Raw genomic sequence first — 71761 nt, 5'->3', positions numbered from 1 at the left:
AGGGAGGTTGAGGACGAGCTGCTGTTTCCGCTAACAGCACGAGTTGTTCAAATTGTCGCTCCCTCGCCACATTTTGTGGGACATTAGTAACAAGTGTCGTTCAGATGCTGTTATGTTTTCAGCAAAATTTAGGCCAATACAATATAATCTTCCTTTCTACTCCATAGATTGTTCATTAACGACTGATTCCTAACACAACATCTAAGCGCAAAAAAGATAGCATTTATATAGAGCTTATCACAACCCCAGACATCCAAAAGCACTTCACATGGAGTACTTTTGAAGTGCTGTCATTTTCGGAAAATAAGAAGCGAGGAAACAAAAGCTAGGAATTTCCTTCCAGTTGCTCCATAGCTTTGCCAGAAGCCGTAGAAACGGGAATTCCACCATTCTTACAAAGTTCCGGCAGCAGAAATTCCTAGGCTAGGGGCTGATTGGGTGTCTCTCTACTCCCGGTGAATGTCCTGGGGGTTTCTCCCGCTCTGCTGCTTTTTCCGTGCAGAAGTTGGATTTCTGCCGAATCTGTTGCCCATCCCTAATTGCCCTTGACAATTGAGTGGCTTGCTGGGCCATTTCAGAGGGGCAGTTAAGACTCAACCACATTGCTGTGGGTCTGGAGCCACATGTAGGCCAGACCGGGTAAGGATGGGGGATTTCCTTCCCTAAGGGGCATTAGTGAACCAGATGGGTTTTTACAACGATCGATGACGGTGTCATGACACCGTTACTGAGACTGGCTTTCAATTCCTGATTTTTATTAATTAATTGAATTTAAATTCCACCACCTGCTATCGTGTGATTCAAACCCGTGTCCACAGGGTATTAGCCTGGGCCTCTGTATTACTAGTCCAGTGACATTACCACTGCAGCACCATCTCCCCGAGCAGAGCAGGTTAAGGGAAGATTTAGAGCTGTTCAAAATCATGGAGGGTTTTGACAGAAAACGTAAAGAGAAACTGTTCCCAGTGACAGCAGGGCTGGTAACCAGAGGGACACAGATTTAGGGTAATTGGCAGCGACGAGTTCTTGTGATCTGGGAATTGGATAAACACTTGAAAAGGAAAAAATTGCAGGGCTATGGGGGAAAGAGCAGGGGGGGGATTGGGGCTAATTGGATAGCTCTTTCAAAGAGGTGGCTCAGGGACGATGGGCCGAATGGTCATAGTAAAATCTTTTTCAGCAATGCGATGTGTCAGAAGGACACTGAAGAAAAATGTCAAAATGGGTGCAGATATATTTCTGGATACAGCAGGTGATTCACACAAAGGGGAGTGGAAATCCAGAACTCTCTCGCCCAAAAGGCTCTGGATGCTCGGGGACAACTGAAGGTTTGAAGACTGAGGTTTTTGTTGGGTAAGGGTATCGAGGGATACGAAGCAAAGGCGGGCAAATGGAGTGGAATTCAATCTAATTGAATTGCAGCGTAGGCCTGAGGGGCTGAATGGCCTTCCTCCTGTTCCTAATGTCCCTGAGGAGTTGCTAGCTCTGACTGCGTTCACCCAAATGGGCTTGTAGAATGGGGGCCGTTTCCAGCTCAGTCCCTTTACCCACTGGGGTCTGAGATCCATCCCACTGAATGGAGAGAGGCTCATGTTGGGCCGATACTCAACAAGGCCCCATTCGGTTGACTTTCACCATGGTAACATCACCCGGCTCAGCCCTGAAACCCTCGTCCAGGCTTTAACTGTCTCCTAACTCGCCTGTTCCAACGCACTCCTGGTTGGCCTCACATGTGCCACCTGTCCTAAACTTGAAATCCAAAACTTTGCAGCCCCTGTCCTACCTCGCACCATTCACCTATCAACCCCTGTGCTCGCTGACCTACACTGGCTCCATTTTAATTCTCACCTTTGTGTTCAAACCGACCCTGGCCTCGCTCCCCTCCCTATCTCTGTCACCTCCTTCAGCCCCACAACCCTCCGAGATCTCTGCGCTCCTCCAATTCCGCCCTCTTGTCCATCCCCCGATTCCCATCGCTCCACCATTGGCGGCCGGGCCTTCAACTACCCTGGGGGGCCCTAAGCTCTGGAATTCTCTCCCTAAACCTCTCTGCCTCTCTCCTTCTTTAAGACGCTCCTTAAAAACCATCCTCTCACCTGCCCTAATATCTCCTTATGTGGCTCCGCGTCAAATCTTGCTTGATAATGTACCCAGGCAGTGCCTCGGGACATTTTAGTACGTTAAAAGTGCTATAGAAATGCAAGTCGTTGTTACGGACAAACTACCAGAAGGAATCACTCAAGAAAGAACAACTTGCATTTCTCTAGCGCCTTTCATGCCCCCAGGGCGTCTCAAGGCATTTCACAGCCAATGAAGTCTCTGAAGGTAGTCACTGTTGTAATGTAAGGTGATGCGAGGGAGATGATGGCGCAGTGGTAATGACACTGAACAAGTAACCCAGAGGCCCAGGCTAATGCCACGGGGGACGATGGTTCAAATCCCACCACGGCAGCTGGTGGGATTTACATTCTAATAATAATTAGTAAAAATCTAGTTCACTAACGTCCTTCCTTTAGGGAAGGAAATCTGCCGTCCTTACCCGGTCTGGCCTACATGTGACTCCACACCCACACCAACGCAGTGGAGTCTTAACTGCCCTCTGAAATGGCCGAGCTAGCCATTCAGTTGTCACAGGCAATTAAGGATGTTGGTTGAGGGATATCTGTTGGTTGAGGGATATCTGTTGGTTGAGGGATATCTGTTGGTTGAGGGATATCTGTTGGTTGAGGGATATCTGTTGGTTGAGGGATATCTGTTGGTTGAGGGATATCTGTTGGTTGAGGGATATCTGTTGGTTGAGGGATATCTGTTGGTTGAGGGATATCTGTTGGTTGAGGGATATCTGTTGGTTGAGGGATATCTGTTGGTTGAGGGATATCTGTTGGTTGAGGGATATCTGTTGGTTGAGGGATATCTGTTGGTTGAGGGATATCTATTGGTTGAGGGATATCTATTGGTTGAGGGATATCTATTGGTTGAGGGATATCTGTTGCCCCAGGATGCATGGGAGATCTGTTCTTTGAAAACAGTGGCTGTGGCATTTTTATGTCCACCCGAGATGGCAGACGGGGTCTCACGGGCAACACCTCATCTGACAGACAGCACCTCAGACAGCGCAGCCCTCCGATAGTGCGGCGCTCCCTCAGCACTGGCCCTGGGAACGTCGACGTGAATTATGGGCTCAAGACTCTGGAGTGGAGCTGGAACCCATAACCATCTGACTCAGACACAAGCCTGATTAAGACCAACTGAGCGAGGGCTGACAGGGTGATACACTGCTCGGCCACCTGGACACGGTAGGGATTGTTAGAGACTCACAACATGGCTTCCGAGAGAGAAGGTCCTGTCTTGATAAACTCTTCTGAAGGAGTTCCGACGCTGGTGGTTGTTGATAACAAGTAACTTTGTATACTTGAACTTTCAACCGGCTTTTAACTGGGTCCCACACAACAGAGCACTGATAAAATCGACTCCTGTCGGATTGGAGGGCGGATCCTGGGTTGGACAGGGAATTGGTTACTCTCTCAGAGAGAGGGAGGATTTATCTCCCCTCAAATTGTTACTCTTCATGATCTATATCATGACAATCATGGGCTTCGGCTGTGGCTCTGGGCGTTTCTCATTCTCACCTGAGTCAGAACGTTGTGGATTCGAGCCCCACTGGAAATTTGAGCCCATAATCCAGGCTGAAATATCCAGTGCTGGTACTGAGGGAGCGCTGCACTGTCAGAGGTGCTGTCTTTCCGGATGAGCCATTAAACCAAGACCCCGTCTGCCCTCTCAGGTGGATGCTAAAGATCCCACAGCCGCTATTGGAAGAAGAGCAAGGGGGGGAGAAAAGAGTCCTGGGCCCAATATTTAACATCACTAAAAACAGATTATCTGGTCATTATCGCTGTATGTGGGAACCTGCTGTGCACAAACTGACTGCCACGTTTCCTACAACAGTGACTGCACTTCAAAAGGTACTTCATTGGCTGTGAAGCACTTTGGGTTGACTTGAGGTTGTGAAGGGCGCTCTGGAAATGCAAATCTAGAGTGGGATATGTTTCCTCTAAATTATCATGAAAGAATGAGATGGTGTCCACGTGGATCGACTATTTGAATTAGACCAGTTAGAGAGAGCGAGGGGCGTGTGTATGAGTTGTGTGACGTCGGGCAGTTTTTCTTTTCCCCCCCAGACGATCCTGTGGATCGGAGTTCAGGAAGGGGCGGAGGGGAATTTGCCAGAATTTGTCCAGTGCCTGAATTGGCCGAGAGTTGCCTTCTTTGACTGTCTCAGGAGGTTACATGGCTGCTGGCGGATAGAGAGCATTTGGGGTGGGGGAATCATGATGCTAAATTACAAAATAACTGTATGGGGTGGGAGTGATGGAGGACCTGGTCATTTTCTGTCCATCCTTTCTACACATCCTTCACCAACCGCTCGGCTACCTCCTCCTCAGCTACTGCTTCCAGGACGGGTACAGGCGCACTGCGCTACTGGGGCTGGACTCTCAACTCAGAGTCATGACTTCAAATCCCACCAGTGACAACTCGTGCATTGGAGGATAAAGTACAAAAGCAAGTAAGTCATGCTAAACCCTTTATAAAATCACTGGTTAGGCCCCAGCTGGTGTAATGTGTTCAATTCTGGGAACCGCACACTTTTGGTGGGATATCAAAGCTTTGGAGAGGGTGTGGGGGAGACTGGAATGGTACCAGAAATGAGGGACTTTAGTTACACGGAGACTGGAGAAGCTGGGATTGTTCTCCTTAGAGCAGAGAAGGTTAAGGGGAGATTTAATAGAAGTGTTCAAAATTACAAGAGGCTTTGTTAGAGTACGTAGGGGGAAAGCTATTCCTAACTGCAGTAACCAGAGGACTCAGTTTTAAGATTAAAAAGAACCAGAGGGGATATAAGGGGATAAAAAACACAAGTTCTCGTGATCTGGAACGCGCTGCCTGAAAGGGCGGTGGAAGCAGATTCGATCGTAGCTTTCAAAAGGGGAATTGGAAATGGAAGGAATTTGCAGGGCTGTGGGGAAAGGACGAGGGGTGGGTGGGTGCGCGACTAATTGGATAGCTCTTTCAGAGGCAGGATGGGCCGAATGGCCTCCTCCTGTGCTGTACCCATTCTGTGATTGAGGAACTGATTCTCAATTTGTGGACTGGCACCAGAGAAGATTGCATTTCAGCTGGGTGTACAAGCCTCTCCAATTGGAACCCTTGCAGTGACTGTATAATTGAACTGCTCATAAACCCCACCTTCTTCATTAGTCCATAAATCAATGACTGAAAATCACAATGAGGTGCAACTCACCCTCCGGCCTCCCTTCACATTCAGCTTTCTCGGGTACGCACTGGGATAGCTGCACTCTACAGGAAGGTGGCTTGAGGTCAGGGCTGTTTAATACAATAGCCAGCAGCCACTTGAGGCTCAATGTGAATCCGCCTTCAGCCAATAACATTTCCGATTAGTAAATAAAGTGGTTGATGCACTGTATTTGAGACTGTGATTGGAATACTGCTTTCTGAATGGTGACCTACAGTGAACTGTGGGGGGGTACAGGGCATAATTTTGACATTTGCAGATGACATGAAACTTGGGAAGTGTAGCGAGTACAGTGAGGAAGGTAGTAATAGACTTCAAGAGGACGAAGACAGGCTGCTGGAACGGGGGGGGGGGCAGATGAAATTAAACGCAGCAAATTGTGAGGTGATACGTTTTAGTGGGAAGAATGTGGAGAGACAATACAAGCTAAATGGTACAATTTTAAATGGGGTTTAATAGAGACACCTGAGGGGGTTTGTGCACCAATGTTTGAAGGTGGCAGGACAGGCTAACAAAGCAGTTAATGCAGCATTTGGGATGCTAGCCTTTACAAACAAGGCATAGAGTACAAAAGCCAGGAAGTTTTGCTAAACTTACAGAAAATACTAGTTTGGCCCCAGTTGGAGCATTGTCTCAGATTCTGAACACCCACATTTTAGGAAGGACATGAAGACTTCGCAGAGGGTACAGAGATGATTTACTCGAATGGTGCCAGGGATGAGGGGATTTCAGATCTGTGGGCAGACTGGAGTCGTTCTTAAAGCACAGAAGAGGAGATATGACAGAGGTGTTCAAAATCGTGAAGTGTTTAGATAGAGTAAATGAAGAAAAAGTGTTTCCAGTGGCTGAAGGGTCGATAACTGGAGGGCACAGATTGAAAGTGACATGAGGAAAAACTTTTTTTTTAAACCTGAAAAGGCACCATGTCAGCACAAGTATTTGCCATCTTTTTAAACCAGCATCAGATACTAACTTGCAGTAAAGCAGAGATTGCACAGAATCACAAAATCATAGACTGATACAACACGGAAAGAGGCCATTCAGCCTGTGCCTGTGCTAGCAATTTGCAAGAGCTATCTAGTATAGTCCCACTCACCCTGCAAATATTTCCTTTTCTTTTGTATAATTATATAGTTTGCATGAACACCTTTACAATTTCAAAGGAAATCCTCCCATACATCTATTATAACAATACTGAGTAGTGCCCGCATTTCCTGCTCACACACCTACAACATTCACAGTTGTCCCAACTTTCGGTCAAGCTTTCCGGTCAACCTTCACCATTGTAAATTGCTAAGTCAACAATTCCCATTCAATTTTCCTATGTCAACTGTCACGGTGTACCCATGGGCTCTGGCCACCAGGTGGCGGTATGGACCCGGTTTGTAAAGCTTCCCAGAACCATGGGTCTGAGAGTTCAGAACAAGACTCAAAAAAATTTTTTGTTGACGTATATTTTTCAGCGTTTTATTGATTTCCAGAACTGTTGCTTAATCTTAACTGGGTTTCCTCCAACACCTAGGAAGTTGTCTCAATGCCCCAATCCTCCCAAGCACAACCCTGGCCCTACCACATTTCCCCCTCTCTTCCATCCTCTGAGCAATTTATATCTTCTACTCTGGAATGTGCTGTCTGAAAGGGCGGTGGAAGCAGATGCAATTGTAACTTTCAAAAGGCAATCTGATAAATTCTTGAAAAGGAAATATTTGCAGGGCGAGGAAGAGTGGGGCCATGTTGGGCAGCTCTTTCAAAGGGCCAGCACAGGCACGGCGGGCTGAATGGCCTCCTAAATGAACTGTTCGATTCATTTCCCACACAGGTTAACAGAATTTGAACGGAATTGCAGCTGAATCAAACGGTGAGAGTCTAATTCTCCCTCATCTGCGCCTTCTCAGGGGAGCGGGGCAGTCATGAGTGTTACCTTTGAAGTTAAATGCACCCTGTTCCCTCCCCCCCAAACTCTCCTTCCGGCAGAATTGAAGTATGATCAAATAACACCACCAGATGCTTTCTCTCCCTCCCTCCCCTCCCCTCAGGACCGTTCCTTCCAAAGCTTGGACAATGTGACAGGGAGGTGTGAAAGGGAATTTTTCACTGCAATGCAGCCATTTGCATCCCTGATGCACCCCCCTAAAAAAACAATAATTAAATGATGTAAATAAATATTCTCATCAGTTTAGTCTCTCCCTCCCCCACCCCCATGTATTTATTTACTGCTTAGACACCAACAATCCCTGTTAAAATTGAAGATGGTTTTGAAATTGACAGGAATGGATTTGAAATTAACATGAAAGGTGTGGAGTTTTTAAATATATATATATATATATATATATTATATATATATATATATATATATTATATATATATATACACACACCCTCCTGTTTTTTTATTGGGAGGGGGAGGTGTTTTTTTTTTAAGGTTTCCATTTATTTAAAATTAGCAAACTAGGACCGAGAAAGGGCGGTGCTGCCCTTGTTTTAATCTCACCTCCTCTCTGGCTTCTGCTAGGCTCAGGGTGGGTCCTCCATTCAGCGCCGCTGATAAACTCTGCATTATCCCTGTCAGCCTCCAAGGCAGAAATCGAGACGAGCAAAAACGCCATGTGTAAGCAGCCAAGTCATTTCCAATCAGCGAGAGCTGCTCAGAGGCAGAGAGACCAGTTCCCCTCGGTCTCTGTCAAGGACTGGGCTCCTTCCCATATAGACACACGCTGTGTGTGTACAAAAGATCCGCATTCAGCTCCTCTAGTCTCCCAACACGAAGCTCACACTGTGTGCATCTCCCTCACACGTGCAAATCCACATATACTTTATGCGGGAGAAATTATCTATTTGATGGTTCTGATTTAAACCCAGCTCCTAAACTATAAATCCAGGAACGAGTTTCTTTTTTAAATAGAGGGAGATTCTAAAAAATGTGAAATTCCTTCGCCTTGCAAACCTCAAACCCTACCTGCACTCTCTACAAATTGTGTTTGATATAAATAACTGACGTCAGCTACCTTGGTTCTGATTCCATCTCCTGCAATACTTAAAGGGGCAGTGTCTGCTTTGGGGCTGAGGGAGGAACTGGGAGGAAAGATGCACCACCTGGCCTGCCATTAAAACTGTTTTACCAGAGAGAGAGAGACCTTTAAACGTCACTTCCACTGCTCTCCCCCAAGAGCTGGAAGCCGTTCGGAGGATGGTGGTGCTAATCTAGGAGTGTCTTCGAGGCAGATTCTACCAGCAAGGACTCCCAGTCAATGTTAGTGATGGCGTGCGAGCATCCACATCAGCGAAGAAATAAGGATCTGCTGCAGTAGCAAACCGCTTTTGAAAGGTGTTGCTAGATAGGTGTCGTTTTGTGGGGGTGTCCTATTCCACCCCCCCCCTCCACCCACAATTAACCCCGCTGCCCATGGTGTTGACATCTGCTGGTAGAAGACTGGGCCACCTCGTCTGGAACATCTAGTCTGGCCGTGTTGGATCATTTCACAGGCAGTCCATTCTGACTGTCCTTACAAGGAAATGGCAGTGGTCTGACTGCCTATTGGATGAATGGGCACTGGCCTGACCATCCATTGGATGAATGGACAGTGGTTTGAGTGCCCATTGAATGGACTGTGGTCTCATTGTCTATTGGATGAATGGACAGTGGTCTGACTTCCCATTGGATGAATGGACACTGGCCTGACCATCCATTGGATGAATGGACAGTGGTCTGACTTCCCATTGGATGAATGGACACTGGCCTGACCATCCATTGGATGAATGGACAGTGGTCTGACTTCCCATTGGATGAATGGACACTGGCCTGACTATCCATTGGATGAATGGACAGTGGTCTGACTTCCCATTGGATGAATGGACACACCATTTATTGGATGAATGGACACATGGTCTGACTGTCCAATTATTAAAATCAGTGATTTGCCTCAGATTTCTGCCCTCTTAAGAGCCAAACAGGTGGGTGATGCTGGCAAGGTCAGCATTTATTGACCATCCCCAATGGGCTGCCCGCTTGACTACTGTGTGGTGATGGAGCTCACCTTAAGGAGGTGGTCGGGTCACACTTCAATGAGCTGCCCAACCATTGGCTGATTGAATGCTCTTTGCAACGGATCTCAGGGAAACAAGACTTCAAAGGATGTTGGTTCTGGCACCAGAAAGAAGAGTGGAATGGTTGAGGGTGCAGAAAATGGCTCAATTCGCCAGATGAGACTGCCAGAGCAGTTGCCCTGAAGGTTGAGAGGGTAGATACACCCCTAGTGTGGTATTAGGCCGTGTGGAGCAAGGAGGGACCAGGTATGTTCCCTGAGTGAACTATTTTCAGCCCATGGTGATAGTCGGATCCTAAAATTGGCTTAATTATTGGATAGCAAGTAAGAAAAACAATAACAACTCACATTTATATAGCACCTTTAACATGGTAAAACATCCCAAGTTGCTTCACTGGAGCGTGAAAAGCAAAATTTGACCCCGAGCCATAGAAGGAGATATGAACGACAGGTGACCTGAAGCTCAGTCAAAGAGGTCGGTTTTAAGGAGCGTCTTAAAGGAGGAGCGAGAGATGCGGAGAGGTTTAGGGAGGGAATTCCAGCACTGCAGAGGTTACAGAGACAGGGCTGAGCTCAGGTAGGGGCGCCTCCCATGGCAGAATGTCCCGGCGATGCTCATTGGTTGGGCTCACAAATGTGGATTGGCCACTTGGCCATGTGTCGATGGAACTGTAACCCCAGCTGAGCAACACGGTAGAGAGGAGGAAAGAGAAAGCTGGGCTGGAAAGGGATTCTCCCCCAGGGCTGTTAGAGGCCGCCGTGAATTGGCCTACACCAGTAATCTGCTTCTCCTCATCTCAACTCTGTGACTTAAGGGTTCAGCTACAAATCCCTCCACGGCCGCACCCCTCCCTATCTCTAGGACATCCTCCTTTAAATGTCTGGGCCCTAAGCTCTGGAATTCCCTCCTTAAACCTCACTGCCTTTTGGGCATCACTGGCAAAGCCAGCATTTGTTGCCCATTGCTAACTGCCCTTGACAACTGAGTGTCTGGCTAGGCCATTTCAGATGGCAGTTAAGAGTCAACCACATTGCTGTGGGTCTGGAGTCGCATGTAGGCCAGACCGGGTAAGGATGGCGGATTTCCTACCCGAAAGGACATTAGTGATGGGATGTTACAACAATCAACGACGATAGTTTCATGGCACATTACTGAGACTAGCTTTCAATGCCAGATTTTTGTTTTTATTAATTAATTAATTGAGTTTAAATTCCACCAACTGCTGCGCTGGGATTTGAACCTGTATCGCGAGAGCATTAGCCTAGGCCTCTGGATTGCTAATCCAGTGACATTACCACTATGCCACTGTCAACTGCTCTCTCCTTTAAGGTGTAGCTCAACACTTATCTCATTGACCAAGCTTTTGATCAGCTATCTGAATATCTCTTTTTGTGGCTCAGTGTCAAAGTCTGTCCTGTGAAGTGCCTTGGAATGATTTATTATATTAAAAGGCACTATATAAATGCAAATTCTTGTTTCTACCTAAAGATTTTTAATTGCCAGCCCTGGGGAGGTGGATATATACAGAATTCCTTGTACTTGTTGGGACTGTAAGGGTTAAAGAATTAAGTCCAAGCAGACCCTGTCTCCCCCCCAGTCCTTTATTGGCAAGGGCTGCAATGGGGCAAAGGGAGAACAACTGCTTTCCAATCTGGGCTCTCAGCACCTCTTGTGGGTTGGAGTGTTGATTGCTGGTTTGAGGCTGACAGCTGGCCTCGTCCTCTCATTGGATAAACAAGGGCCGGACCCCTGGCCCCACAGGTGCCGGACACAGCCATGGCTCCAGGAATTAAAGGCTAACCTTTCAAAAGGGAATTGGGTAAGTTCCCAAAAGGGAGAAATTGGCAGGACTATGAAGAAAGAGCACAAGGTGAGTGGGGACTAATTGGATAGCTCCTTCAAAGAGCCGGCACAGGCATGATGGGCCGAATGGCCTCCTCCTGTGCCGCATCTAGTCTATGATTGCAGGACACTGCTGCGAGAAAGCTTGAGCAACTTTATCAATCCTGAAAAATATTGGGAATGGAGAGAAAATGGCTGTTTGATTGAGAGTCCAAGAGTCATCCAATTGGGCGGTGAAGTGGCTCTTTGCTTTCTGATTGGCCGTGGGAAGGCGAGCATCGTGAGAACGGGCATGTCAGGCGGCCAATAGCAGGACTGTGAGGGGGCGGTGGTTGGCAGCAGGAGTGGTGACACCTCCAGGAATATGTCTGCCCAGAGTTGGCAGCCTCCCAGTAAGTCTGTTGTTCGCCTGCCTGGGGCTCTGCAGGAGTTCTCTGGAACTACCAGGGTGGGGTGAGTCAGGCCCAGTCTCCTAGACCTCTGCACTCTGTCATTACACAGACTGAGACTGTGATTACAGGGAGATGGAGCTGGATTATTTTGGGACATGTAGCCTGGGTGGGGCAGTGAGTCACTGTGCGTCTCCAAGACCAGGGTTCTGACTAATGGCATGACCTTGGTTTATTTATCTCTCTCTCTTGTCTCCGAGTCAGGCTGTCCAAAGATCAAGCCCAGTCCGGAGACTTGAGCCCAGGCTGACGCTCGCTGGTTGTAAAGTGTTTTGGGACATCCAGTGGTTGTGTAAGGAACTATATAAATGCACGTTTCATTCTCTCTTTCTTTCTGTTCTCTCCTTCCTCTTATCTAGCTCCCTTAACCTGATGGCATGTTTTGCAGACATATATTGCTGCGGGTCTCGGACAGCAGTGATCCCAGAGTGTTTGAGGATGGTGGGGTGGGAGAGCGAGGCGGTGCGGGTAATGGAGGGAGTCATACACACTTCTCGTGGCCTGGGCCCCAGGAATGTAACGCTGTCTTTAATCCACCTCCGAAGTCCACAGCGCAAACAGCACTGGGGAGAAGACACCTCCGCTGACACCACACGCTGGGAAACTGCGGTCTCCGCCGGTGATCTTGTGATGCCAACTCTGGCGAACTGCTGGAAATTACCAACTTGCACTGAGTTCTTGCGGGAAAAAAACGTTGTACCTTCACAGCGAATTAGTTCTTGGAGATCTCCTGATGAAAAAAATAGGAAATAGAGCAATCATACAGTGAGTGTTGAAAAACTGCTGGGGAAAGGGCAGGGGAATGCAATTGAGAGCAGTGTGCTTTCAGAAAAAAGGCCCATGGGCGATGAGCTGAACGGCCTGCTTCTGTCAAATTCTGTTTGGCGACCTGCGTTCCTGCAAGCTGAAAGACGGTTTGTTGCTTTGAACCCCTTCCTCAGCTGAGGGAAGGGTCTATACCTCAAATGATAACCTTTATTCTCACTTTCAGAAGCTGACAGTCTTAAGAGGGATCTTCACTCTGTATCTAACCCCTGTTTTTTTTTGACATCAAGTGCAATACAGATCAGTTTCTCTCATTACACTACAAGAGGTGCCTCACTGTACTTGCCAGACCCCCGTGCTGTACCTGTCCTGGGAATGTTTGATGGGGACAGTGTAGAGGGAGCTTTACTCTGTATCCAACCCATTTTTTTTATGGGAGTGTTTGGTGGAACAGTGTAGAAGGAGGTTTACTCTAACCTGTTCTCCAGAGTTCATGTTACTCCCCTTGAGGGGCACTGATACCCTACCAAAGATGAATATCTCTCGCTTACTGTCTTGCACTAGCCGTAAACTCTACTGCGTCATTTTAAGCCATGCGGGTTTGGTGTCTGAATTACTCATTCAAAGCCTTTCACTATCGGTGTGTCTGTATCCAGACTCTTCTGTATCACTTTCTGACTGATACTGACCCCAGCTCTGGTCCCCAGCTGAGTCTCTCGCTCTCAGTCCTGCTCATTACTTTCAGATTATGCTTTTTCCTGTAAATCTATTCGACTCCACTTCCCGCCCTCCCGACAAGGCCCCCCCCCCACTCCGTTCCCCAAGCCCCGCCGGATTCAGCAGGCCTGGTGTGGTTCTGAGGCATAGGGGCTAGCAGGATCCCACGCCAGCTGATGAGTCCATAGCAGAGTTGGGTCACTGGGAAGTGGGGGAGGGGGAGCATCTGTTGTTGCTTGCGATGGGCTCCACAGTCGATAGTTACCTTGAAGAGGTTCTGCCAGTCAACAAGGTTTGGGTTGCCAGGCGAAATATGGCCTCTTGGGCGGCGCATCAAGTGGCCTATGGAAACCGTTCCTACGGTAGAAGAGAGTACCTCCCCCTTCTCAACCTCAACCTCAACCCCTCGAAAAATTGAATCTCTGGACAATGACCGCCAGAGGCAGATAATCTTTGCATTCAGTTTGGTTAAATTCTCCCACCTTCCCTTCACGAACCCTCCATCACCGCCACCTGCCCGGGATTGGATCCAACACAGCATCACTTTCTTTCTCCTCTTTATGAGGGAGCACTGTACTTTCAGCAGGGCAGTACTGAGGGAGTGCTGCACTGTCGGAGGGGCAGTACTGATGGAGTGCTGCACTGTCGGAGGGTCAGTACTGAGGGAGTGCTGCACTGTCGGAGGGTCAGTACTGAGGGAGTGCTGCACTGTCGGTGGGTCAGTACTGAGGGAGTGCTGCACTGTCGGAGGGTCAGTACTGAGGGAGTGCTGCACTGTCGGAGGGTCAGTACTGAGGGAGTGCTGCACTGTTGGTGGGTCAGTACTGAGGGAGTGCTGCACTGTCGGAGGGGCAGTACTGAGGGAGTGCTGCACTGTCGGAGGGTCAGTACTGAGGGAGTGCTGCACTGTCACAGGGTCAGTACTGAGGGAGTGCTGCACCGTCGGAGGGTCAGTCCTGAGGGAGTGCCGCACTGTCAGAGGGTCAGTACTGAGGAAGTGCCGCACTGACGGAGAGGCAGTACTGAGGGAGCGCAGCACTGTCGGAGGGTCAGTACTGAGGGAGCGCAGCACCGTTGGAGGGTCAGTACTGAGGGAGCGCTGCACTGTCGGAGGGTCAGTACTGAGGGAGCACTGCCCTGTTGGAGGGTCAGTACTGAGGGAGCGCTGCACTGTTGGAGGGGCAGTAGTGAGGGAGCACAGCACTGTTGAAAGGGCAGTAGTGAGGGAGCGCTGCACTGTCGGAGGGGCAGTAGTGAGGGAGCGCTGCACTATCGGAGGGTCAGTACTGAGGGAGTGCTGCACTGTTCGAGATGCCATCTCTCAGATGAGATGTTAAACTGAGGCCCCTGTCTGCCCTCTCAGGTGGATGTAAAAGATCCCTTGGCCACCATTAGAAGCAGTGCAGGGGGAGTTCCCCCCGGTGTCCATGGTTCAATATTTATCCCTCAAACCAACATCACAAAAACAGTTGATCTAGTCATTATCACATTGATGTTTGTGGGAGCTTGCTGTGTGCAAATTGGCTGCTGTGTTTCCTACGTTACAATAGTGACTGCACATCAAAAGTACTCCATTGGCTATAAAGCACTTTGGGATGTCCTGAGGCCCTGAAAGTTGCTATATAAATGCAAATTTTTCTTTTCTGTCAATCTGTCGTGACTGCCTATCTGACATCCTTTGGAAATCGGGAAGGCAGAGGGGAGATATTCGGCCACTGGAGGCATCGTTGTGAGGCCGGTTTCAAGTGCTCGAAGTCTGAGTTATCAGGAAAGACAGGAGGGAAATGGTTTTTCAGCTTTGGAAGGCAGCGTCCGAGAGGTGAACCTATAGAGGGGTAAAGGTAGTTCAGGGAAAGGGAATGATAAATTTGGAAAATTACTTTAGATTGGGAGGGCAGGACAAGGAGGCACAGGTTCTGACTTGTAACAATTATACTGATATCAGGAAGTTCTTTACAGAGAGATAGACTGGCACATGAGATGGACTCCCAGATAGAGTGGTGGGGGCAAAAACCAGAGAAACATTGAACAACCAACTGGAGGCTGCAGTATCAAATGGCTCAGGTCTCTGAGTGTCTAAGCTAAATTGGTAAGCACTGGGTAAAAGGGAATGATTCACTCCCATCTGGTACTGGACGGTTGGTGTGCGTTTCAGTGTCAGCTGCTCTACAGGCACACTACAAGCAGGTAAAAGGGAATGATTCATTCCCATCTGGTACTGTACGGCCTGTGTGTGTGTGTGTGTGTGCGTCTCACACCTGTTTGACTATTCCCCCTTGGGCAGGGATTCGGTTGTAAACAAGCTGCCAGGCTTCCCTGGGACCTGCAGTATGAATGCTGAATGAAGGCTCCACACTCTCAGGATGCACAGCAGAGGGCGACAGGCACCAGATGTTGCCTGGGTATCTTGAGGGCACAGACAGCAGCTTAATTGGAAAGCCCAGCAAAGTGACATGGCCAGCAGTCTGGCTGGTCCCTTGCTCTGTGACCACACTGCTCTTGCGCATTGTGCGACTCTCAACTCATCTCCCTGCTGCTCCTGTCCAAGTCTTTGTTACAAGCACTCAGGGAACAGCAGGAGGCCATTCAGCCCTTCAGCCTGTTCCGCCATTCAATTGGAACATGGCTGATCTGTGTCTTAACTCCATCTACCTGCTGTGCTCCCATGACCCCTAGTCCCCTTACCCAACAAAAATCTATCAATCTCAGGCTTGGAAATTTTAATTGACAGCGCCGCCCCCCCCCCCCCCCCCCCCCCACCACAACAAAAGCCTTAACAGCTTTTTTGTGGGCAGAGAGTTCCAGATTTCCAATCCCCTTTGTGTGAAGAAGTGCTTCCTGACATCACCCCTGAACGGCCCTGGCTGTAATTTGAAGCTTTTGCCCCCTTGTTGTCGATTCCCCTCACCGGTTTCTCTATCGACCCTATCAAATCCTTTAATCATTTTAAACACCTCGATTAGATCACCCCTTAATCTTCTACACTCGAGGGAATACAAGCCTAGTCTGTGCAACCCTGTCCTCATAATTTAACCCTTTTAGGTGAATCTGCACTGTACCCCCTCCAAGGCCAATATATTGTTTCTGAGGTTTGAGGCCCAGAACTGAACACAGTTATTCCAGATGGGGTCTGACCAGAGCTTTATGCAACTGCAGCATAACTTCTACACCGAGTACCCTCTCTAAAATATAAGCAACTTTTATAGGGGTGGAGGAGGGATACAGTGTCTTATTCCTTCAAGGGGACATGCTGCCAGATGGGCAGGGCAGGCGGAGCCGGGGATTCACGTGTGACCGTGCGAAGGCTGCCCGGACGTAACTCCAGGAGCAACCACTGCAACAACTGCTGGGCAAAGGCCTGAAACGTAACGGACCATTCTTGACAGAGGAAGATAACTCCTGTTATACATGAAGGCACAACAAGTGCTGCTCAGCCACTGATGTTTTTGGGACTGGAGTTGCGTGCACAGGCCAGATTTGCAATGTATAATTTGTAGTGCACTGCCACCCATTGTCACTGGGAGTGAGTTACAGGCTGGAATCTAACTGAAGAGTTCAGGGTGGTTTATAAATAGAACAACAGATACCCGGGAGTGAGTTACAGGCTGGAATCTAATCGAGGGGATCGGGGTGGTTTATAGATAGAATAACAGATACCCGGGAGTGAGTTACAGGCTGGAATCTAATCGAGGGGATCGGGGTGGTTTATATATAGAATAACAGATACCCGGGAGTGAGTTACAGACTGGAATCTAATCGAGGGGTTCGGGGGGGGGGGTTTATATATAGAATAACAGATACCCGGGAGTGAGTTACAGACTGGAATCTAATCGAGGGGTTCGGGGGGGGGGTTTATATATAGAATAACAGATACACGGGAGTGAGTTACAGACTGGAATCTAATCGAGGGGTTCGGGGTGGTTTATATATAGAATAACAGATACACGGGAGTGAGTTATAGACTGGAATCTAATCGAGGGGTTTCGGGGGGGGGGTTTATATATAGAATTACAGATACCCGGGAGTGAGTTATAGACTGGAATCTAATCGAGGTGTTCGGATACAATCTCTAACGCGCTCACTCAGAGGAACAACATGAGGACATTCAGCCCCTCGAGCCCGCGCCACCGTTCAACTGGGCCGCGGTCGGTCTGCATTTGATTCAGCCCCTGCCACCATTCCAACGACCGACAGCCGCTCGCCGGCGATCGACGGCTGGTTTAGTCGGGAAGGCGGGGCGGGAGACCGAATTGCTGCGTCCGCCCGCGCCGATGAAAGGCGCGCGGCGGTGCCTTGCTCGCCGCCCGGCACTGGGGCGAGAGGCGGTGAGCTACGGGGCACGTTGGTGCTGCGTTAAGTGGAAGGAGTGTGTGTGTGTGTGTGTGCGCGGGTGGTTGATGGTTTGTTCAAGGTGCTGCTGTGTTTTGTTGTTGGATTGGAGAGCAGTTGTCAGTGTATTGAAGGAAGCTGCCTTTGTGTGCTGGCAGTGAGCCAGCAGTGGGTGTGAGTGAGGGAGGGAGGGTTTCTCAGGGGAAGTTCCAGACACTCAGGCTTTATTTCTGGAACTGACTGCACACTCAGTTTAAGGCAGCGCTTCGACAGGAGCAACTTCCAACCTCTCTCTCTCTCTCTGAGTCAAAGCCCAGCAGCCATGGCCCTGATCAGAGGCAAGGAGTGCGTCGGCCCGAAGCTCCCCGAGGACCCCGGCTCCCAGTGCGACTCGGGCCTGGATGAGGAGGAGGAGGAGCGGCGGCGGCGTCAGCAGCAGCAGCAGCAGCAGGCCTGGGGCCTCCAGTGCAGCCCGGCCGAGGACCGCTGCGAGTCAGCCTGCGACTCGGCCTACGGCTCGGGCCTGCTGGACAGCTTCAGCTCCCGCTGCTCGCTGGGGGCGTGCGACAAGGCCGCGGCCCAGGAGGCGGCCTTCGACCCTTGGGCCTACCTGAGTGAGGAGGGAGACACGTAAGTGCGGGGGTTGCTCCTCTAACCGAGGAGCGGGAAGGAGGCAGATTTTTACTGCGGATCGTTCATAAAGTGACTTTTAAACTCATCCAGAGAAGACTTGCATTCTTATAGCGCCTTCCCCGGCCTCCCAAAGCCCTTCCCCAGCCAATGAAAGAGTTTTTTAAAAAAGTAATTTGTTGTTGTAATGGCAGCCCATTTGCACACACAGTAAGATCCCACAAACCAGCAGTGCCATCAAGACCGGGTAGCCCATTTGCACGCACAGCAAGATCCCACAAACCAGCAGTGCCATCAAGACCGGGCAGCCCATTTGCACGCACAGCAAGATCCCACAAACCAGCAGTGCCATCAAGACCGGGTAGCCCATTTGCACGCACAGCAAGATCCCACAAACAGCAGTGCAATCATGACCCAGGTCATCCTGGGTTTTTTTTTTTAAGCGCTGTCAGTTAAAGGATAAATATTGGCCCCCAGGACACCGGGGAGAACTTCGCCGCCCCCCCCCCCCACCCCACCCCACAACCCATCTTCCAATGAAGACCCGGGGGATCTTTTACTTCCGCCCGAGAGGGCAGATGGGGCCTCAGGTTCAGCGCCTCATCCGAAAGACGACACCTCAGACGGGGCAGCACTCCCTCAGTACCGAGTGCCAGCCTGGATCATATGTTCAAGTCTTTGCGGTGAGGGTTAAGTTGTAGATTCTAAGAGTTCTGACGGGGGTTGGGACTTTGGGATTTTGTGCCCCTAGCCCGTGCATTTCCACCTTTTTTAACACTGAACTGCTGAGTAGGATATTTAACGCTCTGTTGGTCACACTCTCGCCTCTGAGTCAGAAGGTTGTGACGTCATTGCGTTGATGGCTGTGTGCAGCCATGCCACCTCTTGAAAGATCAGTACCAATGAGGAATTTATAGAGTGGCTACAGCCTGTCTTGTGTGTACTGGCTCCCTGCAAGAGCAGTTTAGCGATTGCCACTCCCTCGCCCTTTCTCTGTAGCCCTGCATATTTTCTCCCTTCAAGTACTTCTCCAATTCTCTTTTGAATGCCTCGATTGAATCTGCCTCCAGCACATTCTCGGGCAGTGCATTCCAGATCCTAACCACTCGTGGTGTAAAAAGAATTTTCTTTTCTTTTTTCCAACTACCTTAAATCAGTGTCCGCTGGTTCTCCATCTCTCCACCAATGGGAACAGTTTCTCCCTATCTACTCTGTCCAGACCCCTCGTGATTTTGAACACCTCTTATCAAATCTTCTCTCAGGAGAACAGCCCCAGCTTCTTCAATCTATCCACATAACTGAAGTTCCTCGTTCCTGGAACCATTCTCAGAAATCTCTTCTGCACCCTCTCTAATGTCTTCACATCCTTCCTGAAGTGCGGTGCCCAGAAATGGACACAATACTCCAGTTGGGGCCGAACCAGTGTTTCATAAAGGTTCATCATAACTTCATTCAGCCCCCTTTAGTCCATCCCCTCAGAAATACCCTACAGTTCCAGCCCCATCGCAGCATTCCAGTTGGATCCCAATTGGTTCTTAAATGATTCCGGGGATTCCTGAACCCTCCGCTCTGTCTGGGAGTGTGTTCCAAGTGTCATTTGCTCTCAGCCACCAGTCTCAAAGTTCCATCTTACTGGTTTAGCCCTGACTCCACCCTCTCTGTTTCCACCCTCGTCCTCCTCTCCCCATTTAGGTAAAAGGAGTCAAATAATGACGCAGGGGGAGGAGAGTTGGCCGTCAGGACTTTTAAACATGTTGGCAAAAGAGAACTGGTCTTTAATTATATCTTGTGAAATGCTGAGACTTTCATCAGCAGTATTGAAGTGGGGGGTTGTGATTGTGTGATTTGGCATCAGGACAGTGTACGTATTGTGTGTGTGTGTAATTCAAAAAGGGGAGTGTCCTTAAATAATGCATCCCCACTCCACCATCGTCACATAGTTTATACTTATTTTCACCGCATACACCTAGTTCAGTTTAGGCCCCCTCTGCGCCACCTGAGTCAATTAATTTTGTTTCCCCCTTTAAAATAAACATTCAAGGCTGTATTTCTGAGAAGAATGAATCCGCAAGTCCCGCAACCTCACAGGGATGTGGGAGGGTAACTCATCTGTTTCATTCGCCCAGAGACAACCGACCGAGCCACCTTGCAGCATCTGAAATGGGTTTTAAATTATTCTGGGTTTTCGCACCCCTCACCCACCACTTCACCTCTGCTGGCCCGCATCCTAACTCATACCAAGTCCCGTTCAGGCATCACCCTTGTGCTCGCTGACCTACATTGGCTCCCAAACTCCAAGGCCTCGATGTTAAAATTCCCATCCTTGTGTCAAATTGCTTTACGGCCTCCCCCCTCCCTATTTCGGTAACCCCCCAGATCTCTGTGCTCCTCCAATTCCGGCCTCTTGTCCATCCCTCATTCCCATCGCTCCACCATTGGCGGCCGTGCCTTCAGCTGCCTGGGGCCCTAAGCTCTGGAATTCCCTCCCTAAACCCCTCCGCCTTTCTCTCTCCTCCTTTAAGATGCTCCTTAAAACCAATCTCTTTGACCAAACTTTTGGTCACCTGTCCTAATACCTCCTTATGTGGCACGGGGGTCAAATTTTGTTTGATAATCGCTCATGTGAAGCACTTTGGGATGTTTTACTGTATTAAAGGCACTATATAAATGCAAGTTGGGTTGATGTTAAAAATCCTGAGGTCTGGTGGTCTTCCCGCAGGCTCCCCCTCCCCCAACACTTGGGTGAGCTTTTACTTTTTGAAATGCTGGAGGAGCGGTGACCCAAGAGCGCACGGGGAAACCGGGAAGTGTGGCTTTCTCTGCATGCTGTGGAGGTTTAACTTCACTGTCTGACATCACTGAAAGCCTCCTCCGCCCGGAAATCAGCCTGATTGACAGAAGTGGCTTCCGGTCGGTCGGGGAATTGCTGAAGAATAGAGAGGTAGGAGCAGTGCTGACGGAAAGACCAGCGAGAGATGACTGGATCCCCCAGGCCCAGCTCTCGCATGTTTGTCGATCACCCATGGCATTGCTCATGGTGATGGGGGAAATGTTGCAGTGACTTAACTGTCACACAGACGTGGAAACGTAGGTATAAGGAGGGCAGCTAATGACCAGCAGGTCCACGGGGCCCATCCCCTCAGAAAGGATATACTGTCCTTGGAGGTTGGCAACGCAGACTCACCAAATGATACCAAGACCCCAAGAGTTAAGTTATGAGCACAGGTTGCATAGACTAGGCTTGTATTCCACTGGATTTAATAGATTGAGTGATTTAATGAGGTGATGAGTCAAGGAGTTGACAGGTTAGCTATGAAGAAACTATTTCCTCTGGTGGAGGGGAGTCCAGAACAAGGGGGCATGATCTTAAAATGAGAGCCAGGCTGTTCCAGGGTGATGACAGGAAGCACTTCCTCACACCAAGGGGAGTGGAAATCTGGAACTCTCTTCCCCCAAAAAGGCCTCGGATGCTGCAGCTCAATTGATAATGATTAGATTTTTGTTAAGAGCCAAGACGAGTAAATGGACTTGAGGTGCCGATCAGCCCTGATCTGATTGAATGGGGGAAGTATTACAGGCACAAAGCGTAGTACAGATCAGAGAGCCTGAATGGTGCAACATAATGTTGTTAAACTAACATGTTTGTATTTACATGGTTTTACCTGCCATCTCTTCGTAGCAAACGCAAATCATTTTGCAATTTTTCCACCCAAAGACACAAGTCTCAATCTAGAGAGCTTTGGAAAATTCTGAATAATGCAGTTTCCTCACCTGTTCTGTTTACTACTCTCGGGTGAAAAACCATCAAGTCCCACAGATTGGCTGAACTTAAGTCCCATTATTTCCACCGTTAACGTTTTTTCAATCATTTTAATATGAGCTCAGTTCCTCCCTTGACCTATTTTTAGGTTCCCTCATTCGGCTGGTATTTTGTCCCTCCTATTGTGAAAACGGCTGCAAATTCCTGCATTCACGAACCTGCCATTTCCTTATAGTCGTTATTTGAGAGAGGTGTTCAAAATGATGAGGGGTTTTGGTAGAGTAAATAAGGAGAAACTGTTTCCACTGGCATGAAGATTGGTAACCAGAGGACACGGATTTAAGGTAAAAGAATCAGAGGGGGAATGAGTTTTTTTTTTTACGCAGCGAGTTGTTGTGATCTGGAAGGGGCGAGTGGAAACAGATTCAGTAGTAACTTTCAAAACGGAATTGGAGAAATACTTGAAGGGGAAACACTTGCAGGGCTATGAGGGAAAGAACAGGGAGTGGGTCTAATTGGGTAACTCTTTCCAAGAGCTGGCATAGACATGATGGGCCAAATGGCCTCCTTCTGTTTTTGTATGGTTCTAGCAACTCAAGTCTAACTAATGGCAAATGCCTTTAGATTCACTCCTAAGGCAAATTATTGCCAGACATCTTGGCCCATAACCTAAAGATCATTATCTGTTACCCGTCTTATTGAGGCACTAATGGTTCTCTTTTTATAAAATCAACAGTGGTGTCGAGATTGTTACCGGACTAGTAACACCGAGTCCGGGACTAATAATCCATGAGTTCAAATCCCATCAGGACAGTTCATGGGTTCACTGACTTGTTTTTTTTAGAGAAGGAAAGCTGCTGGGGAAAACCTACACCAGCGTGATTGACTCTTAACTGCCCAATGAAATGACCTGGCGAGGTACTCCGTTGCATCAAACCACTAGGGGTTAAAGGTGAAGGTTCACCACCACCTTCTCCAGACAACTGGAGTTGGGCAACAAATGCTGGCCTCGCCAGTCATGTCCCCATCTGCTGGGCTGCTAGATATCACGTTTTGGGAAATCTGACACTCCTGCCTTTTCCTAATCATAAATTCCTTCTTTTTCAGGTTCCTCCATCTCTGCATCATTCACGAGGCTGATGCCTTGGCCCTGGCTTTGATTGGCCAATCCAATCCGGAGTATCTGAACTGGCAGAATGATCTGTTTCAGGTAAATAGCGAGGTGCCGTTAACGGGCTGGTGCCGGGCTTGTAAGTGTCAACTGTGGCTGATTGGGTACCACTCTCTCACCCAGAGAGTCGCGGGTTCGAGCACCGCTCCACAGACTTGAGCCCATAATACATTGAAGTACTTCCAGTGCAGTACTGAGGGAGTGCTGCAGTGTCTGAGGCGCCGTCTATCAGCTAACATGTAGCTCCGTGGCCTCTATTCAAAGAAGAGCAGGGGGGAGAGATCTCCATTGTCCTGGGGACCAATATTTAACCCAACCAACATTACTAAAACAGATGATACAGTCATTATCACACTGCAGTTTGTGGGAGCTTGCTGTGTGCAAATTGGCTGCCATGTTTCCGATATTACAACTATGACTACACTTCATATGCGCCACGTTGGCTGTAAAGCGCTTTGGCACATCCTGAGGTGGCGAAAGGCGCTATATAAATGCACCCCAATTTTTTTATTTCTGGTTGAGCTGAGGAACTCATGGCTGGGTGTCTAACTGAAACACTCAGTTACAATGGGTTTTCCGTCCAGCTTGCTTGAATCGGGGGATTCCCTGAGGAAAGTCCCTGCAAGCATATTCGAGCTGTGTCTTGAAAACTCAAGTTATGTTATGAGGCGAGGTGGAGGGGTTTTCAAATAGCTGGGACCAGATTGTTATAAAATCCTTGCATTTCGGTAGCGCCTTACTATGTCGAAATGCTCCGCAGAGCTCCACGCTTTACTTGGAGGTGAAGTGGGGCTAAGCGGGCAATTTCGGCAGCCATTTTGTGCACAGCACAATCCCACAAACAGCGATTAAAATGAATCGCCACTTAATCTGCTTTCGGTGGTGGTATGCAAGGCACAAATGTGGCCATGACACCTAGAAATCCCCTGCTCTTTTAATCATCCCATGGGAATTTATATCTTGATTAAAACCATGCTTCCGGCTCTTTTCAAAATATCGATGTCTCAGAACATGAAGATGCTTTCCATTCTTTTAAATAAAATCCCTTGCCCCCTCTTCCTAGAAGCATCAAAGTTTTCAGCACAGAAGGAGGCCATTCAGCCCATTGTGTCTGTGCTGGTTCTTTGCTAGCTCACTCCAAAACTGATCCCACTGCCCTGCCCTCTCCCCATAGCCCTGTATCAAACCCAAACTAATCCCACTGCCACATTCTATCCCCATAGCCCTGTATCAATCCCACTGCCACGCTCTCTCCCCATAGCTCTGTATCAATCCCAAACTAGTCCCACTGCCACACTCTCTCCCCATAGCCCTATATCTTCCTCTGCTTCACATATTGACCCAGTGTTCCCTTAGGTGTCAGCTGTGCCTCTCGCCTCTAAGTCAGAATGTTGTGGATTCAAATCTGACTCCAGCACTTGAGCACAAAAATCCATTCCAATGTAGTACATTAGTTCTGCACTGTTGGAGGTGCCATCTTAGGAACATAGGAGTGGGAGTAGGCCATTCAGCCCATCCAGCCTGCTCTGCCATTCAATACAATCATGGCTGATCATTCACTTCAATGCCTTTTTCCCACACTATCCCCCATATCCCTTTATATCATTTGTATTTAGAAGTCTGTCAATCTCTACTTTAAACATATTCAATTTCGAAGCTTCCACAGACCTTTGGGGTAGAGAATTCCAAAGATTCACATACTTCTGAGCAAAGAAATTTTTCCTCATCTCGGTAATTGGCTTCCCCTTATTTTAAAATTGTGTCCCCTGGGTCTAGCCTCCCCAACCAGGGGAAACATCTTAGCTGCATCTAGCCTGTCTATCCCTTTAAGTATTTTGTAGGTTTCAATGAGATCATCTCTCATTCTTCAAAACTCTGGGGAATACAGGCCCAGTTTCCCCAATCTGTCTTCATCGGACAGTCCCGCCATCCCGGGAACAAGTCTGATGAACCTTCGTTGCACTCCCTCTATGGCAATAATATCCTTCCTAAGGTAAGGGGACCAAAACTGCACACTGTACTCCAAGTGTGGTCTAACCAAGGTTCTATACAATTGAAGCAAGACTTCACTACTCCTATACTCAAATCCTCTTGCAATAAAGGCCAACATACCATTAGCCTTCCTAATTGCTTGCTGCACCTGCATGTTAGCTTTCAGTGACTTATTGACAAGGACACCCAGATTCCTTTGTATATCTAAACTCTCTAATCCCTTACCATTTAAGAAATACTCTGCACGTCAGTTCCTCCTACCAAAGTGGATAACCTCACATTTTTCGACATCATATTCCATCTGCCATGCTCTTGCCCACTCACTAAGTCTGTCCAAATCCCCTTGAAGCCGCTTTGCATCTTCTGGACAACACACATTCCCACCTAGTTTTGTGTCATCCGCGAACTTGGAAATACTACATTTGGTCCCCACGTCCAAATCGTTGGCATATATTGTGAACAGTTGGGGCCCAAGGTTTTCGGTTGAGATGTTAAACTGAGGTCCCGTCTGCCCTCTCAGGTGGATGTTCAAGATCCCACAGCCGCTAGTGGAAGAAGAGCGGGGGCGGGGTGGTGGAGTGGAGTTCTCCCCATTGCCCTGGGGCCAATGTTTATCCCTCAACCAGCATCACTAAAAACATAATATCTGGTCGTTACCTGTGGAAGCTTGCTGTGCACAAATTACCATAGTAACTACACTGCAAAAAGTAGTATCATTGTCTGTAAAGCACTTTGGGATGTCATATGGTTGTCATATGGTATATAAATGCATGTCTGTCTTTCTTTAATGGGTGTAATAGCCTCTGGCTCAACCACTCACTGTCACAAATCATTATGTAACCTTTTGTGTAACAAAAGTGCCTCTAACTTCTCTCCTCACAGTCAGTGACAATTTTAAACTGATAATCCCTGGTCAGTGACGCCCCTCTAACCTGAGAAAATAATCTTTCCCTATTCATCCTATCCAACTATTCATCATTTTACAATCTGTGTGAAATCTCCTTTGAACTTTCTCTGCTCTGGTGGAAACAATCCCAGTATCTCCCGTCTCTCCTCATAATTGTATACAGCCATCCCTGGTATCATTCTGCTGAACCTATGCCGTCCACTACCTTGAACATTTATTCCCTCCACCACCGACGCACAGCGGCAGCAGTGTGTACCATCTACAAGATGCACTGCAGCGATGCACCAAGGCTCCTTCGACAACACCTTCCAAACCCGCGACTTCTACCACCTCGAAGGACAAGGGCAGCAGACGCATGGGAACACCACCACCTGCAAGTTCACCTCCAAGTCACACGCCATCTTGACAGGGAATGTATAGCGACCATTCCTTCATCGTTGCTGGGTCAAAATCCTGGAACTGTTACTGGAGTGAGGGGAGGACTTGTTAAACAGATCGGCTGTGGCTGGAAGGGACATTTGCATATTGACAGACAGTGTTTGGAAGGACAAAGCAGCCATTCCCTGACATTCATTCAACATACAATGGACTTTTGATCAACAGACATTGAAGGTGGGGGAGCTCGCATTCCAGGTTGACTGCTAAGATGGCCGAATACACAAACAGACATGGTCATATGACTAACCTGCTGGGCAACCTGAGTTTTTTGAATTTGTACAAACAATTTGGGCAGAAAGTCTGTTTGCTCCTGGACTGAGAAGATCTCTCTCCTGTCTGCTCCCATTCTCTGTCTCACTTGCCTCTGAAGACACATAAACCCCCAGAGAGAAGAGTCGCCGACAGCAAACAAGGTTTAAGAAGAATACAGGGCCCCAACGAAAAGAAAGATCTACCTACAATCAGTGAGCTCGAAGAACCGTAACAACTCTTCAGATATTGCCTCAAACCTTTCCACTTTATTTTTCTTCTGCTTGTTTCTGTCTCTATTTGCATGTGCTTATCGCGTATGCATACTAGCGTGGGGCGCGGCATGTATCCGTAGGCGTTAACCGAATTAGAGTTTAAGTTTAATAAATTTCACCCTTTCTTCTTTAAACCTGAGAAAGCCTGTTTGTGCTGATTTCTTTGCCTTATAATTGGAAAGCAGTGAAGACGGATTCACCAAGGGGGAGCTAAAAACATGGTGTGTTTAAAATTAAACCCGTTACAGGTAAAGGCTGAAAGGGAACCCTAGATCTCTTTCTCACCTGGTCGTAACAGAAATTTGGGTGCTAGCGTCCGGAATGGACCCACAGACAAACGAGAAGTTGGAAATGGGAAGCCAAATTGTTCCCAAGCAAAAAAGAGCAAGATTTTGATACAGGTTTTCTTGTTAGTATTCAAGCACACACAACATGTCTGCAACTGAAGCTAGTAGTTCTCCAAACCAGGATGAAGTAACGTGGGATAAGTTAAAAGCACTGTCTGTGGAGGAGTTGAGGAAAATGGCTGAGCAGCGTAGGATCACTGCACGTGGCAAGGCTAGGAAGTCTGAACTCCTAAGGCTAGTGACCAACCATTTTTCCCTTGAATCTGAAAAAGCAGAAACAGGGTTAGAAGCAGACCCAGACAGGGTGTTGTTAGCAAAGATACAATTGGAACAAAGGAAACTTGAATTTGAGGAGCGGGAGAGAGAAAGAATATTCTGGAAGGAATGCGAAGAGAGAGCGTTGAAGCAGCTTGAGTTAACTAGGGGGTGACAGAGTAATCCCAATGAACAATATGGAGGAGCATAATTCAGGCTGGTACAAAATTGTTAACACTAGCTCAGTTAATTCCAAAATTCAAAGAGGAGGATGCAGAAACATTTTTGTGTCCTTTTGAGAAACTGGCAAGACAGCTAAAATGGCCAGCTGTGACCTGGCCTCTTTTACTACAAAGCAAGCTAACTGGAAAAGCCCATGAGGTTTATTCCCTGTTACCAGATGAGAGTTCATCAAATTATGAACTGACCAAAAATGCTATCCTCGGGGCATATGAATTAGTACCCGAAGCCTAGCGCCAAAAGTTTAGAATGCTCAAAAAGCAAGCTAATCAAACTTACCTGGAGTTTAAAGAAGTAAGCAGCTGACTTTTGATCAGTGGCTGAGGGATCTTAAAGTACAAGTCAGCTATGAGAATCTCAGAGAAGTCATTCTGTTAGAGGAATTTAAACACTCTCTCCGACTCTCCATAAAGACCCATGTAGAAGAGCAGCGGGTCCAGAGAGCCCGGAAAGCGGCCGTCCTGGCCAATGAGTTTGCTTTAATTTATAAGTCGGTTTCCCAGGGTGAACCTTTCCTGGTCACCCTCACAAATCCGAAAGGGACAAAGGGTGGGAAGGTGATAGGAGCCCAAGCAGTCCTGGGAGAGAAAGGAAAGCGGGAGACACAGGGGGCCCTCCTCTAGCCAAAAGCGAAGGTGCTGTGAGCAAGAGTGAGACGCGGAGACCTTCCATTGCAATAAAGCAGGGCATTTAAGAGCTGACTGCTGGAAACCAAAGGGAAAACCTGTAGGATTAATCAGGGCACACTCGCTCAGTGAAGAAGTGAACCTGATGGAAAGCACAGCAGAACAAGCTGTGGCTTTAACTGCAGTAAGAGTGGGACCCAGGAAGTCTACCGCTGCAAGTGCAGGAAAATTTAATAGGGTTCCTGAAGATTATCAGGGTTTTGTGTCTGAAGGGAGAGTAACCCCATACCCCTCGAATGGGGCAAGCAAGCCCATAGTGATTCTCAGGGGAACAGGAGCCACTAGATCCCTTTTACTGGGAGAAAGCCTGACCTTTCACCCAGAGAGTGCAGTGAACACCAAAATGGTGGTGGAGTACCTGTATACCAGGTGCACCTGGAGTGCGACCAAGTTTCAGGATCGGTGATAATAGGGATTATCCCTAGTTTGCCTGTGGATGAGGTTGACCTGCTCCTAGGTAATGATCTGGTGGGGGTGAAGGTGGCAGTCCCCCACAGTGGTAAAAGAAAGACCACAGGAGGTCAGAGAGACAGGACAGTGGTGGGAGACAGACCCCTGGAGTTTCCCTGAATGTGTAGAAGATCAGGCCATGATCAAACCAGCTCCCCCACAGGAGACAGCATTGGCACTGCAGGCAGATGACCTTGAGGTCTGCCTGTCCGAAACTTTCTTTGAAAAGTTAGGAGACCCGGGAAATGAATTAAATGGATTTTCGCTAGCTGAGGCTCAGTGAGCCGACCCAGTATTGCGAGAGTTAGCACAGGCTGCCCAGTCTGAAAGTGAAGCAGAGGGAGTCCCTGATTGCTACTATTTAAAGAATGAGGAACTGATGAGGAAATGGAGTTCTCCTCACAGACCTGAGAGCAAGCAGTGGGCAGTGGTGACGCAGAGGTACCAGAGAGAAATATTGAGAAGGGCCCACAAGACTACAGTGACTGTACATGCCGGTATATGAAAGACCAAAGCCCGCATAAGACAGCAATTTGACTGGCCAAAACTCCACAAAGATATGGTGGAGTACTGCAGGAGTTGCCAGATGTGCCAGGTTGAGGGGAAACCCCAACCTACAGTGAAACCTGCGCCCCTAAGTCCTGTACCGTTTAGAAGGACCCTGCAGCAGAGGGCTGGTGAACTGTAAGGGACCCCTGCAGAGAACAAAAGGGGACAGGCAGGAACAAGGCTGGCCAAAGGTTAGATAGAGAAGGGGAATAAGTGACCAAGAGGACAGGTTAAAGGAAGTCCGGGAGGAATCCCGGATGAAAACCCCTACTGTCTGGATGACCAACCCTGAAAAATGTGAAAAGTAAGATCCCATATCCTGCTATGTAAATGCAGACACTAGAACTACCCCACCAGAGTTGTTAACAGCATTTCAGGACCCTGCAGAGACAAAGAAGGACCTCGAGGGGACAGACAAACCGTGAGGGTGATGCCTCACCTAGTCGAAGTGCCACAGGGGAGTGCAGTATAGTCTGCACAAATACCTGCAGACAGGAGTGTCCTCTGGGATAAAGGGGAGATTAGCAAAGAATCCTCCCCCACAGTCAGAAAAAAGCGCACCACCCATCCCCTGAAGTCAAAAGCCTTTGTCTGACTCAGCAAAGCACTGAAAGAGGGTTCAGGTTGGATCCACACACTATTGACTCTTTTTAAAACAAAAAAAATTTACATCGGCAGGAACAAAGACCCTAGGTAGCCATGGAAATGGGCAATCTGAAGAAAAACTTCCCCAAAGAATCACATGTTTATTGGGATGCCAAAAAGGGGGCAATTAAAACAGACATGGCACCAAGAAAAGACAGGCTGTAATAAGTTTTAGGATTTATGAATGAATGGGAATGAATGAGAGAAATGCATGTTTTTTTCTGTATCGTACATTTTTCCTTAACCCTTTTAATGAAATGCGCCTTTTCCCAAGTCGCATTTCATTCCACTGGGTGTGGAGCTTTCATGCTAGGTCCCCACCTGCCAAGAATGAGGCAGATTAATTTTGTCGTGAACATTGACTTTAAACAGGGGAGGACTTGTTGAACAGAGCAGCCGTGGCTGGAAGGGGCATTTGCATATTGGCAGACGGTGTTTGGAAAAACAAAGCAGCCATTCCCTGACATTCAACCCACAATGGAGTTTTGATCACCAGACGTTGAAGGTGGGGGAGCTCGCCTTCCAGGTTGACTGCTAAGATGGCCGAATACACAAACGGACATGGTTAAACCAGCTAGTCACATGACTGACCTGTTGGGCGACCTGAGTTTTTTGAATTTGTACAGTTTGGGCAGAGAGCTGTTTGCTCCTGGACTGAGAAGATCTCTCTCCTGTCTGCTGCCATCTCTTTCTCACAAGCCTTTGAATCCACAGAAGACACATGAACCCAAAGAGAGAAAAGTCTCCCACAGCAAACAAGGTTTAAGAAGAATACTGGGCCCCAACGAAAAGCAAGATTTATCTACAATCAAGGACTTTATAGTGAGCTCGAAGAACCTTAACAGCAACTCTTCAGATATTGCCTCAAACCTTTCCACTTTATTTTTCTTCTCTTTTCTGTCTCTGTGTGTATGTATCGCGTATGCATGCTAGCGTGAGGCGTGTTGTATATCCGTAGGCATTAACCGAATTAGAGTTTAAGTTTAATCAATTTCAACTTTTCTTCTTTTAACCTAAGAGAGCCTGTTTGTGCTGATTTCTTTCCCATATAATTGGAAAGTGGTGAACAAGGATTCACCAAGGGGGAGCTAAAAACACTGTGTTTAAAATTAAACCCTGTTACAGTAAGACCAGATGAAGGCTGAAGGGGAACCCTAGACCTCTTTCTCACCTGGTCATAACACTATAATGGAACTCCTCGAACTGTATACTCTGTGCCGTGAGATGTGTTCTAACTGAGCTAACTGTTCCCTAACTATTCAATCTGCATGATGTACTAACCAATGTTCCCTCTGCATTTTAGACGCCCTTGCATTTGGCCATGTACACGCGACAGACAAACATTGTGCGTCAGCTGGTTCTGAAGGGAGCAGACACAGAGCTGCAGGACCATAATGGGAACACCCCACTGCACCTGGCCTGCCAGTACAGCCTGCAGGAGTGTGTGCAGGCCCTCACGAAGCCCGTCACAACCAAAGAGTGCGCCCTGTTTGGACGTGATGCCTCCAATGCGTTGGGACCTCAGAACCTCGAACGGCACAACTGGCAAGGTACAGTGTTAGCAGGAAAGAGAAATTTTACCTGCGTTCCTTCACTATAACTCTATCTGTAAAAACCTCAGGCAAATTTCCGCGTGCGGTTGAAAGAACGAGGCTGAGGGTTTTTTTAATCAAAGGGTAAGAGTTTTGCAGTATTCTGTCCGAATTCCACACTTTGTAGACCAGTTCAGAGAAGTTATCTGAGAAATTACTGTCACCTGGAAGTAAACGCCTGTCACTGCTATTTTTATTGTTGAATTATGGACATTGATTCTTGAAGAAGCTTGAAGAGATTTTATTTATTTAGAAATACAGCACTGAAACAGGCCCTTCGGCCCACCGAGTCTGTGCCAACCAACAACCACCCATTTATACTAATTCTACATTAATCCCATATTCCCTACCACATCCCCACCATTCTCCTACCACCTACCTACACTAGGGGCAATTTACAACGGCCAATTTACCTATCAACCTGCAAGTCTTTGGCTCTGGGAGGAAACCGGAGCACCCGGCGGAAACCCGCGCGGTCACAGGGAGAACTTGCAAACTCCGCACAGGCAGTATCCAGAACTGAACCCGGGTCGCTGGAGCTGTGAAGCTGCGGTCCTAACCACTGCACCACTGTGCCGCCCCAGATGCTGAACTTTGTTTTTTTTTTAAAAGAAGTCACCAGAAGGTTCATGGACTTGGCTTGTAAACAAGCCCTTACTGGAAGACACCTGTTTGCAGATAAAATACCAGCAGGGAGCTTCTTGTTTTGACTTGGAAATGTTTACAAAGAAGTGACAGGTCAAGCTAGAGGTCGGGAGACTTGACTTCTGGAATGTTTTTAGTTTCACTTTGAATTGTTACAAAAGACAATTGGTTTTTTGCCTGCCAAGAAAATCCCAGCTCCTCTCTTTCCTTGTCTTGGAAAGATACCCTACATATCCAGTGTGTCAGTCCCCTCTTTCCTCCTGTATTTGAAGAAACCCTGCATATTGAATGTGTGGGAACTGAAACCTCTGATGCTGAATTTCTGATGTTGAGGCCTATCTGAAACCCCTGTTGCTGCATCTCTTGGAAAGCCTATCCAAACTGATCTTCAACATTGTCTGGAAAGAACTGTTCTAGGAAGATCCCAGTGGCAGCTGTCTACATACATTTGGACCGCCAAACCAAAACAAAGGGCATCTTTCCATATCTTTTTTTTTTGTTCAAGAATGAGCAAGTATTCAGCCTAAGTGTTTTTTTGTCTTTTTTTCTAACTGAGCTCTAAATAAAAATCTCTTGTTTTTCTGGTTAACCGGCATGTGTGCGAGGGGCCAAGTTAAAAAGGAAACTTTTATATTTCAATCTGTGTGTTTCTGCTTTACTTCATTACTGGTTAAGACTTTTTTTTTAGAAGTAGAACATTACAGCGCAGTACAGGCCCTTCGGCCCTCGATGTTGCGCCGACCTGTGAAACCATCTGACCTACACTATTCCATTTTCATCCATATGTCTATCCAATGACCACTTAAATGCCCTTAAAGTTGGCGAATCTACTACTGCTGCAGGCAGGGCGTTCCACGCCCTTACTACTCTCTGAGTAAAGAAACTACCTCTCACATCTGTCCTATATCTATCACCCCTCAACTTGAAGCTATGTCCCCTCGTGTTTGCCATCACCATCCGAGGAAAAAGACTCTCACTATCCACCCTATCTAACCCTCTGATTATCTTATATGTCTCTATTAAGTCACCTCTCCTCCTCCTTCTCTCCAACGAAAACAACCTCAAGTCCCTCAGCCTTTCCTCGTAAGACCTTCCCTCCATACCAGGCAACATCCTAGTAAATCTCCTCTGCACCCTTTCCATAGCTTCCACATCCTTCCTATAATGCGGTGACCAGAACTGCACGCAATACTCCAGGTGCGGTCTCACCAGAGTTTTGTACAGCTGCAGCATGACCTCGTGGCTCCGAAACTCGATCCCCCTACTAATAAAAGCTAACACACCATATGCCTTCTTAACAGCCCTATTAACCTGGGTAGCAACCTTCAGGGATTTATGTACCTGGACACCAAGATCTCTCTGTTCATCTACACTACCAAGAATCTTCCCATTAGCCCAGTACTCTGCATTCCTGTTACTCCTTCCAAAGTGAATCACCTCACACTTTTCCGCATTAAACTCCATTTGCCATCTCTCAGCCCAGCTCTGCAGCCTATCTATGTCCCTCTGTACCCTACAACATCCTTCGGCACTATCCACAACTCCACCGACCTTAGTGTCATCCGCAAATTTACTAACCCACCCTTCTACACCCTCTTCCAGGTCATTTATAAAAATGACAAACAGCAGTGTTTTATAATAAACGATAATCTTGTTGTTTATTAAAGAAACCTGGTTGGTGTGTTCTGGAGAAAAAAATAGAGTATATAATTGACTATATTGGTAAGTGGGAAAAATTTAAATATATGTTGTGACCTGTGGAGAAGTGAGACTAGAATAAACAGTGCACTCCTCCCACCTTGGTCATAACACTGCCAATAATTACCCTGGGGAAAACATCAAAGATCAGCTTTCAGGTCTAGCACACACAAACGGTGGGGTTTGTTACTGGGACAGTGTTTGGTATTAGTTCATGATGTAAAGAGCTTCGCTGTATTTATGCTGCGGAAAGACCGTAGTAGGCCAGTCTGGTATGGGGGAGGGGAAACTGCAACCAAACAAGGGCCCGCCTTCCTTACACTTATCTTAAAGCAGTCTGGAGTTACAGATTGGGATCCTGATTATGTTCAGGTTTCTTACTGAATTATGTCTCTGGGATTCTTTTGACAGGTTTAACTTGTTTGCATCTGGCAGTTATCTATCGGAATGATGCAATGGTGGAATACGTGCTGTCTTCGGGAGCGAAAATCAATACACAGGTCAGACGGTGCCCCGTGACTGTGAATACCCATCTCTCCATTCCACACACTAAACTGCGCCCATACCCCCCCCCCCCCCCCACCCCCCGCATGCCAAACCAAACCCACCCCCAAACTTGCCCAACAAAGAAGCACAAATAAATCTGCCCAGGTGCACGGGGTGGAGTGCGTTTTGTGTAGTGAGATGTGCGCAGGGTAAGTGTAGGCAGGGGGAGTGTGTGCGGAGTACGTGTTTTTGCGGGGCGCGTGTGCACGTTGGGTGAGTGTGCAGGCTGAGTGTGTGTGGGGTGAGTGACCAGCACTCAGCCCCACCCACTGTGGATGGTCTTCCATCTCTGGTCTCCAACCCTGCATAACAGTGACCAACTGGTCCAGGTAGTGATGGTGATGACCACAGACCGAGTAACAGGTTGAGGGACGTTGGCAAATGTCCCTGAACGATGGGGCGATCCCCATCTCAATCCCTGGTGCTGGAATTGATTGCAGGCGGGCGAGGCAGGGGAGGGTGGACAAAGTGGATGTGGTGAGCGAGGCGGGCAAGGGGGTTGAGGGCATTAACAAGGCACCAATGCCTATGATGCTCAAGTTGGCTGAGCAGTAACAGCCAGTCCTGAAATTCTGAACCTTGGGCAGTCCCTCCTGGCTCATCAAATTCTCTCATTGTCTTGGCATTGGGCCAAGAACTCACTTGATCAAGAAACGGGGGCTGTGACTGCTTCTCCACTTCAGACTAACAGGCACCTCGCTCAAGCATGACTTCATATGACTGTGGGGTGGAGATGCTGAACCATGATGAGAAATGTCTGAAGGGCTGGGCGGTTTCCCATCTAATTCTTTGCCCCTCTCATTGCTTGGCAGGAGGCGACAAGCGGGCGGACAGCTCTACACTTGGCAGTGGAGCTGGGCGAGATCGGGCTGGTGTCGCAGCTGCTCCGGAATGGGGGTGACGTGGATGCGCCCATGTACAATGGCTGCACGCCCCTGCACCTGGCAGTGGGAAGGCTGGACGCGGGCATTGCTGCTGCCCTCTACAAGGCAGGCGCCAACCCGCTGCTGCCCAACCTGGAGGAGGAGACACCGATGGACCTCGCCAGCAGCAACTGGAATGTACGTAACTTCTTCCCAGGGATGGGGAAGGGAGGGCGTCCTCCACTAACTGGGATCAAGGGATGCTTGGATGAGCTTCACGGCAAACACCTTCCACCCCACCCCATCACACACTTCCAATATCAGTTGTCCTCTCTCTCCCTCTTAACACAAGAAATAGGAGCAGGAGTAGACCGTTCGGCCCATCGAGCCTGCTCTGCCATTCAGTACAATCATGGCTGATCTTGGGCTTCAATTCCACTTTGCTGCCCAGTCCCCATATACCTTGATTCCCTGCAAAACCAAAAATCTATCTATCCCAGCCTTAAATGTATTCAATGATGGAGCATCCACAACCCTCTGGGATAGAGAATTCCAAAGATTCACAACCCTTTGAGTTTAGTCATTTCTCCTCATCTCAGTCCTGAATAATTGGCCCCTTATCCTGAGACTATGTCCCTGTGTTCTAGATTCCCTGACCAGTAGGAACAATCTCTCCGCTTCAACCCTATCAAGCCCTTTCAAAATCTTGTATGTTTCAATTAGATCACCCCTCATTCTACTAAACTCCAGAGAATATCGGCCCAATTTACTCAACCTCTCATCTTCGGCCAACTCCCTCATTCCAGGGACCAATCTAGTAAATCTTCGCTGCACTGCCTCCAGTGCAAATATATCCTTTCTTAAATGTGGAGACCAAAACTGCACACAGTATTTCAGGTGTGGTCTCACCAAAGCCCTGTAAAATTTTGGTAAGACTTTATTCCTGTACTCTAATTCCCTTGCAATAAAGACCAACATGTCATTTGCCGCCTTAATAGCCTGCTGCACCTGCATGTTAACTTTGTATGTTCCTTTTACGAGTACCCCAAGCCTCTCTGAACATCAACACTTAACAGTTTCACAGCCTTTAAAAAATATTCAGCTTATCCATTTTTACAACCAAAGTGAACAACTTCACACTTCCCTACATTATACTCCATTTGCCGTCTTGTTGCCCTCTCACTCAATCTGTCTATTGCTCTCTGAAGCCTCTCTGAATTTAGAACTAGGAGTCACTGTTTAAAAATAAGGGGTCGCCCATTTAAGACAGAGATGTGGAGAAATTCTTTCTCTCAGGGTCATGAGTCTTTGGAATTCTCTTCCTCAAAAGGCGGTGGAGTCTTTGAATATTTTTAAGGCAGAGGTAGATAGATTCTTGATAAGCAAGGGGGTGAAAGGTTATTGGGGGTAGGTGGAAATGTGGAGTAATCAGTTCAGCCATGAACTTATTGAATGGCGGAGCAAACTTGAAGGGCCGAGTGGCCTACTCCTGCTCCTAATTCATACTTTCGTATGTCCCCACAGCTTACCTTTCCACCGAACTTTGCATCAGCAGCAAACTTAGATACATTACTCTCTGTCTCTTCATCCAAGTCGTTAATATAGAGTGTAAATAGCTGAGGCCCCAGCACTGATCCTTGCGGCACCCTTCACTGCCTGCCAACTTGAAAGTGTCCCATTTATGCCCACTGTCTGTTCCACCACTGGTGGCGCTAGGTGTGATTCCAGCGTGACATATTTACATAGGCATTTTACATGTGGACATGGGAATTTTTAATTGGAAATTATTAACTACAGGAGTGCAATGGTTATATTACTGGACTTGTAACCCAGAGACTTAAATACAATAATCCAAAGAACATGAGTTCAAATCCCACCATGGATATTTGAGAATTCAAATTCCGTTTTAAAGCTCCAGGAATAAAAAGCTGGTCTCCATAAAAGTGACCGAGAAGATGTTGGATTGGCATAAAAAAATCCAGCTGGTTCACAAACGTCCTCTCGTGGAAGGAAACCTGCCGTCCATACCCGATCTGAGCCCATATATAACTCCAGTCCCACAGCAACCTGATTGACTCTTGAACTGCCCTCTGAAGCAGCCTGGAGAGACGCTCAATTTGTATTAAAACCAGTTCAAAAAGGCCGCTCACCTGCACTTTCTTAGCAGCATTAAATGCCAGCCTTGGCAGGGGATTCAATGAATTGCTGTTGCCAAAGTAATGGTCTACCGGTTTCTTCTCCTCTCCCCAAATCTCCCCCGACTCGTTCCTCCCTCCCTCCCCATGCTTCCTGTTAAAGAACCCGAGCAGATACTTGGGAGTGGGGGAGTGGGGGGGGGGGGGGGTGGTCGCTGGGGAGATGGGATGTGAGAGTCCTGTGGATGGGTTGCCCCCCACCCCCCCCAATTTGGACTCCATCTTATCATGTTCCTACCAACATCCCCCACCACGCAGAAACCGCCACAGCAATCTCAGTATGTGGGACACCTTGTCCCACATTCATTTTATATTCTGTTGCCCAGCACTTCTGAGATCTCGATTTATGCAGGCTGAGGTGTGGGGGTGGGGGCTACACTGTGTGTCTCTGACAACCCTCCACATTTCATTCTCCCTGTTATTTGATGCCCGTGATTCACCAGATAGAAAGGAGGGTGATAGAACAATCATCTCTCCATGTCTGAATTTCTGACTTCATCTCTCTTTCTTTGGTTAACTAAAACAGTTAAAGATAGTATTAAACTTAAAGAAAAAGCATATAATTATGCAAAGATGGGTGGCAGGTCACAAGATCAGACAGAATATAAAAAACAGAATGACTAAAAGATTAATAAGGAGGGAAAAATTAGAGTTCAAGAGAAAGCTAGCTAGCAATATAATAAGGAGATGGCAGATGAATTGAACAGGTATTTTGCATCAATCTTCACCATAGAGGATACAAGTAACATCCCAGAAATAGCTGTAAGTCAGGAAATGGGAGGGAGGAACGCAAGAAAATTACAATCACCAGGTAAGTGGTACTGAGCAAATTGTTGGGGGCTGACAAGTCCCCGAGTCCTGATGGACTTCATCCTAGGGTGTTAAAAGAAGTGGCTAGTGAGATAGTTGATGCATTGGCTTTCATTTTCCAAAATTCTCTCGATTCAGGGAAGGTTCCATTAGATTGGGAAATCGCCACTGTAACTCCATTATTCAAAAAGGGAGACAGAAAGCAGGAAACTACAGGCCAGTTAGCTTAACATCTGTCTTTGGGAAAATGTTAGAAGCTGTTATTAAAGACATTATATGTGTAGGTGGTGACATATTGGCATCGATAGAAGATTGGCTAGCTAACAGGAAACAGAGTAGGCATAATGGGTAATTTTCTGATTGACAAGATATAGCAAGTGGAGTGCTACAGGGATCAATGCTGGGGCCTCAACTTTTTACAATTTATATTAATGACTTGGATGAAGGGACCGAAGGTATAACTGAAGCAGAACCTCCGTACTTTTGTATTCAATTTCCCTCACAATAAACGATAACATTCTATTAGCTTTCCTAATTACCTGCTGTACCTGCATACTAACCTTTTCCGATTCATGCACTAGGACATCCAGATCCCTCTGCATTTCAGAGCTCTGCAATCTCTCACCATTTAGATAATATGCTTCTTTTTTACTCTTCCTGCCAAAATGAACAATTTCACGTTTTCCCACATTATACTCAATCGTATCCGTACTGGCTCCCCAAAAGAGCAATCCACTCAGTTCCACTCCCCCACCTTCTCCCCGTAACCCTGCACATTCTTCCTTGTCATATAACTGTCTAATTCCCTGTTGAATGCTTCAATTGAACCTGCCTCCACCACGTTCTCAGGCAGCGCATTCCAGACCTTAACCATTCGCTGTGTGAAAAGGTTTTTCCTCATGTCACTTTTGCTTCACTACCAAATACTTTAAATCTGTGCCCTCTTGTTCTTGATCCTTTCACGAGTGGGAACAGTTTTTCTCTATCTACTCTGTCCAGACCCCTCATCATTTTGATACCTCTATCAAATCACCTCTCAGCCTTCTCTTCTCCAAGGAAAACAGTCCTAACTTCTCCAATCTATCTTCATAACTGAAGTTCCTCATCCCTGGAACCATTCTCGTGAATCTTTTCTGTACTCTCTCACGTCTTTCCTCAAGTGCGGCGCCCAGAACTGGACGCAATACTCCAGCTGAGGCCAAACTGGTGTCTTGTACAAGTTTAACATAACTTCCTTGCTCTTGTACTCTATGCCCCTATTAATAAAGCCCAGGATACTGTATACTTTATTAACCACTCTCTCAACCTGACCTGCCACCTTCAATGACTTCTGCACAGATACACCCAGGTCCCTCTGGTCTTGCACCTCCTTTAGAATTGTCCCCTTTATTCTATATTGTCTCTCCATGTTTTTCCTACAAAAATGAATCACTTCACATTTCTCTGCATTGAACTTCATCTGCCACCTGTCTGCCCATTCCACCAACTTGTCTATGTCCTTTTGGAGTTCTACACTATCCTCCTCACAGTTCACAATGCTTCCAAGTTTCATATTATCTGCAAACTTTGAAGTTGTGCCCTGTACACCAAGGTCTAGATCATTAATATATATTAGGAAAAGCAAGGGTCCCAACACTGACCCCTGGGGAATTCCACTACAAACCTTCCTCCAGCCCGAAAAACATCCATTAACCACTACTCTTTGTTTCCTGTCACTCAGCCAATTCCATATCCATATTGCTACTGTCCCTTTTATTCCATGAGCTCTAACTTTTCTCACAGGTCTGTTGCATGGCAGTGTATCAGATGCCTTTTGAAAGTCCATGTACACCACATCAACAGCATTGCCCTCATCAACCCTCTCTGTTACCTCCTCAAAAAATTCCAGCAAAGTGGTTAATCATGATTTTCCCTTAAGAAATCCAGGCTGGCTTTCCTTAATTAACCCGCATTTGTCCATGTGACTATTGATTTTGTCCTAAATTATTTTTTCTAGAAGTTTCCCCACCACTGAAGTTAAACTGATTGGCCTGTAGTTGCTGGGCTTATCTTTAACACCCTTTTTTGAACAAGGGTGTAACATTTGCGATTCTCCAGTCCTCTGGTTCCACCCCTGAGCCTAAGGAAAACTGAAAATTTTGACTGGACATTGATGAGACCACATCTGTAGTACAGTACAGTACTGGTCACCTTATTTAAGGAAGGATGTAAATGTGTTGGAAGCAGTTCAGAGAAGGTTTACTCGACTAATACCTGGAATGGGCAGGTTGTCTTGTGAGGAAAGGTTGGACAGGTTAGGTTTGTATCTGCTGGAGTTTAGAAGAGTTAGAAACGACTTAATTGAAACATACAAGATCCTGAGGGGTCTTGAGGGATGTGGAAAGGATGTTTCCACTTGTGGGAGAGTAAAAGTATGGGTCACTGTTTAAGAATAAGGGGTCGCCCATTTAAGACACAGATGAGGAGAAATTTTTTCTCTTATAGGATCGTGAGTCTTTGGAACTCTGTTTCTCAAAAAGTGGTGGAAGCAGAGTCTTTGAATATTTTTAAGGCAGAGGTAGATAGATTCTTGATAAGCAAGGGGGTGAAAGGTTATTGGGGGTAGGCGGGAATGTGGAGTTGAGGTTCCGATTATATCATCCATGATCTTGTTGAATGGCGGAGCAGGCTCGAGGGGCCGAGTGTCCTGCTCCTAATTCATTTGCTCTTGATCTCTTTTTTGATTACATAGAATTTATATAGAAATACACGGGGCATGCAGCACAGAAACAGGCCATTCAGCCCAACTAGTCCATGCCAGAGTTTATGCTTCACTCGAGTCTCCTCCCACCCTTCCACATCTCACTCTATCAGCATAAACCTCTATTCCCTTTTCCCTCATGTGTTTATCTAGCCTGCCTTTAAATTTATTTCTCTTATTTGCCTCAACAATTCTCTGTGGTAGCAAGTTATGTATTCTCTCCACTCTCTGGATTAAAAGTTTCTGCTGAATTCCCCATTGGATTTCTTGGTGACTATCTTATATTGATGGTCTCTGGTTTTTGCTTTTCTCCACAAGTGAAAGCGCTGTCTCTGCGTCTACTCTATCAAAAACTTTCATAAGCCTGAAGATCTCTATTCAGTCACCCGTCAGCCTTTTCTTTTCAACAGAAAAGAGCCCCAGCCTGTCCATTCTTTCCTGATGGATATAACCTCCTGGCTCTTGTACCAGCCTTGTAAATCATTTTTGAACCCTCTCCAGTGCCTCAATATCCTTTTTATGATATGGCAACCACAACTGCACACAGTACTCGACACATGGTCTAACCAAGGTTCAAATTTAGTATAACTTCTCTATATTTCTGAATTCTATCTCTCTGGAAATAAATCTCGGTCCCTCTTTCTCGATCCCTCAATGGGTCTCTTTCTCTCTGAATCTCTCCTTCCCTTGGATATCTCCTCTTTATCACTGTACCATTGGCGGCCGTGCCTTCAGCTGCCTGGGACCTAAGCTCTGGAATTCCCTCCCTAAATCTCTCCGCCTCTCTCCTCTTTTAAGTCACTCCTTAAAAACCTACCTCTTTGACCAAACTTTTGGTCACCTTTCCTAATACTTCCTTTTGTGGCTCGGTGTCAGATTTTGTTTTATAAAGCTCCTGTGAAGCAGCTTGGGACTTTTTATTAGGTTAAAGGAGCTATATAAATGCAAATGCAAGTTGTTATTTCTTTTCCTCAAACCTGATTTTTCGGTCTCTGTCCCTCTCTTGGCCTCTATTGTGTTAGCTTCTTTTTCTGCCTCCCTCTCTCTCTCTCCATCTCCTCTGTCTGTTTCTCCCTCCCTCTGTGCCTCTTCCCCTCTCTCTCTCTCTCCGGTGCTCATATGAAAACAATGGTGTAACTTAATGAATTCTTAATGAACTGGATATTCCTGTAACTGACAGGAATGTGGGAGACTGAATATTTATTGGACTAGGAGTGTGGAGGAGCAGAAAAATTTAGAGGCCCATGTACACAAATCACTAGAAGTTAGTGGGCAGGTATAAAAAATAATCAAAAGGTCTAATGGGGTGGTGGCCTTTATCTCGAGAGGGCTGGAATATAAAGGGGTGGAAGTGATGTTACAGTTTATATAAAGCTCTGGTCAGACCCCATCCAGAGTAACTGTGTTCAGTTCTAGGCCCCGAACCTCAGGAAGGATATATTGGCCTTGGAGGGGGTGCAGTGCAGAGTCACCAGAATGATACCGGGGCTGAAAGGGTTAAATTACGAGGACAGGTGCACAGACTGGGCTCGTATTCCCTCGAGTGTAGAAGATTAAGGGGGCGATCTAATCGAGGTGTTTGAAAGCACTCAATAGGGTGGATAGAGAGAAATTATTTCCTCTGCTGGGGTGGGGGGGTGGGGGGAGTCCAGAACAATTGGGTGGAAGCTTAAAATGAGAGCCAGGCCGTTCAGGAGTGATGTCAGGAAGCACTTCTTCACACAAAGGGGAGTGGAAATCTGGAACACACTTTTTCCTTCCCCTTCCCCCCCCCCCCCCAACCCCCCTAAAAAAAAAACAGTTGATGATGGGGGGTCAATTGGAGCTTTCAAGACTGAAATGGTTTTTTGCTTGGTAAAGTTATCAAGAGATGGGGTGCAAAGGTTGAGGTACCGATTAGCCTTGGATGATGGAAAAGGCTCAGGGGAGAGAATGGCCGCCTCCTGTTCCTGTGACACTCACGTATCAAACTTCCTGTTTCAGGTCCTCGACTTGTGTCCGTTCGATGATGTGAGGTTACGGGGGCAGCCAGTGGTGTGACAGGAACAGCGGACGTCAGTCTGTATATAATGCAACTGAAAAGCAGGGGGCAAGGCCTTGTCTCTCAGCCAGTGGGGTGTCCACTCGGTGCCGGCAGCCACAGACCAGTGTGTGGCTTGAAGAAGCCAGTCCCACCCGCCTCCTTCCAAACTGAATCTGCTATCTCAGCTTCCCGGACAGACTGAACAACGGGATGGTCATGACCACTGAGGACGTTGCTACGGAAACAGAAGTGTGCGGTGTCCTCCCAGGCCAGGCACGTGGGAAGAGGCTGCACGGCATCATGGGAGAGACCTATGAACCTTGGATTAACAGGATAAACAGTACTAAAGGAGAAAGCTTCTGGAGAAGATTGCGTTCACGATAGGTGTTGAGTTGGGGCCAGTAATTTGTACATACTGTTGGCAATTGTTTTTTTTTAAGCAGATTGACTTGAAAATCTTTCTCCTCTCTTCAAATCCCACTACGCTCTCAGCCTACCCTTCCCCCCGCGATCTCCTCCAGCTTTAAACACTCCCCCAGCCCCCTCCGCACTCTCTCCTTGCGTCCCTCGCCCCAGTGTTGGTGGCCTTCAGGAGCTTCTGCCCAACTTTCTGGACCTCCCGCACTAAATCACTCCACCTCTCTCTCTCTCTCAGAAGCCCCCTGAGAAGCACAATCACTTTGACCCAAGCTTTCAGCTTGTCCTCCCGTTCAAGTCCCACTCCAGAGACTTGAGCCCACAATCCAGGCCGACACTCCCAGCACCAGTACTGAGGGAGTGCTGCAGTGCCGGGGGTGCTGTCTGTCAGATGTGACGCTAAACCGAGGCCCTGTCTGCTCTCTTCAGTCCCATGGCTACAATTCAATGGGCCGAAAGACCTCTTTCTATGTTGTTATGACTCTATGATAATTTGAAGATGAGGAGGGGAGTCCTTCCTAGTGTCCTGGGCCAATATTTATCCCTCAACCAACAGGATTAAAAGTAAACCAGCTGGACAGTACCACATTGCTGTTTGTGGGATTTTGCTGTGCATAAATTGGCTGTCACATTTCCTACATTACAACAGTGACTACACTTCAAAAATGCAAAGCGCTTGGGACAACCTGAGGTGGTGAAAGGCGCTATATAAATGCAGTTTCTTGCTTCCTTCATTCCCCTCCCCCCCAAAATTTGTCAAGTGTTTCTGGAATTTTCTTATATTAAAGGAGCTGAATAAAGTTGTCATGTACTGCAAACCCTTGCTTTGTCACTCTGGGTTTCACCTTTCCTCCCCTTCGGTCTCAGATTTCAATCGAGGACAGTAAGTTGTATAATTTTAAAAGGAACAGGGAGGCCTCTGTTTAAGGACATAAATCTTTGAAGGTGACAGGAAAAGTTGAGAAGGCTGTTTAAAAACTGCATACGGGACCTTTTGGCTTTATTAGTACAGGAACAGCGTATAAAAGCAAGGATGTTACGCGAAACCTTTATAAAACACTGGTTCGGTCTCAGCTGGAGTATTTTGTCCAATTCTGGGCACCACACTTTAGGAAGAATGTCAAGGCCTTGGAGAGGGTGCAGAGGAGATTTACCAGAATGGTACCAGGGATGAGGTACTTCAGTTATGCAGAGAGACCAGAGAAGCTGGGATTGTTCTGCTCAGAGCAGAGAAGGTTGAGGAGATTTAATAGAGGCATTCAAAATCATGAGGGGTTTTGATCGAGTAAATCAGGAGAAACTGTTTCCAGTGGCAGGAGAGTCGGTAACCAGAGGGACACAGATTTAAGATAATTGACAAAAGAACCAGAGAGAGAGAGGTGAGAAATTATTTCTACGCAGCGAGTTGTTGTGATCCGGAATGTGCTGCCTAAAGGGGCAGATTCAGTCGTAATATAAAAGCAAAATACTGCGGATGCTGGAAATCTGAAATAAAAATAAATGCTGGAAATACTCAGCAGGTCTGGCAGCATTTGTGCAGAGAGAAGCAGAGTTAATGTTTCAGGTCAGTGACCCATCTTCAGAACTGACAAATATTAGAAATGTGAACGGTTTTAAGCAAGTAAAGCGGGGGTGGGGCAAAAGATAACAAAGGAGAAGGTGTTGATAGGACAGGGTCACAGAGAATAACTGACCAGAAGGTCATGGAGCAAAGGCGAACGGTATGTTAATGGTGTGCTGAAAGACAAAGCTTTAGTGCAGAGAGGGTGTGAATGACTGTAAAGCACTCCAAGCACAAACATAAAAAACACATTAAAAAAACCAAAACAGTGGGTAAGCATACTGGAAACAAACTGAAAAACCTAAAATAACCAAATAAAAAAGGAAAAAGAAAAAATAACTAAAAATAAAAAGGGGGACCCGTCATGCTCTGAAATTATTGAACTCAATGTTCAGTCCGGCAGGCTGTAGTGTCCCTAATCGGTAGATGAGATGCTGTTCCTCGAGCTTGCATTGATGTTCACTGGAACACTGCAGCAATCCCAGGACAGAGATGTGAGCATGAGAGCAGGGGGGAGTGTTGAAATGGCAAGCAACCGGAAGCTCAGGGTCCTGCTTGCGGACAGAGCGTAGGTGTTCCGCAAAGCGGTCACCCAATGTAGAGGAGATCACATTGTGAGCAGCGAATACAGGACACTAAATTGAAAGAAGTACAAGTAAATCGCTGCTTCACCTGAAAGGAGTGTTTGGGGCCTGGGATACTGAGGAGAGAGGAGGTAAATGGGCAGGTATTACACCTCCTGCGATTGCAGGGGAAGGTGCCGTGGGAAGGGACGAGGTGGTGGGGGTAATGGAGGAGTGGACGAGGGTGTCGCGGAGGGAACGATCCCTTTGGGATGCTGACGGGAAGGGAGGGGAAGTGTTTGTTAGTGGCATCACGCTGGATGTGGCGGAGGATGATCTTTTGGATCTGGAGGCTGATGGGGTGGAAAGTGAGGACAAGGGGAACCCTGTCGCGATTCTGGGAGGGAGGGGTGAGGGTAGAGGTGTGGGAAATGGGCCGGACACGGTTGAGGGCCCTGTCAGCCACAGTTAGGGGGGAATCCTCGGTTGAGGGAAAAGGAAGACATATCGGAAGCGCTGTCATGGAAGGTAGCATCATCAGAGCAGATGCGTCGGAGACGGAGAAACTGGGAGAATTGAATGGAGTCCTTAAAGGAGGCAGGGTGTGAAGAAGTGTAGTCGAGGTAGTTGTGGGAGTCGGTTCAATAGTAACTTTGGAAGAGAACTGGATAAATACTTGAAAAGGAAAAATTTGCAGGGCTACGGGAAAAGAGCTGGGGAGTGGATGGCTCGTTCAGAGAGCTGGCACAGGCACAGTGGGCCAAATGGCCTCCTCCTGTGCTGCACTGTTCTATGATTCTATAACTGAGGGCATAAGCAGCCTCTCAGTGAAGATACGGGTCTATCAAAGGAAATGATTATCATCAGCTGTGTGATGAGGAGGTCCCAGCATCCATCCCCAACCTGTGCCCGAGTCAGCCAGATCGCTAAAACTGGTCTCAACGTCCTGTGCTGGGCTTTGGGATTTATCCAGTCAAGGCTTCTCACTCCCTGCCATTACCCATTTGGAAAGCTCATGCATGTGTGAGCAAGCATTGGAATGAGCACAGTTTCAGGCTCAGCTGTGAAGACCTCCTTAGTCAAAGAGCTCACCTTTATGAGCGTGGTGAGGTACTAAAGGGTTGGTCTTTAGACACAGAACAGTTCTCCAATAGGGCAGACCTAGGGGAGATAAGGTTCTCCGGGATTGCAACTCTGGTGTGTTTACCCCCTCAACCTCCCCACACCCGAAAAAAAAAACTGACAAGCCAAAAATGCAGGCCGAGCTGGCAAAAACTGCGCCTGAAAGTTGTCGAGAAGACCCCACCTTGCGCTTGCACAACTAATTTCCCCCACCCCCCCCCATGTCCTCGAACAGTCGATTCTCTGCTTTATTCTGAGTGAAAATACATCTTTTCAACCAAAAAAAAACGCAGGTAGCTTTCCAGTTTCATTCCACTGACTCAACCCGAAAACCCATTGTAGCTAAAATTTTAAAAAACATTAAATCGTATTGGTGATAACAAACCCCATGAGTACAGGTGGGTGTTGTTCTGAATTGAGCCTGATCTGGCTGATCGACTACACCTGTGGTGCAGCGAGTTCCTGGAAATTGCATCACCTGCCGGTTTGGTGCCCACCTTCTCCTACGGATGCACAGAAATGATACGCAACACTTTCCTTTTAAACAGGAACAAGCACGTTCAACTCAGTACCAAGAGATAGTGTTTTTATTATTGCTCAGGCTTTCTGCCTAATAACTGCGTCCTGTCATCCTTTTTTCTTTATTCACTCACCGAATGTGGGCGTCACTGGCAAAGTCAGCATTTATTGCCCGTCCCTGCACAACGGAGTGGCTTGCTCGGCCATTTCAGAGGATAGTTAAGAGTCAACCACGCTGGAAATGGAATGGTTTAGGGTAGAACTGGGCAAAGGAGGAGGCCATTCAGCCCTTCAAGCCTGTTCCACCATTTTATCAGGTCATGGCTGATCTCAGTGGTTTGTGAAGCAGCGCCTGGAGTGGCTATAAAGGCCAATTCTAGAGTGACAGGCTCTTCCACAGGTGCTGCAGAGAAATGTGTTTGTCGGGGCTGTTGCACAGTTGGCTCTCCCCTTGAGCCTCTGTCTTTTTTCCTGCCAACTACTAAGTCTCTTCGACTCGCCACATTTTAGCCCCGTCTTTATGGCTGCCCGCCAGCTCTGGCGAACGCTGGCAACTGACTCCCACGACTTGTGATCAATGTCACAGGATTTCATGTCGCGTTTGCAGACGTCTTTAAAGCGGAGACATGGACGGCCGGTGGGTCTGATACCAGTGGCGAGCTCGCTGTACAATGTGTCTTTGGGGATCCTGCCATCTTCCATGCGGCTCACATGGCCAAGCCATCTCAAGCGCCGCTGACTCAGTAGTATCCATTGTCTCTCGAGATAAGGAGGCCAAAGAAGAAGAAGGCTGACCTCCATCAATCCGCCTTGTTTCCATAACCCTTAATACCCTTGCCCATCAAACATCCATCAATCTCCGGTTTGAAATTTTCAATTGACCACCCCCCACAACCTCAACGGCTTTTTTGGGGGGAAGAGAGTTCCAGATTTCCACTCCTCTTTGTGTGAAGAAGTGCTTCCTGACGTCACCCCTGAATGGTCTGGCTCTCATTTTAAGTTCTGCCCCCTTGTTCTGGACTCCCTGCACCACCCCCCGCCCCCAACCAGAGGAAATAGAAACCCCTCGATGAGATCACCCCTTAATCTTCTACACTTAAAGGAATACAAGCCCAGTCTGTGCAACCTGTCCTCGTAATTGAACCCTTTTAGCCTTGATATCATTCTGGTGAATCTGCACGGCACCCCTTCCAAGGCTAATAGATCCTTCCTGAGGCGCATTGTATTTAGGAGTTGCCAACTGCTCCAGGATTGTCCAGGAATTGAAGATTAGCCCCAAGACCCTGCTGTGAGCAACACCCAGGAGGAAAACATTCCAGGGGCATAAAAGAAAATTGTTCTTTATTCAAAAACATTCTTTGTGAACATTTTTGTTTGGGCGTGATAAAAATCCCAGTCATGGACGTTCAAAAGGATGCTTGACTGACAGTCAAGAGTTATCCAATCAGGTAATGAAGAGCCTCTTTGCTTTCTGATTGGCCGCGGGAAGGCGGGGGGCACTGCAAGGATGGATGTGTTGGCTTAACCAATGGTAGGAGAGTGGGGGCGGAGCGCTTGGCGGCAGGAGGCCATTTGATAAAACTGCCGGGAACGTGGCCAAGAAGAGTTGGCAACCTTAGGTGGGTCAGTGATTATGCAGAGTCTGGAAGGGTTGGGGTATTAGGGTTAGAGGGGTGCCCCTGCCCAGACATACAGACTGAAGCCAATATGAAGGCGGAGAGAGATTACTGGGTCTTTTCTGGAAGTATGTCGTGTGTGTGATCTCCTCACATGGAGAACTTTTAAGGGGTCACCTAGTCTTCAGAGAAGAACGGTGAGGCACATCTTTTGGCTTCTAACAGGCAATAATAAGAAGCCGCGTTTATAAAGCACTTTTCATGACCTCAGGATGTTGCAAAGTGCTTCACAGCCAATGAAGTACTTTTTTGAACTGTAGTCACTGTTGCGATGTAGGAAATGCGGCAGCCAATTTCCACACAGCGAGATCCCACAAACAGCAACTGGATGCATGAGCAACGATGCTTGCCTTGCAATTTCCGATTGCCGCCCTGGTCACAAACCAATATGAAGCCTGGATTACAGCAGGCCCACGGGGACAGGATGTGCAGGCCCAATCTTGTACTCACCTCAGAGAAAGAAGCCTCAACTTCCACAGGTGAAACGCCTTCGCCAGCTTTTGATTACGCTCGATCTGCTATTAAAAGCCACACATCAAAGGACGGAAAGACACGTGTCTACTTACATCTCTCAGAAGTTCACAAACAATGAATGACTTTGACGTTCAGTGACTATTGTTACGTAGGGGAGGGCAGCAGCCATTTTACGCACAGCAAGGTCCCTCAAACAGCAATGGGATGAATGACTAGATAGTCTATTTTAGTGTTATGAGCCGAGGGATAAATACTGCCCCGGGACACTGGGGAGAACTCAGCTGCTCTTCTTCCAATAGTGGCCGTGGGATCCTTAACATCGAGAGGGCAGATGGGGCTTCGGTTTAAGGTCTGAAAGATGATAATTCGAATAGTGCAGGCACTCCCTCAGTACTGGCACAGGGAGTGTTGGCATGGATCATGGGGTCAAGTCTCTGGAATGGAGAGATACCAACTGAGCCAAGTTACCAACCGAAGAGGAAATGTGCGTGAGGAGGTGGCGAGACTGCTCTCACTGCTTGGAGCAGCCCGTCAATCAGACAAGCAGCATACCTCTCGCGTACACTGAAAGCTATGTTTTGAGTCATGGTTTGAAACTGAAAGTAAGTCTTCTAATGTTAATGTCAGTGAGAACAGCTCATCCCAGAAAGGGCCCCAGGCAGCAGTCCCTTCTCATGGGCACCTCCTTCCCACAGAGGGACAATCACTGATCAATCCCCATTCCCCATACCTCACGGTTTGTCTTCATTCCAAACCCTGGATCTCTTACAGAACCAGGTTCCATTTTGGTGACTTTTTCTCACCTTCCATCTCCCAATGCCGCCCACCCCCACCCCCCCCCCCCCCCTCCACCCTGTCCCCAGTTTACGCTCCTACTCTCCCGAAGGTGTCAGCTCTCCATGGTACTCCACTCGAGTCACAGTCTGGGCAAGTCAGCAAGCTATTTGACTGTGGGAAGCATCTTGGAGGAACCCAATCCTGCCCTCACCCAAAGTGCACGCAACAGTTGAGGAGCTCAGTACCCTGGGATCATCGCTCCCTCTAAGCTGCGCAGCCAGGCTGAGCACAAGTTGCCGCTCAAAAAAATTTAAAGGGCCTGCACATTTAAATGAAACGGCCACTTACTACAAAAAAAAGAGGGTACCTTGCCTGGAAGCCTTGAGCTATGTATCCTGGGACCCTTGGGACCCTGGGCTTGGTAGCCTGGGATTCCTAGAGTTAGGAGCTCAGTATCCTGGGACCACGAGCTCTGTACCCTAGGACCCCCAGAGTTTAGGGGCTCAGTACCCTGGGACTTGATTCCAGAGTCTACCTATTCCACAACTGGTGTGAAGACACCAGCGACCTCCTCAGTGCCCCACCTCCCCCCCACCTTCTTGCCTGCGAGCAATATTCCACCATTCGATGAGCCAGTGAAAATTCAGCAATGCTAAGACCCACAGTTGTTCACACAGAATATAGTCTCAAACTGCAAGTAGGAAAGCAGTCATGGAGTTTTCTATACAAACTTCCTCCTGAGAAAGGCCAACATGAGGTGATCTGGAGCGTTTGTTTTTAGAATTTTAATCAATAAATCCATTTATATATAAATATAACACCTTCTCCATCAATTCTGTTCACATAACACCTTAATAATATTACATCCGCACATTTCTTGTCAACTTTTCCATTATACATTCACATGTAATGGTGTACAATTATAATGGTAAATGTCTATGTAAACATGTCACACTCTAATTACACTCTGCCTTCTCTACAGGCGTAACAATACTGTCACTGGTGGGAGGCTGTAACTGCAGCGTGGCACATTTACAGAGACGGTTTGCATTATAACCTGTAAACATAGACATTTATAATGGAAATATAAACATTGCATGGATCATAAACGCCAGTATAGACCAGTTGGGCTGAATGGCCTGTTTCTGTGTACATCGGGCGTTCAACTCCCCCCAGCCCACATCACAATACTTGGTCTTGACACCCAGTGTGCATCATCTTGGGGGCTTGATGAGTTAGTCACCGAGCATTGCTGAAATTGTGGCTCCTTCCTTGGAACTTGCTAACCTTCCTCATTTCCCCTCTCGTTACAAACAAATCATTCCCCAAGGATGAAACCAGAAGGGATTTTTTCTTCCTCCTGCCAACTTTGTTACCGCACCTCCCTCAAAGTCGCTTCCTTTCGATCAGGATTTGGATTTCGTGGGCACCAGCGCCCTCTCAAGGGCCTCACCTGAGCGACCTTTCATCAAGTGCCAATATCAGTATGCTATTCGAATTGGGAGGGAATCACCAGCAAACCTGATCCTGTCTTCACCTTACAGGGGACAGGGTCACTGGTAAGTGACCAAGAGCAGGACCCCGGCTAGTATTCCCCTTCCCAAATCTAGAGACACTAATGCCAATTGTAGGATGTCCATTGCTGCCCCCAGCACCCTACCCCCTCCGACTGAGCCCAGATAAGTCGGGAGTAGATGAAGCATGGATCCCTGGATGTCCCTCTGCAGAGCAGGGATGGGGCTCGAACTGATACACGCAATAAGGGATTTGGGCAGTCTCGTTCCAGTTCCTGGTGGGCAGTAGCCTACTAACTGAATGGTCTCCTCCTGTTCCTATATTGCTATGACACAAAACAGCCCCCTAGGAAAGAGAGAAAAGAATAACGGCAACAAGGGAAGAGCCTATGGACAATTACATATCTCAAATAAGTACTGGGAACAGAAATTCCGACTTGATGCCCGCTAACCCTACTCATGGGCAGAATGGTATTGCTTGGAGAGCTAACCAGTGCTTTGTGAGACGCTTTTGCCCAGCAGTACCATCCTGCCCACTCCCGCCTCTATTCTCTGAGTGCCCACTCCCAATGGGACAAAGAGACTCTGCTTAAGGGGATTTCTTGGTTCGGACGCCCTTAAACATGGGGACTGAGCTTCTGTCCAATCAACAGAGAGTTGTGCGTCAAGTCTGTCACAAGGGGTAACAGTCTGGACATTTGCAGCCACACCCTGAATCTAACTGCGAGCAGTAATCGCCCTTCACTCATGAGAAACTAGCTCAGGCCAGGTATTGAGCCACCCTTGCCCTTGCCTTGTTGGATTGTTAAAGTGAGTGACCATCACTCTCACCTCAAAGTCAGAAGGTTGTGGGCTTGAGTCCCATTCCAGAGACCTGAACCTATAATCCAGGCTGACACTCCCAGTGCCAGTACTGAGGGAGCACTGCGTTGTCAAAGCACCGTCTTCCAGATAAGACATTAAACTGAGGCCCGGTCTGCCGTCTCAAGTGGATGTGAAAGATCCCATGGCCACTGCTGGAAGAACAGCGGGGGGAAGTTCTCCACGGTGTCCTGGGCCAATATCATTAAAACAGGTTATTATCAATTTTCTGTTTGTGGGAGCTTGCTGTGCGCAAATTGGCTGCTGTGTTTCCTTGATTACAACCGTGATTACACTTCAAAAAAGTACTTCATTGGCTGTGAAGCACTATGGATTTTCCTGAAGTTGTGAAAGGCACTTTAGAAATGCAAGGTCTTTCTGCCTTCTTGAGATATGAATTAACATGGCCCGCCTAGGCCATGTATACTGATGATGGCTTTCAGTTCCAGGAAGTCAGAGTTATCAAGATCTGAAGACAGGAAATGCTTGTTTCAGCCTGGTGGCTGGTGGCCATCCTGGATGTTGCAACACTGTACAGAGGCCCGCCTTGCAGGCTGTCTGTCACACTCCCACTCACCTCTCCCCCCACCCCACCCTGCGTGCTGTCCGAGAACTCTGCATGAATGACTCACGGGTTACGTGAACATTCCCTGGGGTAACAGAGGGAACCGTGCACACAGCTAGAGTGAAACCACAATGTAGTGACAGGAATAAGGACTCTTTATCAACACTTGCAAATCAGGGCCTTGCCTGCTAGACTTCCCCAAAATGTTACTTAACAGTTAGATAATTACTGGAGACCTCATGGGAATGTTTGTTTGCTACGTCCCTGTCTAAACCTCTCCATCCTACTCTCCTCCTTTATTCCCCTTAAAACACAGTTCTTTGGCTAAGCTTTTGGTCACCTCTCCTGATGGACAATGGTCTCCTAGCTGTCATTTCAACTCCCACCCTCTGTAAAATGTCAGCCTCTGCCTCAGCTGAGAGTCTCATCTATGCCTTTGTTACCTCTAGGCTTGGCTATTCCTGACTGGCCTCTCAATTTCCACCCTACATAAACTTAAGCTCATCGGCTAACTCACACCAAGTCCCGTTCACCCATCATTCACTGTGCTCAGTGGTCTACACTGGCTCCCAGTCCAGCAATGCCTTGATTTTAAAATTCTCATTCTTGTTTTCAATTCCCTCCCTATCTCTGTAACCTTGTCCAGCCCTGCAACACTCTGAGGGATCGTTGGACTCGTCCAATTCTGGTCTCTTGCGCATCCTCAACTTCCTTCAGCCTGTGCCCGAAACGTTAACTCTGCTTCTCTTTCCACAGATGCTGCCAGACCTGCTGAGTGGTTCCAGCATTTCTTGTTTTTATTTCAGATTTCCAGCATCCGCAGTATTTTGCTTTTATTTTATTCCTTCAGCCTGTCCCTGGCTGCTGTGTTTTCAGCAGTCTAGGTCCTAAGCTCTGGAATACTCTCCCTAAACCTCTCCGCCTCCCTCTCCTTTGCTCCTCCTTAAAACCCACCGTTTTGGCCAAGGTTTTGGTCAACTCTCCTCCTGTCCTTTGTTTCGTTAATTTTTTCCTCACCCCTCTGTAAAGGGTATTGGGCTATGTTAAAGGAGTTATAGAAATGCATATTGTTGTTCCATTTGCTTTGAAATAAGTCACAGGTGACATGCTCAGAAGGAGTAGTGATGAAATAAACAATGAACTGGAGGAATGATGACAATAAAAAGTCAACTGGTAAACTGAAGCACAAGAAAACAGGCACATCTGTGCCACAGACAAAATGGAGTAGAGGTCAGGTGACCGCTCCTGTACTGGCAATCTTCAAGCCTGTCTGGAAAGACAAAACTCATTAACTGTATCTGAATTTGTTCTGAGGAAAACCCACTGAAATTGAAAGGAGCCCATTAAATGGTGATGACTCCTATCAACAGGAATCAGACCAACACAGGTTCCATAAGACAGACTGACTCCACAGCCCAAACCCAGATGAATGGGTATGAAGTAGCACCATTGTAACATTTTCATATCTGGACGATTGTGTGGCACGCCAGGGGATAGGGCAAGACGGGAGAGAGCGGGAAGAAAGAAATTGCATTTATATAGCGACTTTCATCACCACAGGTCATCCCAAAGTGCTTTGCATTTTGAAGTGTAGTCACTGTTGTAATGTAGGAAATGTGACAGCCAATTTATGCACAGCAAGAGCCCACAAACAGCAATGTGGTATTGACCAGATGGTCTACTTTTAGTCCTATTCCAATTATCATGGAGTCATAACACAGAAAGAGGCCATTCGGTCCATTGAATTGTAGCCATGGGACTGAGAGGGCCTTGGCTTAACGTCACATCTGAAAGACAGCACCTCCGAGAGTGCAGCACTCCCTCAGTACAGGTGCTGGGAGTGTCAGCCTGGATTTTTCTCTCTATCTACCTATTGCATATGGATGTGTGTGTGAATGCACGAGTGGGTGAAGGTTGCGAACAATTTGGGTTTTGCTGTTTAAATAAAAATCTAACCATTTTTTTTAAACCTACAAGAAAACCTGTTGTCTGTCTGTTTATTTGACCCTAAAACACTAGGAACTAACACACCATTTGTAATAAAACACGACTGCGGTCAGTTGAGAAGTGGAAGTTACCTGTACCCCTTACCACCTGTCCATAACACAGGGAAGTTAAAGGATGAAAGGATGAGATGAATAGTATCGATGCATTTAAGGGGAAGCTAGATAAGTAAATGAAGGAGAAAGGAATAGAAGGATATGTTGCTGGGGTGAGATGAAGAGGAGTGAGAGGAGGCTCGTGTGGAGCATAAACATCAGCATAGACCAGTTGGGCCGAATGGCCTGGTCCTGTGCTGTACATTCTAATGTATTCTCAAACTGAGTCCTGAGATTACACATCATCCTTTCACTCTCCAAAGAATAGCAGCTGGTCCAGGATTTTGACCCAGCGAAGATGAGGGAATAGTGACAGGTTCCAAGTCAGGATGGTGTGTGGCTTGAAAGGGAACTTGCAGGTGGTGGTGTTCCCATGCGCCTGCTGCCCTTGTCCTTCTAGGTGGTAGAGGTCGCAGGTTTGGAAGGTTATGTCGAAGGAGCCTTGGCGAGTTGCTGCAGTGCATCTTGTAGATGGTACACACTGCTGCCACTGTGCGTCAGTGGTGAAGGAAGTGAATGTTTAAGGAGTGGATGGAGTGCCAATCAAGCGGGCTGCTTTGTCCTGGATGGTGTTGAGCTTCTTGAGTGTTTTTGGAGCTGCACTCATCCAGGCAAGTGGAGAGTATTCCATCACACTCCTGACTTGTGCCTTGTAGATGGTGGACAGGCTTTGGGAAGTCAGGAGGTGAGTTACTCGCTGCAGGATTCCCAGCCTCTAACCTGCTCTTGTAGCCACTGTATTTATGTGGCTGGTCCAGTTCAGTTTCTGGTCAATGGCAACCCCCAGGATGTTGATGGTGGGGGATTCATCAATGGTAATGCCATTAAACATCAAGAGGAGATGGTTTGATTCTCTGTTGGAGTCATAACGGCACAGAAGGAGGCCATTTGGCTCACTGAGTCCATGCTGGAGATGTTTGGTGAGTATGAACATAGAAACAGAAGTAGGCCATTCAGCCCGTTGAGCCTGCTCTGCCATTCAATTAGATCATGGCTGATCATTTATCTCAACGCCACTTTCCCATGCTATCTCCATACCCTTGATATCATTAGTCTCCAGAAATCTCTAGAACTAAACACTGTGCAATCAGTGGTGAACATCCCCACCTTACGATGGAGGGAAGGTCACTGATGAAGCAGCTGAAGATGGTCGGGCCTAGGACACTACCCTGAGGAACTCGTGCGGCTGAAATGTCATGCCTGTCACATCTTCAGTATGTCACAGCCAATGAAGTACCTCTCTGAAGTGCAGTCACGTGTAGCGCAGGGAAACAAAGCAGTCAATTTGCACACAGCAAGATCCCACCAACAGCCATGAGGTAACTCAAGTCAATGTTCCTGGGCGATGCTGGGTGAGGGAGGAATCAGACAAATTGCAAGGCCTTGCATCATTCTGAGCTGCCACCGGACTGCTATTTTAAAAGTATAAATAGTTAGCAATTGTGGTTGTCAGCTTTTAGTTTAAGAAAAGAGTTTTGATTAGGGGTTTTCAGTTACTGTCGAGAGTTAATAGTACTTTACAGAAGATTAGTGGCGCTATCCTAATTTCTATCTTGTGTGGCATGCACTTCCTGTAACAGCTGAAAGACTTTCCTGTTAATTTTGTTTCTCTCACATTGCGTGTCATGATTAAACTAGATCTACCTTCACTTACCATATACTTACATTTGACTGATCCCTTCCACCTCCTGAGTTGCATCTCAGGTTAGGTATTATTGTGACTGTGCTTCTGTAACACAAACCTGAGTCCTACTGCAGTTCATCCTTTCCACCTCTCTCCACTGCCATCACTGGTTCGGAAAGGGCAGGATTAATTTAACGAATTTCAATATACCACACTCAACATCATCAACAAGAAATGCTGGAGTCACTCAGCAGGTCTGGCAGCATCTGTGGAAAGAGAAGCAGAGTTAACGTTTCGGGTCAGTGACCCTTCTTCGGAACTGACAATTTCACACCATAATCACTGCTCCCATTTTGTTCTGACAGCAGCTGCCATTTACAGCTCCTCTAGACCCATCTTTTGTTTCTTTATGTGTCCTATTATAAACCTCCTTTTGTGTTGCACCATCTTTTGTCATTTGATCTCTCCGGCCTTTCATTCTATCACAGACCTTCCCTCTAGTTCTTTCCACCTCTCCCTGCTTCTGTTCCTGCTTAAGAACTGTTACATCTCTAACATATTCCAGTTCTGATGAAAGATTAATTAAGCACAGGTTGGGGATGGGACATGGGCCCTTCTGGACCACGTGGCCTTGCAGCTGCCATTAACCTCACAGCAGCAACATCCGAGTAGGAATCAACAAATCCTGGTTATGACTAATAAATGCTGCGGCCCTTTAACCATGAACTGCAGCTCAGAATGGATCCAGTTTCTTCTAAGCGTAAGTTTGGCACGGACAGAAGGCCGGGCTTTCTGTTTCCTGGGAAACCGTGGGCAAAGTTCCAGAGAAATGAAACCTGGTTCTGCAGCTACAAGTTTTCATTCAATGTTTAACTCTGGGACTTGCCAAGAAATGTTTCAAGTAAACATGACACTCTGACAGTTACTGGCTCCTGAGAGGTGTCAGCTGAGTCAAAACAATTAACAGCAGGCCGAAGTCTGGCCAGAAACTAGGCCAATTTCTTGCACTTTGACCGGTAGCGGTGCTGCCAGTCTGGGACCAGGTGAATATGGTGCTGCAGAGTGGTAATGCGAGGCACAGCACGGGAAGAATGAGGGGCTGCTACTCCGTGTGAGTCAACACACTGGCGTGTGAAGCACTGCACTGGTGGGTGAGGTTCTGCATTGACAGGCAAGATACCGCACTGGAGGCGAGGTGGTGCCCTGGCTAGTGTGTCTATTAAGGCCAAGGAGCTGAGATTTATCTTTAACCGTTCATGTTCTGGAACTGGGACATACGCAGCCCTTCGGTGTACTTAACGCTGGGGCCTGTGCAGAGATACTGTGCACAGAGAGAGGAGCTGCACAACTCACTGTGGTACTTAGTCCTAGAGGAAGACACCCAGCTCCATTCAAGAACCTGGGCTGAGCTAACTGTAGTCGGCTAGCAGCACGGTAATCGGAGTGCTGGGACTGAGGTGGAGTCAGGGTTATCAGGCAGGGTTCCCGTCCCATGTGCTCCCTGATGGACAGCAGGCGTATGGAGGCACCAGCAGCGGGCTGGACCGGGCTGACCCGTGGTGCTCCCTCTCCTGATGAGACTCACGCCTGAAAGGCAGCCAGACGGGCGGAGTAAGGATTAGGATCGCGATGGAACCCACAGCCCAATAAGAGTCAGCACTTGTACGGGAGGACTTGGGAAAATTAGAGCACCCTCCCGCCCACACCGCCTAAAGAAAATCGACTGCCCATCTACAGGTATAAAATGGGCACCAAGATGTTCAACATGGCCGTGCAGCACAGGGATTCTGACCTGGAAGTGTGCTTCCTGCCATATTGCCATAGTCATCAAAAGAGGCATCAGGACCCGCACCGGAAGCAGATGTTAGGATCTCTGCACATGCAAAGGTTTGAGGCCTCCTTTATCCGACGAGCTGCCCTGAACTTATTCCTTAAAGGGCCACTGCAGGCCGCCACCAAAAAGGGAAGTGTTTCCCTGAATACGGAGCCGGGAAGAGCCAGAGTGCCGGCAGGCAGGCAGGCAGGCGTGACTCGATTACTTGGCCATCAAGTCGCTACCGTTACTGTTCGTGGCCATGCAGATTCAGCCCCAGCTGCTGCCACAGGCCCTGCACATTCCAGCTTCGTTTCGTTAGCCAGCACTGTGGGTATAAAGCAAAGAGTCAGCAGTGAGCTGCCAACAGCTTGCTAGAGCTGTATGCGGAGCACTACAAGGAACAGCCAAAGGTGCAGTTTGACCTGCTGGGAGTCGATAAACCCTCCTACCCTCCACATCTATATGGCTGTAGGATGACAATCTCTCCAACCATCAAGCCCCTTCCCCCTTTCCACCCCTCCGCCTCGCTGTGCTTCAACTTGTCTATTTTTGGAGGCAGTGGAAAGTTTACACTCTTCATGTGTACCTTAGCCACATCACACACTCAGGAAACAGGAAGCAGACGGCTGCAGGAGCCTTGAGGATAGGTGACAGGAAGCACTCCGCACCTGAAACCACAGGCTGCCTTTGATAGACAAGCTGAAAGGTTGCATTACATAGAATTACACAGACCTTACAGCACAGAAACAGGCCATTCAGTCCAACTGCTCCGTGCTGGCGTTTATGCTCCACATGAGCCTCCTCCCACCCCCCTCTTCATCTCCCCCCATCACCATCTCCTTCTATTCCTTTCTCCCTCATGTGTTTATCCAGCTTCCCCTTAAATGCATCGATACTATTCACCTCGACCACTCCCTGTGGTGGCGAGTTCCACATTCTCACCACTCCCTGGGGAAAGAAGTATCTCCAGAATTCCCGATTGGATTTATTAGTGACTATCTTATATTGATGGCCCTGAGTTCTGGTCTCGCCCGCAATTGGAAACATTTCCTCTATGTCTACCCTATCGAACTCCTTTCATAATCTTAAAGACCTCTATCAGGTCGCCTCTCTCTTTTCTAGTGTGGGGCCTGCACTGCCTCATTAGGCCAGGCACCAGGACAGTCGGGCAGGCGAGCTGACCTGACAGCAGTGCAGGGCCAAGAGGGGCACGACTGGCACAGCTTCAGGACCCGGCTCAGACTGCGCCAAGTCCCCTTTCCATCTGCAGCACTGACAGGTTTGCTGTCAGAACACATGTTTGTGTCACATTAGGTACATTAACTTCAACTTCAAGTGCCAGCTGACAAAACACTTTATCCTTTGTTGCTGTTGTTCATTATTGTTCTGGTCAAGGTGAGGCTCATCAGTAGTGAGCACTGGCACACTCCCAGGACAGGTACAGTACAGGGTTAGATACAGAGTAAAGCTCCCTCTACACTGTCCCCATCAAACAGTCCCAGGACAGGTACAGTACGGGGTTAGATACAGAGTAAAGCTCCCTCTACACTGTCCCCAACAAACACTCCCAGGACAGGTACGTCACGGGGGTTAGATACAGAGTAAAGCTCCCTCTACACTGTCCCCAACAAACACTCCCAGGACAGGTACGTCACGGGGGTTAGATACAGAGTAAAGCTCCCTCTACAAAAAAAAACAGGGGTTAGATACAGAGTAAAGCTCCCTCCACACAGTCCCCATCAAACACTCCCAGGACAGGTACAGCACTGGGATTGGCTGCTCCCTGATTTGGGAGCCTGAGTGCATCAACGAGGTGCAGCTGACTGTGGCTGTGTGCAGAGGTTGGAGGCTGCAGGCTGTGTGACTGCTGCAAGAGGGAGATTCAAACTGAAACAAAAGTTTGTTCCAAATTTCAACAAAGGAAGGAAGGCAGAGAACTGGAAAAACTGGAAGCTCTTTTGTGAGTTTGGTTTATCCTGAAGTCTTTTTCATTGATTGTTGGGGGTGGGGAAAGAAGAGACCTGAAGACCTTGGGTGGGGCTGCATTGTTCAATAGGGAGCTCCTGTGTTTAACATCTTTGGATAGGGAGCTCCCTCCCCACCCCAACTACTAAGCCTGGGACAGCTGGAGCTGCCCAGGTGAAGAGACTTATTATCTGAACATCGAAGGAGGCGTGTGCCTTGGCAGCTTACAGCTGACCCAGGTGAAGACATCACCCCACCCTCCCAACTGGAAGACCAGCTAAAAGACTTGTGCAATACTAACAAAGACTGATTCCTCTTGGCCTTCCTCTCCCTCAGCCTCTTCCCCTGTGCTACATCCTTTAAGTGTTGCATTTTTGATTTATTGTATTTGCTCTTTTCTTTTTTTTTTGCTCTCAACAAAGTGCCTGTAACTCTTCTACCCCATGACTTCTCTGTCCTCTCCGGTGGCGGGGCCCTCCTATGCTGCAGCAGCTGCGACAGCTGCTCCTGTGGCCCCGTCACCATTTAAAATCTTAACATCAAAGCATGGGGTGAAGAGTTACACCCATCCTAATATGACTATTGAGGCTTGTGTTAAGCCAATGGCCGTGGTTGTCGGCCCCTCGGCCATTGTTGCAGCCTCAAAGATGTATGGGAAGGCTGTGTTCGTCCTGAAGACCGAGCGGGCTGTGTCCCTCGCCCTAAGTACGGGGCTCACAGTGGGTGGGATTTTCCAGCCAGTGGACCCTCTGGGGGCCACTGCACATTGGGTAATCTTGTAGAACGTCCCACCCTTCATTCCTGATGAGCTCCTCCTCCCCCACCGACACCATCTGGGGGAGGTGAGGTCAGGGATCACCCCAGTCCCGCTCGGTCTTCGGGAGCACAGCCTCCGACATGTCTACTCCTTCCGCCGCCAGCTATTCATGCAGCTGGCGCGGGAGGAGGTCTTGGAGGGCCACTTCAGTATAAAGTTCCAGGGGACGGCCTACCGCGTCTTTTGGACCTCGGACGGGGCGCGGTGCCACGTCTGCAAGGGGGTGGGGCATGTTCGTAAGAACTGCCCCAACCTCCCGGCCGCCAGCTCCACCTCGGCGGCCCAAGGTGGTTCCACAGCACCTCCTCCCACTCCCCCCACACATCCAATAGACACCGCTCAGTCGGTTCCGGGGGCTGTGGTTTTCAGAGCCTCCGGCGGGGAGGGGAGCGTCCGTCCGAGTGGAAGGAAGGCGCAGGGAAAAAAGAAACATCAAGAGGCGCGTCCCCTGGACACATTGAAACAACCCGAGCCTGAGCTCAGCCCAAAGCCCGTTCTCACTGAATCCACCTGTCTCAGGGCTGGGCTCAGGCCCAGGGTGACTAAAAAGAAGGAGGGTGCGGAGGCCTCTGATGACATGGAGGTCTCTGAGCCTCTGCGCCATAGTGGGAAAAAGAGGAGAAGGCACCCCTTCACAGAGGTAACGAGGGGCCCTGAGGAGCAGGGCCCATCTGTTGGAGGGGAGCTGTCTCCTGTTTCGGGTTCCCAGATTTCCCCTACTGCCACCACCAAGGCTACAAAGTCCAGGCAGGAGCACCCTATTCCTCAGGATGGAGGGGAGGGGAAGGCCCCGGTACTTGAGACCCCTCCTGAAGGAGTAAGTGGGGCCCTGCTTGTGGTGGGGGAGCCTGGGGACGCCGCCCATTCTGTCACTGCTACTGGGTCGGGTGCCCTGAGTGAAGGGGAGGGCGAGGCCCCAGAGGGTCGGCCCTCCCAGCCGGAGTCCACCACCAACCAGGAGACACCCGACCCGGTTATAATTGAGAATGCTGCCCCATCTGCTGGGCCTGTGGGTGCTGGCGGAGCGGGAGATTGCCTCCTCTCTCCGCCTCAGGTCTCGGCTCCGGCTGGATTTCCGGAGTCGGGAACTTCTGTCTCCCCTGGACCACTCATTTGCCTGGGGACGAAGGTGCAGGGGGGTCCTGAACTGCTGGCGCCCACAGGCTCCAGTTTCACAGTAGAACCCAGAGAGGACTCCTCCGCCATCGATCCTGGGGGTGGGATCGTGACGGAGGCAGGGCCAGCTAGCGCGGCCGGGACGTCCGCCCCACGGTGTGTGGTGGATGTGTCGGCCGCTGGCGGTGACGACCCGGAGGAAGATGGGGATTCGGTGTGGGGCACGGAGGATGATCTTGATTCCATCGCCAGTGAGGTGGTGGTGTTCCTCGTGCCTCCCACCGAATCTCCTCTCATCCCCACGACGGAACTCCGGGATTTCCTCGCAGTTTGCAGGGGTTGCCGCAATAAAGTTCAGCTGGCCCTCAACCGTTGGTCGAATCTGGCGCTGATCATCCAGTCCGTCCGTGCCGCCCTTAAGAAAGCTGGCAAGTGCGCGGGCGTGAAACTGGTTGAGAGGCACTGTTTTGTGTTCCTCAATGGGTTGCGGAGGGAGTGGAGGGCCAGGTGCACTTCCACTCCCTCCTCACAGTGAGGTGTTGGTGACGCGTTTTAAGTACCTTTGACATGAAGATAACCATAGCCAGCCTCAACATCAACAGCAGCAGGGTGTCTCACCGCAGATTTCACAATCTCTCAGTCCTTAGGGAAGGGAGATATGCGGTGAGCTTTCTGCAGGAAACCCACACCGTTCCAGGAGACGAAGCCACCTGGCTCCTGGAGTGGCAGGGTGAGGTCTAAATGAGTCACCTCACCCCTATTTCTAGTGGGGTGGCTATCTTGTTGGCCCCGACTTTTCAGCCAGAGATCTTGGGGGTCAAGGAGCTAGTGCCGGGCCGCTTGCTCCACTTCGCCGTTCGCCTGGGTAGCGTGCCGCTCCACTTTGTGAACGTGTACGCGCCCAGGCCCGGGGACTGATCAGCTCCCTCAACTTGGTGGATGTCTGGCGGAATCTCCATCCCGACACCAGCGCCTTCACGTGGCGGTCTGGAGGAGGAGGGTCGTAAATCGACAGCCTCTACTTTTCGCAGGCGTACGTCTCCCGCGTCTCGGCGGCCTCCATGCGGCTGGTGCCATGCTCGAACCACCGCCTGGTATGGGCGGAGTTCACTCCGCTCCACACGCGGGCGGGGTCTGCGTACTGGCACTTTAACAACCGGCTGCTGGAGGACGAGCGATTCTGGGCCGACTGGAGAAGGAAGCAGGGGGGCTTCCCCTCCTTGAGGCTATGGTGGGATGTGGGCAAGACTCACATCCGCGTCTTCTGTCAGGAGTACGCGAAACGGTCGACCATGAGGCGGGAGGCCGAGACCGGGCACCTTGAGAGGGAGGTGCTTGACTTGGAGTCCCGCCTCGGCCATGCCGTCGCGGACCCGGCCCTGTGGCAGGCGTACAAAGAGAAGAAGGGCGCGCTGAGGGACCTGCAGCTCATAGGGTCCGGAGGTGCGTACGTGAGGTCGCGGATCCAGATCCTGGAAGATTTGGACAGCGCCTCACCCTTCTTCTACTCGCTGGAAAAATGGCGGGGGTCCGTAAGCAGCTCGTCGAGCTGCTGGCCGACGACGGATCCTCCATCATGGATCCGGAGGGAATGGGCCTCCTGGTCCGTACTTCCTGGTCCGTACTTATTACAGTGCGTTGCTCTCTCCAGATCCATCCAGCGAGGATGCGCGCAGAGTTTTGTGGGAGGACCTGCCGCAGGTCAGCCCGGAGGGCGGCGAAGGATTGGAGGCTCACTCACATTGGTGGAGCTGACTGGCGCCCTCCACCAGCTCTCAAGGGGCAAATCCCCAGGGCTGGATGGGTTGACTGTGGAGTTCCTCAGGGCATTCTGGGACATCCTGGGGGACGATTACACGTGGGTCCTGGGGGAAAGCCTGGCGACCAGGCAGATGCCCCTCTTGTGGCGCATTGTGGTCATCGTCCTGCAGCCGAAGAGGGACGATCTCCGCCTGCTTAAAAACTGGCGTCCGGTCTCCCTCCTCAGCACGGATTATAAGATCTTTGCCCGGGCTATGTCTACCCACCTGGGCTCCGTGCTGGCCCACATGATCCACCCCGACCAGTCCTACACGGTCCCAGGCTGGTCCATCCAGGACAACATCCACCTGGTCTGGGACCTGATCCATCTTTCCCAAAGGACTGGTCAGTCGGTCGTCTTTCTCTCCCTTGATCAGGAGAAGGCGTTCGATAAGGTGGATCACGAAGACCTTTTCGGGACTCGGGCCGCATTTCGTGGCCCGGGTCCAACTTTTATATGCTGCCGCAGAGTGTCTAGTCAAAGTTAACGGGTCCTTGACGGCGCCCCTTCGCTTTGGGAGAGGAGCGCGTCAGGGATTCCCCATGTCCGGCCAATTGTATACCCTTTGCGTGGACCCCTTCCTGTGCCTGCTTCGCAGGAGGTTGACGGGATTGGCTCTGCGTGAGCCGGCCATGCGGGTCGTCCTCTCGGCTTACGCTGATGACGTGCTTCTCGCGGTTAGAGATCCTGTTGACTTGCGGAGGATGCGCGACTGCCAGCAGAGCTTTTCTGCTGCGTCCTCCGCGAGGATCAATTGGGAGAAATGTGCCGGACTCCTGGTGGGTCAGTGGTGGATGGACTCCCTACTGGAGGTGTTAACACCTTTTGCGTGGAGCACCGCGCACCTCCTCTATCTGGGAGTCCACCTTAGCCCCGCTGAGGAAGCCTGGCCGGCAAACTGGCAGGAGTTGGAGACGAAAGTCACCGCTCGACTGGGGCGCTGGACAGGGCTGCTCCGAGTGCTTTCCTACAGGGGCCGAGCGCTGGTCATAAACCAACTGGTGGCCTCCATGCTGTGGTACCGGTTGGTCACTTTGGCCCCTCCCCTTGCATTAGCCACCAAGATCCAGAAGAAACTCATCGATTTCTTCTGGGGCAAGATGAACCACTGGGTCTCTGCCGTGGTCCTGAGTCTCCCGATTGAGGAAGGCAGCCAGTCGCTGGTGCGTGTCCGCACCCAGGCTGCGACTCTCCACCTTCGGACCCTGCAGAGATACCTGTACGTCGAGTGTCCTCCCAGATGGTGTGCGCTGGTGACGTATTTTTTCCGCCAGTGTCACTACCTTCAACACGACACGCAGCCCCCGGCAGAGACCGTTAGCCGCGCCTCTTTGAGGGAGTTGCCTGTTTTTTACCGGGATCTATTCCGAGTCTGGAACATGGTCTCCTCCAGTCAGGGCACCTTAGATGTCCGGGCGGCCGACTCCGGGGACGGACCGGCGGGCGAAGGAGTAGCCGAAGCCTCTGGGATGCCCCTCACTGCGGGTGGTGAGGGGACTTGAGAGTGCAGAGCGCTCCAGGCCGAGCTGACCCCTGCTCGGCCGGAACTGCTCATCAGACCCAGGCCCCGAAACCCTCCTCGGAAGCCAGTTCCGCACAACCAGAGCCGCCTCTCGGAATCGCCCTCCGTGCCATTCCAATTGGCGTCGAGGGGTTTCCTGTACAGGCTGTTCCTGCACACTCTCTACTTCTTCGCCCTAGTCAGCCAGCCGGACACCCCCTGACGGTCCGCGTTGCCATCTGACGGTGAGGGGAAACCCTGATGGAGGTCTCTCTACGCTGGAGTCTTCCCCCTTTACATGAGGGACCTGGGATGGAGGGTGTTGCGCAGGGCAGTCCCGTGCAATAGACTTTTAAGTCGGTTCACAGACTCCCAGGCCGCCTGTAACTTCTGCGGCCTAGATGAGTCCATGTTCCATGTATATATGGAGTGTGCGAAGTTGCAGCCCCTCTTTGAGTATTTGAAGGGGCTGCTCCTCAAGTTCTGGCTGCACTTCAGTCCCACGCTTCTGATCTTTGGGCACCCGGAGCGGAGAGGCGTGGGCCGGGAGGAGGATCTCCTCGTCGGTCTGCTCCTGGGCCTGGCCAAGGTGGCAATTCACAGGTCCAGGCCGTCGGGGGGTCCGTCCTCCCTGATGACCTGCCCCTCTTCCGAGGTTATGTTCGCGCCCGGGTGTCCCTGGAGAAGGAGCATGCGGCATCCACCGGTACGCTTGAGGACTTCTATGACCGGTGGGCACCGCTGGGACTGGAGTGCATCATCAATGCCAAGAATGGCATTTTAATTTGAGTTTTTGGTTTATTTATCTGTTTTTAATTAAGTTATTTTTAAAATATGTATATAAAGGGGGCCTGAGGAATAAAGGCCTCCTCGACATAAAATATATAAAAGGGGTCTGGGGTATAAAGGGAAAAAAAACGGGTTAGATGCAGAGTAAAGCTCCCTCTTCACTGACCCCATCCAAAAAAAAGAAAAACGGGTTTAGATACAGAGTAAAGCAAAAAAAGACAAAAAAGGGGGTTAGATATAGTTAGGCAGCTTGTTAATGAATTAGTGACAGTCCCTTATTATAACTCAGATCTTCTTGTACTGTTTGTGATTCCCAAGTACAGTCTTAGTAACAGAATTCCATCCTATCATTAACAGCGAGAAAAGGACAATAGGAAAAGGTGAAATATTTTCTGGAAGTGTACGGTCGCCTGTCTGCTCCCGACAGGTTATCATGTCAGGTCCAGCACCTTCCTTCACCTGAGGAAGTGACTCAGACCAAATCATTAAGCGGGGTCAGAGGTTACACCATGCCAGGAGAGGACAGGCCTACTGGTCCTAACGTGTCCTTTTCCGTACTTTGCGGAGACTTGAAGAATCCAGTTGCCATCTGCGGGACCTCTCCCAAACCAGGGAGTGACAGCTGAAGACCAGGCAGTGCAAGACAGGTTGGAACAACCAGCTGGGAATCACTCCCCAGTTCTAATGGCGTTATTTATGCCACAATATGGAGTAATCAATAACACGCAACGTAGATTTGTTAATGGTAAATCATGTTTGACTAACATTAAGTTCTTTCATGAAGTAATAGAAAGAATTGATAAGGGTTATGTGGTTGATGCCTTGTATATGGACTTCCATAAGAAACAGGAGCAGGGGTAGACCACACAGTCATCTCAGGCCTGCCCAGCCATACACAAAGATCATGACTGATCATCTACCTCAACTCCACCTTCCTGCACTATCCCCATATCCCTTAATCCCGAGTATCCAAAAGTCTATCGATCTCTGACTTGAATATACTCAATGACTGAGCGTCCGCCGCTCCCTGGGGTGGAGAATTCCAAAGATTCACAACCCTCTGAGTGAAGAAACTTCTCCTCATCTCAGTCCTAAATGGCTGACCCCTTATCCTGAGACTGTGATCCCTAGCTCCAGACTCCTTAAACAGGGAAACATCCTCCAAGCATCATTTTTCTAAACTCTAGGGAATATAGGCCTGGTCTACACAATATCTCTTCATAGGACGATCCCCTCATCCCAGGAATCAGTCTAATGAACCTGCGTTGCACTCCCTCCAAGGCAACTCCTTAGATAAGGAGACAAAAACGGTACACAGTACTCCAGGTGTGATCTCAACAAGGTCCCGTACAATTGCACTAAGACTTCTTTACTCTTGTACTCTAAAAGGTGTTTGACAAAGAGCCATATAATAGACTTGTCAGCAAAATTAAAGCCCATGGGATTAAAGGGACAGTGGCTGTGAAATTGGCTAAGGGACAGAAAGGAGGTATGCAGTGGTGTTCCCCAGAAGTTGGCATTCGGACCACTGCTCTTGTTGAAAACAATTAATGAGCTGGACTTGGGTATACAGGGCATCATTTCAAAGTTTGCAGATGACACTAAACTTAAAAATGTAGAAAATAATGAGGAGGAAAGTAACAGACATCAGTGGGACACAGACAGGCTGGTGAAATGGGCAGACACGTGGTAGATGCAGTTTAATACAGAGAAGTGTGAAGTGATGCATTTTGGTAGGAAGAATGAGGAGAGGCATTATGAACTGAATGGTATGATTTTAAAGGGGGTGCAGGAACAGAGAGACCTGGAGGTGCACAGGCACAAATCCTTGAAGGTGGCAGGACAAGTTGAGAAGGCTGTGAGGAAAGCATATGGATTCTTGAATTTATTAATAGAGGCATTGAGTACAAAAGCAAGGAAGTTATGTTAAACCTTCATAAATCACTGGTTAGGCCTCAGCTAGAGTACTGTGTTCAATTCTGGGCACCGCACTTTAGGAAGGATTAGATTAGATTAGAGATACAGCACTGAAACAGGCCCTTCGGCCCACCGAGTCTGTGCCGAACATCAGCCACCCATTTATACTAATCCTACACTAATCCCATATTCCTACCAAACATCCCCACCTGTTCCGATATTTCCCTACCACCTACCTATACTAGTGACAATTTATAATGGCCAATTTACCTATCAACCCGCAAGTCTTTTGGCTTGTGGGAGGAAACCGGAGCACCCGGAGAAAACCCACGCAGACACAGGGAGAACTTGCAAACTCCACACAGGCAGTACCAGGAATCGAACCCGGGTCCCTGGAGCTGTGAGGCTGCGGTGCTAACCACTGCGCCACTGTGCCTCAAGGCCTTAGAAAGGATGCAGGGAGATTTGCTAGAATGGTAGCAGGGATGAGGGATTTCAGTTATGTGGAGAGACTGGAGGTGCTGAGGTTGTTCTTCTTAGCGCAGAAAAGGTTAAGGGGAGATTTAGTTTAGTTTTTGTTTAGTTTAGAGATACAGCACTGAAACAGGCCCTTCGGCCCACCGAGTCTGTGCCGACCATCAACCACCCATTTATACTAATCCTACACTAATCCCATATTCCTATCACATCCCCACCTGTCCCTATATATTTCCCTACCACCTACCTATACTAGGGGCAATTTATAATGGCCAATTAACCTATCAACCTGCAAGTCTTTGGCATGTGGGAGGAAACCGGAGCACCCGGAGAAAACCCACGCAGACACAGGGAGAACTTGCAAACTCCACACAGGCAGTACCCAGAATCGAACCCGGGTCTCTGGAGCTGTGAGGCTGCGGTGCTAACCACTGCGCCACTGTGAGGTATTCAAAATTATGAAGGGTTTTGACAGGGTAAAGAAGGAGAAACAGTTTCCACTGGCAGAGGGTCAGTAACCAAAGGACACAGATCTAAGATAATTGGCAAAATAATCAGGGTGGGGGGAGACAAGAAGAAATGTTTTTATGTAGCGGGTTGTGATGATCTGGAATACTCTGCTGAAAGGAAGCAGATTCAATAATAACTTTCAAAAGCGAATTGGATAAGTACTTGAAAAAGAAATGTTTGCAGGGAAACGGGGAAAGAGCAGAGAAGCGGGACAGGTTTCACAGAGCCAGCACAGGCGCGGTGGGCTGACTGGCCTCAGTCTGTGCTCTATGATTCTGCGATGATTCTATGAATCACGACTGTCCCAAGAACAGAAGCTGCTGAATGAGCAAAGTTCTCTGCCCTCCAAGCGTCAGTAGCAAGCCTTGGTTTGCATGTTGAAAGCTGCATGCAGACTTGCAGACGGGCGGGACTGTCCCTCCGAGGAACAGAGCTGAAGGCAGCTTCAGAGCCCAATCACTGCAGGACAACGACTGAAGAATCAGTGGCAGGTTAACCCCCGGCTGTCCAAAAAAATCCACCAGCAACGACTTTTCAAGTCACCGCAAAGAGCAGTGGGAGCTGACCTTTAATAGTAAACCTCACGGGTCACTAATTTCGCAGAGGGCTCCTTCAACAGGTGTTAGGCCTCTAATTTGCATATCTGAAGGGCCTAACACCAGTAGCTGGTTGGGTACAACTGAGCGATGTGCTAATCCACTTTAGAAGGGCAGTTAAGAGTTGACCATTTTGGGATGGGACTGGAGTCACATATAGGCCCAGACTATGTAAGAGTGGCGGGTTTCCTTCCCTAAAGGGACATTAGTGAAAGAGTTGGGTTTTAAATAACAATCCAAAAGCTTCTTGGTCACTTTTACTGAGACCAGCTTTTTATTCTCAGATTTTTAAAAAACTGAATTCAAGTTTTCAAAGTGCCGATAGTGGGATTTGAACTCGCAGTCTAGTCACAGAACCACTGCAGTACTGCACCCATTGATAATTTCCAATTCTAAATTCCTATGTCCACATTTATCATGGAACCTGCTGATGTAAACGAGTCACAGTGGAATCACACCTAGCGTCACCTCTGGTGGGAGGGTGTAATTACAGTGTGACATGTTTACATAATAGTTTCCATTATAAACGACTGGACCCAGATACCAGCTGTTTTGTTGCTCAATGGCTACGTGGGTGAGTCTAGATTGTGAGAGGCTATTGCACCACAGAAGCCATCACAGTTGAGACCACTCCAGTCCTGAGCTAATCCCTGCGCGCGTGTGCGCGCACACACACACATTTATTGGCAAGCAGATGAAGATTGCTGGATAGTGATCAGGAGTGGCTGACCTTTCCCTCCCCTATCCCAAAGAGGTACTAAGGCCAAGTGTATCCCCACCCATCCCCCACTACTCCAGCTGAGGTCAGCTAAACCCAGACAGGACCTGGGGATCCAACCTGGGAACCTGCTGGTCTGCGCAACTCAGTGCCGTACTGGGCATCTGTTAATGGGGTAAAGAATTTTAAAAGAATCTGATGCAAAAGCAGAACAACGTGCAACAAGGTGGCAAAACCGAGCTGCTGCACCGGATTAAAGAAGGCTGCTCGCTGAAACCTAGTTGGTTCCTGTGGAAAATCTTCCGCGTGTAAGTCTTTTAACCTCAAATTCGCCCTGGGTGGGAGGTGGGGAGGGTAGGCTGGTTTGCTAAGAAGCAAAAGGACAGGAGCCAGTGATGATGGGGGTAGCACCCTGTCTCAAATATAGCGCAGCGGGGAGACACTCACTGCTGCTCACTGAAATCCAAGACTGAGGTTGGGGGGTGGGGGCGAGGTGGGGAGGAAAATAAAGATCAGAGTAAAAACAAGGGCAAGTTTATCCTGTGAGCGTGACAAGGTTTGAAAGTGTGTCAAACACCTCGTCATTCAGTCAGAAGAAAAAATCCCTTGAAAGAACAAACTTCTACCAGAGAATTCTGAGAACTCACTTTCTGGTTTCTCTGTTACTAATTTCCTGTTCTCTCTCTCATGTGTACTGGCTTCTTGCTGGACCTATACAGCCTCAAACTGTCTCCTGTCCTCATCCAACATGCATAGACCATTTCTCTCAGCAGGGAGCAGGGATCCTGGTTGACTTTCCTT

The 71761-nt window shown here is 48.5% G+C and overlaps 1 protein-coding gene across 1 annotated transcript; it reads left to right on the top strand.

Moving 5' to 3' along the window:
- The first annotated feature begins 17631 nt into the window (after positions 1-17631).
- Positions 17632-44400, top strand: nfkbie (nuclear factor of kappa light polypeptide gene enhancer in B-cells inhibitor, epsilon). The gene is made up of 6 exons (XM_068021717.1): positions 17632-18089; positions 22957-23059; positions 31357-31603; positions 34400-34488; positions 35347-35595; positions 43126-44400. The coding sequence occupies exons 1-6, from the start codon at positions 17782-17784 to the stop codon at positions 43180-43182; spliced, it is 1053 nt and encodes a 350-aa protein (XP_067877818.1). The 5' UTR covers positions 17632-17781; the 3' UTR covers positions 43183-44400.
- Positions 44401-71761: the final 27361 nt, after the last annotated feature.

Source organism: Heterodontus francisci, chromosome 44 (assembly GCF_036365525.1).
Source record: "Heterodontus francisci isolate sHetFra1 chromosome 44, sHetFra1.hap1, whole genome shotgun sequence".
NCBI lineage: Eukaryota > Metazoa > Chordata > Chondrichthyes > Heterodontiformes > Heterodontidae > Heterodontus > Heterodontus francisci.
The sequence above is the reverse complement of the archived record's forward strand: the minus strand, read 5'-3'. Positions and strand labels throughout refer to the sequence as shown.

Bases quoted from the DNA above. Each gene is read 5' to 3' on its own strand.
- nfkbie (XM_068021717.1), top strand. From the start codon at position 17,782: ATGGCCCTGATCAGAGGCAAGGAGTGCGTCGGCCCGAAGCTCCCCGAG. The intron at 18,090-22,956 runs GTAAGTGCGGGG...CTTCTTTTTCAG, and splicing joins CTGAGTGAGGAGGGAGACAC to GTTCCTCCATCTCTGCATCA. The intron at 35,596-43,125 runs GTACGTAACTTC...TTCCTGTTTCAG, and splicing joins TCGCCAGCAGCAACTGGAAT to GTCCTCGACTTGTGTCCGTT.